The sequence below is a fragment of the Meles meles genome, chromosome 1 (genome assembly GCF_922984935.1).
Source record: "Meles meles chromosome 1, mMelMel3.1 paternal haplotype, whole genome shotgun sequence".
NCBI classification, from domain to species: Eukaryota; Metazoa; Chordata; class Mammalia; order Carnivora; family Mustelidae; genus Meles; species Meles meles.
In genome coordinates this window covers 192,091,803-192,162,382 of record NC_060066.1, presented here as the reverse complement: position 1 = coordinate 192,162,382, position 70,580 = coordinate 192,091,803, and the positions used below count along the sequence as shown (strand labels likewise).

The 70,580-nt window shown below is 50.7% G+C and overlaps 1 protein-coding gene across 3 annotated transcripts; it reads right to left on the bottom strand.

Moving 5' to 3' along the window:
- Positions 1-19,488: 19,488 nt before the first annotated feature.
- On the bottom strand, positions 19,489-48,347 carry TRIM62 (tripartite motif containing 62). 3 transcript variants are annotated; one of them, XM_046017951.1, is made up of 6 exons: positions 48,286-48,347; positions 47,314-47,747; positions 35,839-35,934; positions 31,284-31,540; positions 30,371-30,486; positions 19,489-21,686 (listed from the first exon to the last, which is right to left on the bottom strand). In XM_046017951.1, the coding sequence occupies exons 2-6, from the start codon at positions 47,719-47,721 to the stop codon at positions 21,136-21,138; spliced, it is 1,428 nt and encodes a 475-aa protein (XP_045873907.1). In that variant the 5' UTR covers positions 47,722-47,747; positions 48,286-48,347; the 3' UTR covers positions 19,489-21,135. The 3 variants fall into 3 exon arrangements, with proteins under 3 accessions (XP_045873907.1, XP_045873906.1, XP_045873908.1); XM_046017950.1 differs by having other exon boundaries at positions 47,314-48,338; XM_046017952.1 differs by lacking the exons at positions 47,314-47,747; positions 48,286-48,347 and adding an exon at positions 36,076-37,919.
- Positions 48,348-70,580: the final 22,233 nt, after the last annotated feature.

Below are 70,580 nucleotides of genomic sequence, written 5' to 3'. Positions count from 1 at the left end.
GCAGTGGGGTCATAAAGGACCCTGAATGAGAATAAGGAGTCTGACCTTAATTCTGTAGGCAGCAGGAAGCCCCACAGGCTTCTGGAATAGAAACATGACACTATCTTTGAGAAGATAATTCGAAGTATATTCCAAAAGAGGCAGAAGGAGAAGAGCTGGTGGGCTGGTGATAGCATGTACTTCCGTCCCCCAACCCCAGCATGGTTAAGGCGGGCCCCGCCAGGGAGCCTTATGGAGGTCCCAGCAATTCAAGTTGTCATCTCTGTCTAAGCTTGTTCTGGAGGGACACTGATTCTCTGGGTGTCATCCATCCCTTTGGAAGCCCACCTGCCCAGGCCAGCTCATACAGTTGTAAAGGGACCACAAGGAAGGCAACAGGATGGGAGTTCCCACTCAACACTTTGCTCCAATTTAAATCCTCTTCCTGGCACTTCTGGGATGAGCAGCTTAACCTGTGTAGATTCAACCAGCAAAATTATCCAATATAGCCTCCTAGCAATCAGAGGGCTCTTACTGAAACCTGACCCTGATCTTGTCAGTCCTCCGCTGAAAGCCCTTCAGTTGATTCCCACTGTGATGCCAATAAAAGCAAAATTGCCTGAGACCTCTGCCCATCTCTCCAATCTCATCTGATGCCATTCTGCTCTCACCACACTCCAGCCTACTGCCCTCTTTTCAGTTCCTCACATTTACAGAGTTCTTTCCTGCCTCTAGGCCTCCGCCCTTGCTTTCTCTCTGCTTCTCCTGGGCTGACTTATTCTCATTTTAAAGGGTCACCTTAAATGTCACTTTCTCGGGAAGGCCTCTTCTAAATACCCTTAACAAGGCAGCCCCCCTCTATGTTAGGTGGAGTCACATTTTATAGGAATTAGATCCTTGAAGGCATTGAGATAAGAAATGCATCAAGATTATCCCTGAAAGTCCTTAGGGTCCCAGATAGCTCCACGATCTCTCACCGTGACCCCTTCAGGTCTTTGCTCAAATGTCACCTTCTCAAATGAAGCCTTCCTGACCACCACTCTTCAAACACTCCCATCCCAGCATTTCATAACTCCTTTGTTCCTTTACTCTTCTCCCTCCACCAACCCCCGCCCCACAGCTCACCATCTGACATACTATATATTTTAGAATTAAGCTCTTAAAGGCGGAGATTTGTTCACTGCTTGTCCTCAGTGCCTAGACTCTCTGCTCTATATATAGCTGTTCCATAAGTAACTGTTGAAGGAATCCTTCAGGTTTCAGCTTAGGTCTCTCCCTTTCGGCTAGGTAATGCTTCTTTAAGCATTCACTGTCTCCTTTATCTATCTACCCCTATTAAAAATCTGGGTGGCTCAGATGGTTAAACGTCTGCCTTTCGCTCAGGTCATGATCCCAGGGTCCTGGGATGGAGTCCCCAATCCGGCTCCTTGCTCAGTGGGGAGCCTAGCCTGCCTCTCTTCCTTTCTCTGACAAATGATTTTTAAAAACCCCAACAAACAGAACTGTTGATCACAAGGTAATTTTTTCTGCATTTGTTAATCTCACAAAGACAGGGAGCTTCTCCTAACTGCCAGTGTCACCTGGAGCCTGGGTTTATGCTTGGTAGAGTAGGTGCTTAGTCTTTTTATTATTTTTTTAAAGATTTTATTTATTTGATATATATAGAGAGATCACAAGTAGAGAGGCAAGCAGAGAGAGAGGGGGAAGCAGGCTCCCTGCCGAGCAGAGAGCCCGATGTGGGGTTCCATCCCAGGCCCCTGAGATCACGACCCGATGTGGGGTTCCATCCCAGGCCCCTGAGATCACGACCCGAGCGGAAGGCAGAGGCTTAACCCACTGAGCCACCCAGGCGCCCCTGCTTAGTGTCTTTTGAATAAACTAGTCTTGGAGGGCGAGGGGAGAAGGGTAGGCATCTGGCCCCTTCAGTTCAGCTTCAGAGCTGCAGCCTAGACCCGCAGAGTGCTGACCACGGACGGGCACCGGCTGGGAGTCCTGCAGGCCACCTCAGCATCGCACGAAACGGGAGTGAGGGCGACACACGGGTGAGCCTTAGCAGGGAACGCATACAGGGTGCCTCCGTAACTATTTCTACTCTTCCACTCAGCTGGGTGACCCTGGCCGAGGCCTGTCGGATAAAAGTGGATTCAGACAAACGACGGACTTTTTTTTTTTAAGGAAACGTTATGTCCGGTCAACATGTGGGCTATTCTTACAGAGAGCCGTTACTTGTGGTTGACCTGAAATTCAGCTCTAACTGGGCTTCCTGCATTGTATTTGCTAACGCTGGTAACCTGACCCTGCCTGTCTCTGGGTTTCGTTTTCCCCATCTGTGAAACGGAGCTATTTCTGCAAGACCTGCCTCTAGGGGCTCCCCAGGCGGAGCAACGGCCCCCCGACCACCCCGCCCCCCAGCACCGTCCCTCTGAGTCGCGTGCGAGCGCGCTGGTCTCGGGAGAGTTTCTCGCCCGAATGTGCAAGTGAATACGTGCAAGGCCCTTCCTCCGGGAGCTCGGTTTTCTCACAGAACAAACGATGGGCGGAAACCATTCTCTCCGCCACAGCCTCACCAAACCTCAAACTCCCGGCTTCCAGCCGCTGGGGCCGCGGATTTCCGGTAGCGTGACGTCTCTTCCGTGCTGGAGAGCCTCCTCCGCTTCGAGCCCTGCGCTCTCGTGCTCTCTGCCGGCCCGGAGGAGGAACTGACTTTACCAAACGGAAGAGAGAGCGGAGTCCATTGGTTGAAAGATCGACGCCATTACCAGTCTCCACCAATGGAAAACTGAACCTTCGTCGTGGGCGGGGCTCCCACAGGAAAGAGGTCAGCCCGGGACGAAAGTGGCGTGGGAAGGCGGCGACCGGGTCTCCGCCGGGCGAGAAAGGGTCGAAGTGACACCGGAAGTGGGCTTGTTACCCACCCGCTACTTCCGCCTACGTACAAGTGGGAGGATCCCAGAGGAAAGGACCCAATTGCCGTAGGGCGCGGGGACGCTTGGGTCAGGTGTCCGCCCTGCCCATCCATTTCATATCTGAGAGAGACACCTGATGAGTTCACGCAGAAAATCAGGGACTTTGAACGCATTCTTGACCTGGAGGACAAGCTGTTTTTACGTCTTAAAATAATAAAGATTTCTGAGTTCTGACTGTGTGCCTTGCCCTGCTCTTCCCCCCGCCCACCACTCGCTTTATTTCATTTAATACGCACAAGCCTGTGAAGTTATTCTGACGGATTCCCACCCCTCACTGCCTGTATAGGAATCCTGGTTCTGTTGTTCTTAACCGTTTCCTGGGGCAAGTTCAGATTTTTTGCCACGGTTTCTGCGTCTGTGAAATGGAATAGTTGCACTTATACGGTTGTTAACGAGTATTTAAAACACTTAAAACTCCATCTGACTTGCTAATACAGCAACTCCTTAGGTTACTTCAATTTACGAGTTAGGAGACTAAGGCTTCCATAGGACGGAGCTTGCCTAGAACAGATAGTATTCCCTCAAGGCAGGCTGGGAAGCATCTCGGCCTGCCCTGGGGGAAACTCTCAATCCTATTCACCCAGCCCTGTGGAAGCTTGCGGGAACCACAATTGCTTTTACAGTAGCCTATGTATCTAGTAGGACCCTATTACCAAATGGCTGCTCTCTGGGCGTTTTAATAACGTCAATTAAGATGGTGAAGTTCAATAACTTGTTTTGTACATTCCCAATTAAGAGGGTGAGGCTCCAAGATCCGTCTGCTAAATCCCATTAATATGAAAATCGGCAGAAATGAACTTCTGGCAGCGCCTGGGTGGCTAAATCGGTTAAGCCGCTGCCTTTGGCTCTGGTCATGACCTTGGGTTCCGGTGATTGAACCCCGCAGTGGGCTCCCTGCCAGATGGAGCTGTTTTTCCCTCTCCTTCTGCCCCTCCCTTTGCTCGCTCTCTCTCTTAAATAAAATAAATAAATAAATAAATAAATAAATAACATCTTTTTAAAAAATGACCTTCTGAACGTGTTAAGTTTAAGATCATGTGAGATGTGTGAATGGGGAGAATAATGATTAGGTGTGGTAGGTGCTGTTAGTGGAAAGCGCAGGATGCCCAGGGAGGTCTGATTAGGGATAGGTGTAACTGCCTGCTAATGTTAGGACAGAAGCAGTGGGCTTTGATGGATGGGTAGGAGCTGGCCATGTAGAAAAGTCAGGGGAGGTTGAGGGGAGCATTCTAGACCAGGGAAATGGTGTGTACAAAGGAATAACGGTGTGATAATTTAGACTCCTTTCTTGGGAACTGGAGTACTGGATGGAGGATGAGAATGCAATGGAGGTCGGGGCATATTATGAAGCTTATGTCCTTCAGGTACCAGCAAGTCCACAGAAGTTTCTGAGCAGGAGACAGAAACGGTCAGCTATGTACTTCACATGGCTCCCTAGGAGGCAGTGAAGAGGATGTAGTAGGCAGTCTCTAAGAGGTCAGGGGCGTGGGGACGCTTGGCTTCCCCACCCTGATGAGATTCCCTTCTGTTAAGTCATTCCCTTCCCTTAAGTCATTGATTCCATGACTGTGTTTATTGATTCTAATCTATTCTAATGAATAGAATGTGTTAGAAGCTATGGAATCATTTCTGAGATTAGATTACAAAAACTATGGCTTTTGTCTTGGGTACCCTCTCTTTTTCTCTCTTTCACTTGTTCTTAGGGAAGACATAGATCATGGTATGAGCTGTCCTGTGGAGAGGTCTATGTATCAAAGAACTGATGTCTTTGTCCAATAGCTAGCAAGGAATTGAGGACTTCTAATAGTCATGTGTGTGAACTTGGGAGTGGATCTGCCCTCAGGCAGGTCTTGGAATGATTTTGGCCATGGCCAACACCTGATGGCATTCATGTGACAGACCCTGAGCCAGAGGTACCCAGCTAAGCCACTACCAGGTTTCCAACCCAAAGAAACTGTGGGATAATATGCTTGTGGTTTTAAGTATTAATGAAATTTTAAAGTAATTTGTTATGCAGCAAGAGCTAACTAGATAATATGGAGAGATGAGAAGCAAAGAGAGAAAGCAGGGAGATTAGAGGGAGCCTGTTGCTGTAGGCCAGGAAAGAGACGATGAGAATTGGAATCGGGACAGTGGCTATGGAGTGGAGGAGCAGAGAACGATTTGAGATATGTCTGGAAATAAATGAAGACATTTGGCAATGGAGTTGGATGGGGAATGAGGGAGAAGGCAGAGGAGAGAACAGTGTCAGTGTTTGGTAATAATGTGAGGAATGGTATTAGCTAGAGTTGCTTGCATGCTGGCCATGGGGATGAGTTTAAAAAGTAGTTCATTAAGATTTCTGGCAACATCAAGGTAGATCAACAAGCAGACTCTGGGATGGACAAAGAGAAAACAACTACTGTGGTCTGGGGAAGAAATGTTGCAGTAAAATAGAGTCAAGGAAGCAATAACTGGAGGGAACTCTCTTCCCTGAGTTAGATTTCATTGTCAAATTGTATGGGGTGCTACTCTCATCTTCATCCATTCATTCAGCAAATATTTAGGAAGTGCCTTCTCTGTGCTAGGCACTGTTCCAGGCACTAAGGACACAAAAATGAGCACAAAAGTCCCTGCTTTCATGTCTTGCTTGTGGGAAGAGAAACCATATTTAGTTTCTGGCTGTCATTTTCTCCAACACTGCTTCTGTTTTATTCTTTGATGATTTCAGTAGACACAGAGATGGTCCTTCCAACATTCTGTCCTCTCAGTTTCTTGCTTCAAAGATCTTGTCTTCTTTTCACTTCAGCCACTCACGCATAGTCATCCATTGACCTTGCCATGAATCTGATTTCCTAAGCAACATATCATATCTTTCCGGTTATTCTCTCTCCTATTCTGAACCCATCAATCCTTCAATGCCAGGAACAGAAATCTAGTAATCCCATACTTTGCGTTTCCTCTCTCTGTTGACGTTCTCTCTTCCAGCTGTATCAGTCAGGATAGTCCAAGTGGTAATGGAGTACCAACCTCCAAATTTTAGGCTTACATTTAAGGTTTACATTTTAAGCTTTAACTCAATAAGAGTTTATTTCTTGAAACTTGAACCTTGTGGGTTTACAGGGGGCTCTGCTTATTGTAGTCAGAAACCCAGGCTGACAGACAAGCCAACATCTCAAGTCATGTTGGTCACTATGCCAGAGGGAAAAGAGAACTCTGAGGGTTTTATTGTCAATTATATGCTTCAGCTAGGGTCTCTTACTAATTGGCCAGAACTAGTCACATGGCCATGCCTAATGTCAAGTGAACAGGAAAGTGCATTTTTACCCATTTAAAAATGAGGTGGAGGGGTGCCTGGGTGGCTCAGTGGGTTGAGCCTCTGCCTTGGGCCCAGGTCATGATCTCAGGGTCCTGGGATCGAGCCCCACATCGGCCTCTCTGCTCGGTAGCGAGACTGCTTCCCCCTATCTCTCAGCCTGCCTCTCTGCCTACTTGTGATCTCTCTCTCTCTCTCAAATAAATTTTAAAAAAAATTTTTAAAAAATGAAGTGGAGGCGTGAGTTTCGAGAATTGGAATATTTATGAACAGCACTTAAAGATTCCCGTGACAGCTTAAATCCCAGGGTCAAACTTTAGCATCATTCCCTTACAATCACCCTCAACAATCTTGTCTCTTTTCTTTCTTTCTTTCTTTTTTTTTAAAGATTTTATTTATTTATTTGACACACAGAGAGAGAGACAGTGAGAGAGTTAATACAAACAGGGGTCCTGGGAGAGGGAGAAACAGGGTTCCCTCTGAGCGCAGAGCCTGATGTGGGGCCTGACCCTGGGATACTGGGATCATGACCCGAGCTGAAGACAGACACCCAATGACTGAGCCATCCACGTGCCCTTCTTGTCTCTTTTCTGTTTTTTGTATTCTCTTGGCAAAACCATAACCCTGGTTCAATACAACTCTCTACCTTCACTCACGCAGCTGAAATCACTGCACCTCTCGGAGTTGTCAACAACTCCCTAGAGCAGGACCTTTAGCCTACCTAGTTAGGGGAGGAGGACTGATATTTCTGGCTTTCAACTATTTCATGATTGGGGGTTAGGTGTGGGCAGGAGCATTCAGAGAAGGCTTTCTTTCTTTTTTTCTTTTTTTCAGTTTTTTTTTTAAGTGAGCTTTACACCAAATGTGGGGCTTGAACTCGTGAATCTGAGATCAAGAGTCTCATGCTCTACCAACTGAGTCATTCACGCACCCCTGGAAAAGACTTTCTTGAGGGAGGAAGGAGACATTTGTTAATTGATTCCCTGCTGTGAACCATTCTGCATGTGTAAGTACCATGGACTACAGCCTTAAAAATTGGGAGGATTTACTTCTTTGGTTGTCAGAGAGACAAGGAGAAATATTTGGGATGGGGTGGTGGGGAGGATATATGCAAAAGCGTGCAGGTAAGAAATTGCGCTGTGTGTCAGGGTAACGGTGATGATGAGGCATGTTGTGTCTGTCTCCCAAGCATCTCTTTTTTTTTTTTTTTTAAAAACAATTTTATTTATTTATTTTTTTTTCCATTTTATTTATTTTTTCAGTGTAACAGTATTCATTCTTTTTGCACAACACCCAGTGCTCCATGCAAAACGTGCCCTCCCCATTACCCACCACCTGTTCCCCCAACCTCCCACCCCTGACCCTTCAAAACCCTCAGGTTGCCCCAACCTCCCACCCCTGACCCTTCAAAACCCTCAGGTTGTTTTTCAGAGTACATAGTCTCTTATGGTTCGCCTCCCCTCCCCAATGTCCATAGCCTGCTCCCCCTCTCCCAGTCTCCCAAGCATCTCTTGAATTCAGTTGTATCTCAGTATTCCTGCTGCTGTGACAAAGCCTGTCATCATCATCTCTCATCTCTCATCTGGATGACTTTAACTCCTCCCAGCTGATCTCGCCAACGCTAGCCTTAACTCCTGTCCAGTCTTTTCTTTAAGAAGAAGTCAGACTGGTCTTCCTAAAATCAATCTTCTGGCTTGAATCTCTTTGGGGGATGCCCACTGCTTTCAGAATGAAGCCAGGACTTTTCAGCTGCCCCTCCATGGCCCTGAGGATCTAAATGTGTGCCTTCCATTATGTTAGCCTCCAACGTTGTATGGCTATGGAGTGCTCAAAATGTGGCTAGTCTGATTTGAGATGTGCTAAAATATAAGATACGCCCTAGATTTCAAAGATGTAACTCAAAGAGAATGTAAAGTATCTCATTGGCAGTTTTTAAATATTGGCTACACACTGAAATATTTGTATATATTGGGTGAAGTAAAATATATTATTAAAATTAATTTCAGTCACTCGTTTTTTTTTTACCTTCTTCAGTGTGCCTACTAGGGAATATGAAATTGCATATGTGGTTCATATTATACTTCCATTGGACTGTGCTGATTAAACCTACATACCCCTTCAGTTTCATCTTTCTCCACTCCCTGAATTTTAGTTAAAGTTATTAAAAATAACAGAAACTGACTTTGAAAAGAAACAAAAATTCAAAGCTTAGGGGAACAGATTGCAAGGGGCTTTTGACTCAAAGGAATTGTTGATTAACCAGTCTGGGGGCCGTATCAGCAGAGGTTCACAGACGATACTGTAACTCAGCTCCATTTCTGGATCTTACATTCCGCATTTCAAATTCCTAGGAAGAGAGAATCTGATTAGATCAGTTTATTTATATATATTTTTTTAAAAGATCTGTGTATTCATTTGAAAGAGAGAGAGAGCAAGCATGAGTCGGGGAAGGGCAGAGGGAGAGGAAGGGAGACTCTCAAGAAGCTTCCCCACTGAGCATGAGCCTGATGTGGGGCTGATCTCAGGATCCCAGCTGAAATCAAGAATTGGAGGCTTAATAGACTGAGCCACCCAGGTGCCCCTGATTAGAACAGTTTAAATCAGATGTGTCTATTCCTGGATCAAACCATTAAGGACTCATTGTGAGCTGCCTATTGCACATTTCCTCCCTCTACCCTCCAGCCATTATGTTCCTAAAAGGCAGCGTGAGTTCTGTAACCTCTAGGAGTCACCAAACTTTTTCTGTTAAGAGCCAGATAGTAAATATTTTATGTGTTGCAAGCCATAATATCTCTGTCACAACTATTTCATTCCGCTGTGTACAACAAAAGTAGTCATAAAAACATAAGTGAATGGATATGACTGTGTTCCAATAAAACTTTATTTATAAAACCAGGAAGTGAGCCATATTTTGCCAACCCCTACATTGCATTTTCTTTTCCATGCTACCTTTTCCACAATTTGCTAGTCATTCTTCAGTTCTTGGTTAAGATGCCACTTCTTGGAAATCTCAACTCTCCTTCCCTACCTGGTTAATTGCCTCTCTTCTCTATGCTTCCACAAACTCCTGTACCCCATCCAAGCACTTCTCATTATCATTATTTTTCTCCAAGAACAGATTACTTGTCTGGGTCTCATTTGTCAATATGAACACAGCACCCAACATATTTGGTTATCATTGAATGGGTGGAAAGAAGCCATGAACCTGTGCTGGGCAGACAAAACAGATGTCTGAGATCTTAGGGCACTAGTGAGAATTCTGGGCTTTTGTGTTAGCTGTGTGATACCTGCTTCCACCCTTTGTTGCCCCTCAGAATCTAGAGATCAGGCAGTGGATAAGGTAGAGGGGAGGTTCCAGGCTGGGCAGGGATTTAGGGTCCTGGCAATTTCCATGCCATCCAAGCCTTGCCTGTCAGGGGCTTAAGGCCATGTTCTCCAGAAGAACCATGTCACAAGCAGAAATTCCATGACCTCAGGAAAGCAGAGGTGACAAGTGGTGACAAGTGGTGGGGTCCTGTGTAGCTCCATTGGCTAAGCATCTGCCTTCAGGCCATGATCCCAAGGTCCTGGGATCAAGACCTCCATCAGGCTTCCTGCTCAGTGAGGAGCCTACTTCACTCTCTCCCGCTCCCCCTGAGTGTGCTTTCTCTCTCTGTGTCAAATAAATAAATAAAATCTTTAAAAAAATAATATGACAGGTGGAAAATTCTAAGGACAGCAAGCCTTGGGTAAAGTGATAAGCCACAGCCCAGCTGGGGTGAAACTACATGCTCTCATCTGGTGCCAGGAAGCCGGACTTCCTGTTCCTTGGTGAGGTTCCCTGTGGAGGTCCCACCAGGTCAGGGAAGGGGGATTTTCAGGGAGATAGGGGGCAGTGTGTGGCCAAGGGCAGCCTTGGTCTCACAGTCACCCAGAGGGACAGTTATAGGGGCTGCAGAATGGGCTTCCTTGAGCCAAGCGTTTGTGAATAATGTCCAAAAAAACCTGGAAAAGGGTACAGAGACTGTGAGGCCACACAACATGGTTGTGGCCTCTGCGTGGCTTTATCTAGCTCATACATTATTGCTTATTACCTCAAGAGAGTAAAGGGGTTTCTTCTCTTGACTTAAGGGTCACATGTCACACATTTGGACAATACAGACATGATAAGCCTTTTTTCTACTTGTTGTGCACAAGGAGGCTGAGAATAAAACAGAATGGAAGCTTCCCAGTCTTTCAGTCTTGAGTGGCTTACCTGGGCTCCTGATGGGGATTGTGGGCTGGGGTGGGGGACCCGAGACCACTGGCAACAGGTCTTCCATAATATGCAGCTGATGATCAGCAGAGTGGACAAGAACAACAGGGTGGGAATGATGATCACTACAGCCTACAAGCCACCCACATCTGGCCAAAGAGACTGAAGCATCAAGGCTGTGCCCCTGCCCTCAGTAACTGTGCCCACACAAGGTTGGGATCCCAGGTCTGGAGGAGGCATGGTATAGGCAAGAACAGTCTTGGAGACAGAGATTGAGTGATCTTGGGCAAGTAGCCAATAGTACCCCCCCCACCCCACCAGTGGTTGGCACTTAGAAGTACATGGTACTTGGTCCATGTTTGTGGACTCTAAGTGAAAGAAGTGATGTTAATAACACCAGATGCTTTTTATGCCTTGTCTAATCCAACCTGGCAAACTGCCTGTGATATTCCCCTCTACCAGATGGAGAGGCTGAGATGCAGAGGCTGGCTTGTGGGAGACAGCAGAAATCACATTCTACGGGTTGTACTGGTGTAAGGAACAATGTGGGAACTGCCAGCTTGCTCTACCTGTCCTCTCTGGGGCTCTTGAAATAAGGGAGCGAGGCTGAGCGATAGGACTCCAAAACAGCCCCCAGTGCTCCCAGGAAACTTCTCCCTTCTCCTGTCTTTCTCTCCACTCTGGGCTACAGCCTTACCAGCCTTCTCTGCCTCCAGTTTTGCTCTTTCTTGTTCAAATATGACCTCACCCCTGATCTTCTTAAAACCTTGTCACGGCTCTGCGGTATGCTCAGATGTCTCACAGCCTGGTGTGACCCAGCCCTGCTTTCCTTTCCAGTTGCATCACTCTGCCCTCTGTGTCACATTCAACTCTCAGCCGCATAACCCCTTTTCTGGCCCCCTAACCCTTGCACGTGCTGTTTCCTCTTCCTGGAACACTCTGCCTAGTTCTGATTCATCCTGCAGGCCTCAGCTTCAGCAGAACCTTCTCCTGTTGCCTCTTCTCTAGCCTTGTCTCTGTACATGCACTGTGACTGCCTCGTCACCGTCAACTCTTGGATAGAGACCTGGGATGCACCTGTCATTGCTTATCTTGGTGGTAGCACATAGTAGGCACTTTATATGGTTTTTTTTGGGTGAGTGATTGAATGAGAGAGAGTGGAGAGCACAGTGGGGCTATTTTGGAGGAGAATGGAGGAGGTTGCAGGGTGACCCTCTGGCCCAGCCCTCCCCCACTCCACAGGTAATGTCACCTTTCTCCCTCTAAGACTTGCCCAAAGTCAACACTTCTCTGGACTGAGCTGAGGGAGGATGGACCCAGGCTGGGCTGAACAAACATGACCTTCCCCACCTGACCACCCCACCCCCATTCAGTTCTGGGCATTTGACTCCAGCTCAAAGGCTGTGTCTGTTCATCAATTTTCCTCTTTGAAAATTAGCCAGTACTGGGCAGGAGGTGAAGGTAAGCTGGGAGGCACAAAGCCTGGATTAACCCAGTTCTGCCATGAACTTTCTGTATGACCTTGAGGAATTCATCTCTCTTCTCTGGCCTCAGTTTCCCCAGCTAGAGCAAGGGAAGTTGATCCCTTCATACATCACAGGGTGGTATGGGAATGGCAAGATAATAAGGAGTATGGGATTGGGAGTCACACAGCCTTGAGTTCAAATCTGAACTCTACTGTTTAATTGGAACATCATCTTAACTCTCTAGACTTAGTGTTCTTATCCGTAAAATGGGGAGAAAAGTAGTACCTCCTCTCAGGCTTGTACTAAGGATTAACTGAGATGAAATCTTTCAATAATGATTATGTTAATGCTGCCTCAAACAAGGCCTGGTTAGGTTCAGTACATCAAAAGGTGTGCAGGGACTTGGAGAGAAAAGAGAACATTTGGAAACATGGCTTCATATTTAGTTATAGAATTCCAGAGTCCGGTAGGTGAGTGAGGAACCACATGGTATGTGGGCGAGGACACAGACCTCTTTGGAGTGGAGAAGGGTCTTGCCCAAGATCACACTCAAGTCCTTAGTATTTGGCTGGAAAATTCCTGGGGCAGAGCGTGGGGCCTGGGCAAGAAGCTGGGTATTTGTTTTGGGAACCGGAAAATGTTCAAGTGGCTCAGCTCCCTCCCCACCACCCGTGGCATGGGCTTGTGGCCATTCCTTCCCCAGTCTCATAAGTCTGAGGGAAAGCTGGCTGAAGTGAAGCCCAAGGGCAAGGAGCAATTTTCTTCAACTCCCTCCCACCACTGGAGCCCAGAAGCCCTCTTCTGTCTCAAAATCAGGACCACCCTGACCCTCCACGCCCCATGATCAGAGGTGCCTGGTGTTCAAGAACGTGGCAAAGGAAAGGGGTGGTGTTCTGTTTACTACACCAGTGGGCACCATTTCTACTTACTGCACCACCTGGAGAAGTTGCAGGTGGGCTCTGTGCCCATCAGTGAGGTGTCGGGGCCTCAGCTTGACCTCAGTTGAACAGTCCCCCCTTGGCAGGGCCAGGGGACAGACGAAGGTTGGATCCTGGAGCAGCTGCAGCAGCAGGCTCCCTACTCAGAAGGGGGTCAGGAAAAGCAATCTTCCAGGGGCTCTGAGATCAAACAACCCTTATGGTGTTAAACTGATGCTGTAGAAGACTATTGGACGACATGGAAAAATGAACACAATCTATTATTAAGTGGGAAAAAATAGGCTATGGAGCAAAAAGAGATTGTGTTCGACTTTTGTAAATTCACACACTCACATGGGAAAAAAAAGACTGTAAATGTTATCACCAAGGAACTATCAGTGGTTATCTCTGAACAGCGGTGGACAGATGATTTTCACTTTGTCTCAACTGTATTTTCTCAATTTTCTTTTTTTTTAAGAAAGATTTTATTTATTTATTTGAGAGAGTGAAAGAGAGAGAGAGCATGAGAGGGGAAAAGGTCAGAGGGAGAAACAGACTTCCTGCAAAGCTGGGAGTCCAGGGGGGCACCTGAGTGGCTCAGTGGGTTAAGCCTCTGCCTTTGGCTCAGTTAATGATCTGTGGGTCCTGGGATTGAACCCCCACATTGGGCTCTCTGCTCAGCAGGGAGTCTGCTTCCCAACCCCCTTGCCTGCCTCTCTGCCTACTTGTGATCTCTGTCTGCCAAATAAATAAATAAACTCTTTTTTTTTAAAGATTTTTTATTTATTTATTTGACAGAGAGAGGGATCACAAGTAGGCAGAGAGAGAGGGAGAGAGGAAAGCAGGCTCCCTGCTGAGCAGAGAGCCCGATGCGGGGCTCGATCCCAGGACCCTGGGATCATGACCTGAGCCGAAGGCAGAGGCTTTAACCCACTGAGCCACCCAGGCGCCCTAATAAATAAACTCTTAAAAAAAAAAAAGCTGGAAGCCCGATGTGGGACTCGATCCCAGGACTCCGGAATCATGACCTGAGCCTAAGGTAGTGGCCTAACCCACTGAGCCACTCAGGTGCCCTCTCAATTTTCTATAATAAGTACGTTATAAGAAAAAAAAATTACTCACGAAAGCAACACACTTTAAATGAGCAAGCCTTTTACCAACAATTGCATTTGTAGGAATTTACTCCACAGAACACATAGAAATATGAAGACTGATCATGTTTTTGTAAAAAAAAACAAAAAACTCTATCTTTGTTTATGCATAAACAAAAATGTCTGGAAGGGCCTGAACGAAACTGTTAACAGCTGTTGACTTCTGGGAGCCAGATGAAGGAGTTTTCTGCTTTATATTCTTACATTTATTTGAATTTTTAAAAAGATTTTATTTATTTATTTGACAGAGAGAGATCACAAGTAGGCAGAGAGGCAGGCAGAGAGAGAGAGAGAAGCAGGCTCCCTGCTGAGCACAGAGCCGATGCGGGACTCGATCCCAGGACCCTGAGCCCCATTTTTAAACAATTTTTAAACAATGAGCAGAAATTATTTTATAATTTTTTAAAAAAGGCAAATATCAAGCAATATTCCTAGTCTTCTCTTGCTCTTTCCAGTTCTCCCTGCGCAGAATCTGGCTAAGGGGATGGGGTGGTCAGTGGGCTCACTCTGGGGGCTCAGTTTCCGGTGGGCAGAACTGGGAAATGTGATCCCTGCCTCAAGATGTTCGTGGCAGTGGGAGACCCACCGTGCTGCAGGGGCCCAGAGCACTGAGTTCTGCTGGGTCTGAAAGACTGGGACAGCTGCACCCTGAGTGGGACTTGAAGGATGGACAAACAGGATATCAACAGGAAGAAAAAGGAGGGCAAGGCCTTTCTAGGCAGGCGGACAAGTATTACCAAAGCAGAGGAGTTAAGGACCCGAATATGCTTACCATGCTCCATTTGGAATCCTTCTGTCATTATACACAGTCTTTTCCTCCTCTACAGGTAGCCCCTCGAAACAGAAAAGCCACATCGTGTCGGGGTGTTGTTGAGGGGGAATGAGGGCTGAAGGCTGGGCCAGTGTGATAATTGCATTGGCCAGGTGCACGGGAGCCACCACCATGTCTAGCTGGGTCTGTGCCCACATAGTAACAATTGCTCTTGTGCTGCCCGAATGGTCATAAGAAGACACTTCCTTCTTCCTATACCTCTATAAACTTTCAACTACCTACCTGGTGTGATGCCTGAAGTCCCACCACTGGTCACTCTTTCTGGAATGGCTCCTATTATGAATGTGCATAGGTTGGGAAGGGGACAGCATCTGGGGCCATAAGCCACTTATGCTGAGGAACACAGGAGAGTGTGTTTTGGTGGAGGAAGGAAAGGGACAGAGGAAGAGGGAGGATGGAGGGGCTGGGCAATGTCGGGCAAACTCCACAAGGCTACCTCCTGCTAGAACCTTAGAACCAGGAGTCGCCCCATTGCTCAGGGCCACCCATCACTCTTGCGGAACCAGTGAGGAAGGGACAACCTGAAGGTGGAGATGAAGGGAGCTGGAGGGTCACTGGGGTGTCAGGGATGGAGCCAGGACCCACTCCACATTTAGCAAGGTTCTCCCGGGTCTCGAACCTCAATCCCACACCTTTGATATGGACACATACCATGTGTCCAGCCTGTCCTACTTTTTCTGGGACCTCCTGGGGTCCTTATCTGCATTTCCCTTCTCCGGTGCCAAGAGCAGACTGCTGGGCCTCAGGACTTCGTTCCTGGTTCGTAGATCTGGCAGTTTGGGTGGGAGGGGCTTCTGTCTGGGGTTTGTAGTAGGCAGAGCAAGCAGGTCCAAGGGCTCAGCCTACAGGGAGTGAGGGACAAAAACCCCTTCTCTTGGAAAAAAGATTCCCAAACCTCCAAACCACTGAAGTCCCCGTGCTGACTCTAGTGCCATGGAATCAGGGGACCCCCTTGGGCCATTGCCCCGATGCCCTCATTTACCTGGAACACTCCCTGTGACCCCAGCAGCTGCCTGGCTGGCGCTGGCTCTGGACTCTATTGCCAGTAAGGGAGGTGCCAGGTGTGGGCAGGCACCAACTGACTTTGCCCTGGAAGAGGGATGTTAGGGTGGAGGCCAAATGTCCCTTTTTGGGGAAAAGGATAGAAAAAGGCACTCGGCTCCTTGTGTCTGGGGCTGTGGGGGCCCTGGACACTCGCCTTTTTTTCCTGCTCAGGCTCCAGGTTCCCAAGGGGTGGGAGGAGGCACCAGAATCCACTGGGTGGGGGGAGGGAGATTAAAGGTTGCATGAAAAGAGCCAGTGACTGGGAGGCGGGAGACCTAGGTTGGGCCTGGCTATGGCCCACGGGCTGGTGTCTTCTCATGGGTCACAGTGTTCTTCTCTAGAAAATGACATGGTTGAAGCCAGTGGTCTCTCAGCAGCTGTCCTGTGATGCTGACTTGGCACACTCAGTTGGGCTGTCTCTATCCCAGAGAGAATTTTCCAACCTTTGTTCTCTCCTCTTTTTTGAGGAGCACGGCAACTGACTCTGAGGGTCCCCCTACACTCCCACTGACCGATTTAGACATGGGATCCTTCTTGAGTGCCTCCCTCCTCAGCCCTGCTCCTGGCCCCTTCCAGCTGGTCTTCTCTGCTCCTTTTCCTTGCCTGGGCAAGGCCCTCTTAGCTGACCATTCTCCCTTCTCTGTGTACTGACTGGGAACCAGAACACCTGGGCTTGGCTCTTAGCTCTGTCATGTGCTGTGTGCCATTGAACTAGGACTCAAACCTCTCTGAGCCTTAGGATCTCCCAGGCCCCACCAGCATTCAGACTTGATCATACCCAGGTCCGGTGTTTCTGGGAATTCACCGGGACCTGGGCATTGTGCCCTGGCTTCAGCCTCTTGAAAGGTCTGCCTTGTTGTGACATCAGAGTAGGAAGCCCCTGGGCCTCTGGTCCCCAGTGTCAATCCTTCCCATATTTCATCTAATTCCTAGGGCGAGTGGGGGGGGGCATTTTGAAATAGTCAGAAATCTAACAGAACTATCAATTTTTTGAAAGAAAATAGAAGACTGTTCTATTCTGTACACAGGGTAAACACACACACACACACACACACACACACACACACACAGAGTCATTTCATCCAGATACAAGGAAAAAACAAAGGAAAATGAACACATATCAAAATAAAATTCTCCCTTCCTCCAAAATTTTTGGAGGCTTTGCCACCTGCCTGCATCTCTCTTTCTTTCTGTCTCTGTTTCTGTTCTGCTTCCCATCATCCCATCTTCGGGGGTGGTTCAGGATTCCTGGAGAGATGGAGTAGAATCATGGGCACCCCCGAGTGAGGAGAAATAACCACGCCCGGGTGGGTAATTATGATTCAGCACCTTGGCCAGCACCCACCAGTCCCCCAAACCCACTCCTCTTCAAACCCTGTTCATTTAAGCCTGTGACATGACTCTTTGCAACTGACCTCCTGGTGGGGTGTTTGGGGATGGTGAACAGACTCAGGACCCAGGCAGGATGAGAGGGAAGCCAGGAATACTGCCCAGGTGTGAGCAGTCAGCCTCCTGGGATGACCTCTCCAGCTGAGCTCTGTGCTGCCAGGAGACCTTATCTCTGTTGTTTTCTATTCCTGCTGCCACCCCCAGAGAGAAATACCCAGAGCTAATGGCCTTGTTATGTTCTGAGCAGGACAAACTCCACATTAGACTTACAGAATCCTGGATAATCAGAGCCAGAACCTGGGCAATCAATTAACTGGATCTCTAGCCCCTCCCCCAAGAGATGGGGAGGGACACTGAGGCCCAGGGAGAGACAGGTACCTACTTAGGGTCACATAGTACCTTCTTGAGTCTACCCTGACTCTGAGAGACACATGAGTCTTGGCTCGAAGCTGAGATTTGACCCACAATTGCACAAATGCACAATGATGTGGAGCAAGGGTTAAAGTCCCATTCTGAGTCCCAGGGGGGATCTAGTTCAAGTGTCTGCTGCCTGTCACTGAAGAGGTCCTCAAAGTTGAGAAACATTCTGAGGGAAGTCCAGTGATGAGTTTGACTTTAGCTTTGGATGGGCCTGGTCTGATTTCCTGCCCTGTTGAGTACTGGCTGTGGGTCCCCTGGGAGGTGATGTTTCTCCACTCAAACACTGAGAAAATGATACCAACCTCACCGGCTTGTCTTCATGTTAGATAAGTACCAGACCTTTGTCTGCTGACCACAAACTGGGATCCAAATAGGGATATGTTTCTCTCGTGCTCTGGGTAAGACCTTCACTGATCCCTCCTTCTTCCCCAAGACTGGGAAGCCTTTGCCTCCCCTCTCTGCTTGTCTGTGTTAAGTGGGGGATTCCTGGGATCAGGCTGACAACCCCAGATTCTTTCATTCAGGAATTCTGAAGGGAAGACTGGGATGTGGCCAGCACTCCTTGGACCATGTGACGAGGCTGAGTGGGAGAGGGGTAGGAAGGGCTGTGGAGGGGGCGTTTCTCCCCCCAGAAGACGGACACACTGAGCAAAGATGGAGGGGCATGGCTTTGGGGGAGCCACAGAGATCTGAAGGATTGGTTGGGGATACTCTAGTCTCAAAATCACCTCCCCCCAAAACTAGGTGCTCTCCATCAAACCATCAGAGACCTTTCCCTCTGCTAATTCCTCCAATCTTTGTTCATGCCCCTCTATCTAGAACCCCAAACAATTCAATGATTGTTGTGGCTCCCTTTCTGGTCTCCCTAGATCCAGGTATAAGTGAAGATTCCTCTGAGGCCTCAGGGGGCATCCAGTGTGACCTCTCTCATTTGCAGATAAGGAGACTGAGTAGAGGGGCTTCAGGGTACAGAAAGGGTCAGCACAGAACTAAGATGAGGCTCAGGACTCCTGTTTCCCAGGCTGCTGCACTGTGCAGCAGTGGGGCCCCAGGGCCTTGTCACCTACAGTGTCCGCAGCTCATCTGTCCATATTCAGGCCCCTTCCTGACTCCTGGACAGTCAGAGGTAGGATATACCTCCTCTACAGCAGACCTGCAGACATCACCGACCGAGATGCTCCCATACTCCACATGAGACCTAAGGAGGAAGATAGACTCCTGAGGGTCAGATTCCTTAGGGAACTGACTCTGGGAGGCAGCTGGAGTGAGAGGCAGGACTTCTCTAAATGCACTGCGCTTTACAGCTTACCAATAAATCACAAGATGGGTGTTATTATCCCCATTTTCCATGCAGAAAAGCCAAGGCCCAGAGAGGTTAAGTCATTTCTCTAAAGTCATACAGTAATGGAGCTTGGGTTCAAGCCCAGGTTTGTGGAATTCAGGAGACCTGACACTGTCTCATGAGCTCCCCTTTGCTCCCAAGACTATCACTAACCCCTCCTCCAGGCAGACTGCCTGTCTTCCCTGACTAGTAAGTTGTGATGTAAGTGCTGGCTTTAGAACTTAGTTCTAATCTGAGCTTTGCCCCTTACCGGCGTGGGACAGGGGGCTGTGGGCATGTCACATCTTCTCTCTGAACCTCATTTTCTACTTCTGTAAAATGGGCATAATATCACATACTCAATAGGATTGCTTTGTGGATTAGCCATGTTAATATATGTATACTGCCTGGGACAGAAAAGGTGGGCCTTTTTCAAAGTGAATGGAACTGACCACTGACATTCTGTAACTTTAATTTAATACAAATTCATCATAACTCACAAAATGGGCAACATTTAAAATAAAAATACTGCTGGGGGTGGCCCAGATTCTGTAGATGTAGGGGTGGGGGAGATTGAGGATTCCTCCTGCCCGAGAGGGACGCCAATGGGCAGCAGTTGTGAGGGGAGCGCCCCCAAGTTCAGCCAGTCTGGCTCCTTTGGGATGAGCATGGTCCGGGATGCCACAAGCTCCAAATCTAGGCTCAGGATGAGAAAGCAAAGCTGAGGCTTGAGATATTCTGGCCACCCCTGGGCAGGGCCAGAGCCAGGGAGCAGGACAGCTGGAGGCTCTGCTGCTTTAAAGCCAAGACCTGGAGATGAACCCCTCTCTTTCTTTTGTGTCCTTTTAATGTGGTTGGGCCAGGAAAGAAGCATCTATTTCCCAGACACCCGTGCAGCCAAAGTCCTGGTTTTGTGTTTGTGTTTCCCCAGCAGTGCCTCTCATCCAGATTGGGATTTGGGAATTAAATTGAGTGGGAGAGAGGCGGGTCCCAGGACATCCATTTGCTGGCATGGTCAGCCGCGGGGGGAGCACCGCTCTGCGGTCCACGGCCTCCTCATTCGGTGGCTTACTGCAGATGGGAGCAGCATTTTTGATCAGGACAGGCATGATGAATTTGGCGGCTGGGAATTACTCCTGGAAAACCAGCAGAGTCTGCTCCTCCAGTGTTTCCAATGATTCTGGAAAGCCATCAGGGATGTGATCATAAATCCTGTCTCATTAAACTAGCCAAAGCAGCTCTTGTTATCCGCACAGGATCTGAATGGAGAGAGATGCCAAGCCTGATGGGAGGTCTCGGCCAACAGCCTGTCCCAGTGCTCAGGTCCTGATGGAGACACTGCTCCCCACACCCGAGCCTGGTCCCAGAGGCCCGCTTGGACCCTTAGCCGAGCTTCTGGGGACCTCCATCACCCAGTGATGCTTGTCCTGCAGCTGCCTTTAGGCTCTCCGTCTTGGCCCCTGGCCGTGCCGTCATCCTGCTTTTCTACCCAGGCCGGAAGGTGGTGGCACATGTAACACGTGGGCCCAGTGACAGGAACCTCTCACAGGCCACAGCTTCATCTCTACCTGCAGGGCAGTGGGAAAAACAGAAACCACAAAGCTCTTGGTCTGGAGGTAGAAGAGGTGGTTCTCGGACACCTTAGGACCAGCTACTGCCTGTGTCCACTGGGGCTGGAGTCAAGGTTAACATGGCCCATGGCTCAGTGAGGGGCAAGTCTCTGACGTGGGGAGCATAAGAGGGTTCCTGTGTATCTTTCCAGCTGCCAACCGCTGGCAACACTGACACATCCTGAGATCAGGGCATGTGGGCAGGAGGGAGACAGAGGGAGGTGGGCCCCTGCCCTCGGAGGATGGGGATGAGGACTGGGCAGGGGCTGCCCCGAGGAGAAGCCACGTCACATCCTTGGACCAAAGCTGCCTCTCCATCAAGGCCAGAACTACAGGACATCAATGCCGACAGAGTTTAGGAATCATGGAGCCGGAGGCTGAAGGGTAAACAATCGGCCTGAGACCTCGCCGTGGCCACGCAGGACCGGAATCCAGGCCTCTCCCGGCCCCTGAGCAGCGCGCTTGCGGGTGGCTGCGGCGCGGGTGGCGTCTGGGCGCTCCCTCCGCCGCCCTAGATGCGCACGGTATTGATCCTCAAGGGCTGCACGTTCTTGCCATTGGCGTGGCTCTGCCCGGGGCTGAAGTAGGAGCAGAGCTTGCCTGGGAACTTCTCGCGGAAGGTGTAGAGCCAGGACATGTCGTCGGCGTTGTAGAAGATGAGCAGGCCTTGATCGTAGTCCAGGAACACGCCCACCTTGTCCAGCTTGTCGCGGACGTTGAGCCGGGTCCAGGGCTCGGTGCAGGCGCTGTACTGGTTGCCGTCGTGCATGACGATGCAGTAGAAGCCGCGGCTGGGCTGGATCTGGATGCTGCCCTTGCGGCTGGCCGCCTCATGGGCCAGCCCGATCACCCACTGCGTCTTCTCTGCCACCACCACCTCCCAGTAGTGCACGCCGCTGCTGAAGGCCTCGGAGCCCAGCACCGACACCTCCACATCAAAGCGCTTTGGCGAGTCCTGCAGCGGCTGCGGGTGCAGGTTGCCGTAGGCCACTATGGTGCAGTCGTCGGACAGGATCAGGCGCTGGTGGGCAGTGCCCGGGTCCAGAGTCAGGGCGGCAGGCACTGCAGGGGGCGAGGAGGGGAGAGGAGGTGAGTGGAGAGAAGGCTGTGGACCCACTCTGCTGTCCTGCCTGGGGGCTGGCTTCTGGTTGGTCCCCAGGAAGCTGTGTGTTGCTGAAGGCTAGCTTGCGCTCTCTGGTCCTCAGCTCCCTCCTCTGTAAAATGGAAGGGTGATGGCTAAGGTCCTTCCAGATTTAACCCTGGCTGCAGAGGAACAGGAGCTGTGACTGCCTGGGGCAAGGAACACAGGGGATACCCTGCAAAAGTCTGTTGGGTAAACTATAATGAAATCCAGAATTACAGAACTTCAGAGCTGAGAGAGCATCAGGATTATCCAGGTGTTGTCAATCACCCTGGTGGATACAAGGACATGCGTGGGAGTGTGTGGTTTCTCAGTAGGTGCATCCATGTGTCGAAATGCACTGAATGAAAGGCACAGGGCATTCCCACGGCCCTCTTGCCACCCATATGTTTTCAAATGCCCAACCAGACATTCATGTGGATGAAAAACTTTTTTATAAAGACCTAAAATTACAACTTAACTCCATTTTATGTATGAACAGGATGTAATTTCTGTACAGTTTTAATATACGGAGTATTTTAGAACACTACTACCATGGAAACGGAGGGGAGACTGCATTTATGCTGTTTAGAACTTCATTGAGAATTGTTCCCTTTTTGGGACAATACACCTCTAAGAAAAATGCCACTGACTCATAGGCTCTACCTGTTTCAGACCACATTTGAGGCAGAATGGTGTTGTGCCTGTGGTGGGAGCACCTGGCTACTTCATTATGTTTTCCAGTGTGGCTAAAGTGAGCCCCTAGAGAGGACACGTGCAATATTTTCTTACAAGGAATTTCCTTGTATTTTTTTCTTTATATCATCATCAGATTATGGATATATAATTTCAAGTATAGATAAATTTAATATACATTTATATATTATATATAAAATTTATATGGATTATAATTTACATATTATAATAGATAAATTGTGAAAAGGTTATATTATCTTTGAGATATTACAAATTATTTGTTAGGAAATGTAGGTGACAGGTCTGAAAAAGCTGTAAACCATTAATTCTGGGCCAACTATTCCATTTGACAGATGGGGAAAATGAGACCCAGAGAGAAGAGGGGACTAATCTCAGGTCACCCAGCACCTAGTGGCAGAATAAAGACTAATCAAGGCAATGTGCAACCCAGCCCCAGCCCTCTCCTGCAGCCTCCCTGGCACACGCCACCCCACCCCGCTCAGCCCCAAAGCCTCCACTCAGACTGTTCCTCCACTGACTCCTCCCTGCTTGTTGTCGAGGCTCCACTCCAGGGCCCATCCTCTGGGAAGCCTTGTTAGTGGCCAGCAGGTGGGCTTGCTCTTTCTTCGGAGATTCCTTAACTTCATGTCCTCTCCTGATTCTATAACGGGTACGGTCTCCTGTGCCCACATCTTACACCCCCATTGCACCAAGAGGGCAAGGGCTGTGTACCACCCAACTAGGTTCTCCTTAGTGTGCCTGGTGCCCAGCACAGAGCCAGGCATAGTGAAGGTTTCCAGAAAGGCTCACCCAATTAAACTGACTCTGTTTGTGTTGCTCTCAGGCAGGCAGCACAGGCTGGGTCACCCTGCTCTGGGCTGGTCACACTGGCTTAGCAGGTCTGGTGCTCAGAGTCTCTGTTTATTCTCTCCTCCAGGAGGGAGCAGATGCTCAGCCAGAAGACGTGAGATTCTGGAAGTGGCCTAACTGAGCTTGGATGACCATTTCTAGGCCAGAGCAAGACAGAGGCCAAGAAGAGTGAAGAGAAGGAATCGTGCTCCAGGTCCTGGGAGCAAAGGCTTTCTTCACGCTGCTCTCTGGGGCTTCCCTTATCTGGGGGGGGGAGGGTGGTAGGGGTGGGGGTCATGACCAGGATTCCACTTGGCTGCAGCATTACCCCCTACTTCTGTCACCTCTGTTGGCTTCATGCATGCACAGAAATGAAGCACTTCAGTGGTGGCAACTGAAGGGGAACAGGGACCAAGAGCCTGTTTCTGGACCGTGCTCCCGTGCACACTGCCACCAGCAAAGCTCACCCTTGACTTCTATCAGGCTCCGACCACGGGCTCTGGTAGGAGTCAATTTCGTTTTCCATTTTACATTCTCCTTTCCTGTTCTTAGATCTCCAAGGGCTGAACGGAAACCATCAGCCCTGGGAACAGGGTGGTCAATGGAAACAGAACTCTCCATCCAGGGACATTGAAGAGGGGGAGCTCCGAGAAGGAAGACACTGAATCAGCGGCTGAATGTTCTACCCTGTCGTCCCAGGGGTCACAGTGCAGCCTGCGGGAACCAGAAGCTCTTGCCCACGTGGAATGTGGGAATCCCCAAAGGCGTCGGGAGGTGTAGGAAGTGTGTGTGAGGGGGGAGGCTAAGGAAGCAAGAAGAATCTAATTAGACACAGATGGGCCACTCCTACAGGCTGTGGAATGTGGGTCACACTCAGGCGTCTGTAGCAGAGAGGCAGAGCAGGCACAAAGCCAAGGTGTGGGCAGCCGCCATCCTGAGTGCCACGCGGGGACCTGTGGAGCTCAGGATGACTGAGGAGGTCCGCAACAGGCAGAAAGTGCCGCGCGGGGCCGAGGGACCGGGGCTGGAGCAGGGGGACGGGGGTTGGAGCCCATACCAGCACAGGGGCCGGATGGCTCAGCCCCAGATTCTTAAGCCTCATGGAGGCCACATGGCCACTTCCAGGGCCACGGATGAGTGCAGAGGGCGCTGGAGGAGGCAGCCAAGTGGGCTCTCAGGGGCTCTGAGATTGGGCCACAGAGATGAGGCAAGAATCCAGAGGATATCCTGACGGTATTGAGCGCCAACTCCTGGGCGTGGACCCTCACAGCTTTGAAGCCCCAGGGCACAGGGTCTAAGAGGCAGGCCCGCCACTCATTGGGTGGGCTTGGGGGCGGGGTCTGCTGTTCATTGGGCAGTGCTGGCAGCAGAGGGGGAACTGGGGGCGGGGCCCGGTAACTGGGTGCTGGGCCCAACCTCCCAGGGGCAGGGCTAGAGGTTGAGCCCAGAATTCTTATTAGGCACAGGGCGTGGCCTGCTTCTTAAGAGGCTTTGACACCCCCAAAGTGTAGGCTGGGGTCCACCTCCAGGGTCTCCCATTTCATCATAAACAGAGGTTCTGTCTCCCCAGGCCTCCATCCCATCCTCCCTGAGGCTGGGTCTGGCAGGAGTAACAGCCTTCAGAACAGAGAGAGACCCAGAAGAGGGCATGGCAACACCTTTTCCGTCTGAGATGTCAGTCCCTGGGTGGGGAATGGCAATCCCTCCACCCATCCTTAATCCTTGGGAAAGCTGCCAGACCCCAGTCCCCTGGGGCTCACTGTGTTACAGGTCAGAGCTCTTTTCTACGAGACACTGTTTTAGAAAAACCAGAAGGCAGGCGTTGAAGCAGCCCGTCTGGTCTCCAGGTGTTTTTTCTGTCCGTTTAAGACTGAGACCTCAACGTCAAAGGCATTGAGGGAGGGACATGGACTGTGGAGGCTCCAGGAAATGTCTGCTGGCCATCGTCAACCACCCCCCACATGGCCCAGGTTGCAGAGAAACCCCCTAGTCCAGCACCATGGCTTGGCCGTGGGTGGCTGGTGCCCCTCTGTTCCCAAGGACAGTGGCTTCAGAAGCCTGACAGGATGGCTCTTTCCTCAGGTCTTTATAAAATCTGCTGCCTCCGGCTTCCCACCTACTTAGACCCTCCAGGGCATTGTGCCAGCATTCGAGAAACACACTCACACCCACTAGCTTGCTGGAATGCTGCGGCAGCCCCAGAAGAGCAAATCAGGGTACCATTTGTCAGAAGAGGAAACTGAAACTCCAAGGACACTTCTCAGAGTTAACTGGCCTTCGTGAGCTATCCCTCGGGGTGGAAGTACAGTTGGAACTTGAGCTAAGGTCTTTTCACACCATGTTCTTTCCTTTATGTGGCCCCAGAAAGCCTGCTCGGCAAGACTGAGGAACCATCCCACGAGTCCCGATCACCATCGTAATAAACAGGTATCACGTACTTACTGAGTTCCAGGATATTTATCACAACTAGATAATTTTATTTCACTCTTATACCTACCCTGGGAGATCAATCACATCTGCCCCATCCCTGTTTTACAGAGGAGAAAACTGGCTCAGAGAGGGCAGTGATCTGCCCTGGGGCACACAGCGAGGTGGTGACGAAATGACTGGATGGAGGTGAGCAGGGGGAAAGAGCGAGCAGCCCAGAGGAGGGAGGCGGCAGAAGCACAGGAGGCAGTGTCTGGTGTCCTCTGGTCTGGCCGGGGAGGAAGTTTGCGTTGGGGAGCTGGAACAATCAGGCCTGGCAGTTGGGGGAGGGTTTCTAATGTCAGCTGAAGGGTGGGACAGGAGGTGGGTGGTGGTAGAAATTGGAGGTTCCAAAGCAAGGGGAGTGACCAGTGCTAAATGGAGTTCTCAGGTGACCCAGTAGGAAGCCTGAGCTGGAAGCAGGACAGGCAGGAAGCTGCTAGAATCCAGGGGCTAGGTCCCTGGGGGTGCCTGTCCCTCCCATCTGGACATAAAGGGCCTTGGTGCTGCCAGAGGAGCCAGAGTGACTTCACAGGGCCTACGGACAAAGGAAGGGGACTGGCTAAGCAGGTCACTGTTCTCTGAATTCCCCAGGGACCTCTGTCCTTGGCTGGATGCTCAGGGCACACACTACCGCTCCCTCAGCCTTTCTTCCACAGTTTTCTCTGGGCCAGTGGTTCTCAACTGGGGCGATTTGCCTCGCAGGGTTCATCTGGTAATGTCTGGAGACATTTTGGGTTGTCAAAACTGGGGAGGGGGGCCTTTCATTGAGCAGAGACGAGGAATGCTGCTAGCCAACTCACCATGCGCAGGACAGCCCCCTACAACAAGGAATTATCCAGCCTCAAAGGTCAAGTGTGCTGATGTTGAGAAACCCTGCCCTGGGGCAACCAGCAAGTTCCCCCATCCATGTGCTCACTTGTGAGGGGTTGAGAAGGGACTAGCATCCTGATTTCTTAGAGGAGGAAACAGACTCGGAGGAGAAAGTGACTTGTTCAAGGATGTGTGGCAAGTTCCATTCAAAAATATTTACCGAGTACCTACTTTATGGCACTATTCTAGTATCAGAACTGAGCCTAGGGCTCATTCATTTCTTTATCTACTTATCAACAAACATTTCCTGTGTGGGCTTCTAGGGATATAGAGTGATGAATTAGATCCAGCCCTGACCTCTCAGAGCTCATGATCTAGTGAGACAGACAGCTACGCAGACATTGACAAAACAGTGAGACCAGGAAAGCCCAGGGCGACCTGAAGAAATCCAGGAAGGCTTCTCAGAGGAAGTGTTTATAAACTGGATGTGAAGGGGAGAAGTTCGTCATCAAAGACTGAGGTTCCTAGAGAGGGTTCTAGGCAGAGATGGATCAGTGTTGCTGAGTATTATGGGGGCGGGAGGGGGGTGGGGGGAGGATGAGAGAATGGCAGGGACCAGGTCTTGTAGGGCCTTGACGGTCAGGCTGAGGTGCCTGGAGTGCCTCTCTGAGCTGTGACAAGGATGCAGCAGGTGGCAGCTGAGACAGAGAGAGCTCCTGAGACCATCTGCCCAAAGGCTTCCCAGGGTCAGCCGCTGGGGATGTGCTTGTTGCCTCCTTGAGTTATTCTGCTTCGCCCACATGTGGCCCTCCCCCTGCTGGGTCCCCAGGTGGAGGTCCCTCCAAGCCTAGGAGCACACAACGAGGCTAGGAGTACCCCAAGAAGAGAGCCCAGAGTCCCACCCAGTCTGCTGGGAAACAGGCCCTTCCCCAAACTATTGGCCCTTTTGGCAACGAGGGAAGATTTATGAGTACTAGGCACTGTCCCTTCGCTTCTGGGAAATTGGAAATGATATATCAGATGTGGCCTTCAGTCACTTATGGGGGATCCCCACCTCTGTCCAGCATTCATGCTCTCAGTGAGCTCTTCAGCCTTCTCCATCCTTCCCCGGAAGGCCCCATCACGAACATCCTGGGATCATTCACACTCCTGCCCTCCCCACTGCCTTTGCCAGTGCAGTTCCCCACCAGGGACAGTCTGGAGGCCCCACCAGGCCCCACCTTTCCCTGTGTGGCCAAAGCCACGGCGTTCAGCGCTCAGTTCAAACATCATCAGCTCAGTCCTTCTCCTGGCCCCACCAGAACCTTCTATTTCCCCTTGGGGTTTCCACAGCACTGCATGAGTTGCTTGTCATAGCTTATCCCACTGGGCTGTGGGGTCTGGGAGTTCTGTTTGCCCATCTGTTTCTCCTGATCCCTGAAAATGCCAGGAGGGACTTTCAGCTCTGACTGCTGTGTGACTATGGGAAATCAGCGAGCCTCTCTGAGCCTCAATCTCCCATTCAGGCTTCCTGGGTTGGTGTGAGGCCAGAGGATGCCTGGTTGGCTTAGAAGGTAAGGGCACAGGCTCTGGGCTCTGGCAGGTCTGAGTGCGAATCCTGACTGTAACACTTCTGGGTTGTGCTCATGGACAAGGTCTTAATAGTTCTCTTTCCTCAACGGAAAAAGATAAGGACAGTAATACTGCCTACCTCTTTGGGAGAATTCCCCTTCATATCCTTGTCTCACCTTTAAAGGACATGGTGCCTTTGTAGGTTATATGATTTTGGGTCCCAGGGTCTACTCCCTCCACTAGACCTGTTAAAACCTTCTCCTCTCTCTGCAAACCTCCCATCACCTCCTCCCACCTCTCTTCATGGCAGGCAGCAACATTGTTTCCTACCTCAGTGGGAAAGGGGAGGCCATCAGAAGAGAAACCTCTCAAGCTTCCACCACTGCCCATTCATTCCCCCTCCTCTGGGCTCTGGAAGATGAGCTGTCTGGGCTCCCAGCAGAGGCAGCAGCAGACACCTCCTCCTCGACCCGCCCCTGGACATCTCCCCGGCCACTCTCTTGGCCCTTCCCCCTCAGCTCTGCCCTCCTTCCACTGGGTCTTTCCCGTCACCCACAAAGAGGCCATTACTTCTTTCCCCTTCAACAGCCTCTGCCACCTTCTCTGTCCGTCCCTTAAATCAAATGCCTGACTTAGAAATAGAAAGCATTGTCTCCACTCAATCTCCACTCGCTATCTCCTCCCACTTGCCCTTGGATGGCCTCCTATCCAGCTTATGCCCCTGTGGCTCCACAAAGACCCCCATTCTGCTGGACAATAGTCAGTTTGGGGTTCTCCCACCTGACCTAGTGGCCTTTGCTGCCATCAGCCGCTCTCCCTACTTGGCTTCCAGGACAAACCTGGGTTTCCAGCCCAGCCCCACCCCCTTCTCTGGCTGCTCCTTCCCGGTCCCGTTGGCTGGGTCTCCCTCCTGTCCCTACGATCTGGGAGTGCCCTGGAGCTTCAAAGTTGAGAGTAGCTCTGTCTCTCTTCTTTCACTTCCTAGGTGATGTCATCCAGGCTCATTAAGTACTGTCTACATGGCGATATCGCCGGTGCTGACCCTTGTCCTATATAGTACTTGTCATTCCACTTGGCTTCTTGGCACCAGTGCTTAGACATCTCATCCATACGGCAAACGTCATGCGCTTACAGCTCTGTCCTTCCAGGAAGCCTGGCCTGCATCGTTGTAGTTCCCTTGTCTTTTTTCTCTCATACCCGAGATCCAATTCATTAGCAAATCCTATTGGCTCTCCCTTCAAAGTAGACCCCAAACCTGATCACTTCTCTCCACCTCCACTGCAATTACCCTGCTCCAAGCCACCACCGCTGGCCTGGTGCCTGCACAGCTGCCTGGAGTATTGTGGAAATCTCCTAACCAGTCTCCCAGCCTTCACCCTTCACCTCCTTCAGTCTGTTCTCAACCTGGGAGTAAGAGGGAGCCTGGAGGAACTTAAGTGCATCCCACTGCATGTCCCCAAGCCCTCCAGGGGCTCCCACCTCACTCAGCATGAAGTCTGACATTCTCACACTGGCCCTCAGGCCCTCAGGGTCTGGCCACTGCCATCTCCCTGACCTCCTCACCTCTACTCCCTTCCACTCTAGCCACACCAGCCTCCTCGTTCCTTGAATATGCCAGGCTACTCCTGCCTCAGGGCCTTTGCACGTGCTATCCCCACTGTCAGGAACACTCTTCCCTCAGAAAATTGCATGGATCACTCTCCTTCTTCCTTCAGGGCTTTATCTTTATGCTTCCTCCCCAGTGAGGTCTTCTAATTGGGCATTCTACTTATTATGACCTAACATCCCCTGGCTCCCTTCCTTATCTTTTATCCTTCTCTAATGAACTATGGATTTTACTTATTTACTTTCACTTTCTCTCTCCCTATGACATAAGATCCACGAGGGCAGGGACTTTTGCCTGTTTTTCTCACTGCTATGTCTCCAATACCTAGAAGAGTGCGTTGCGTGATATATGCTGTAGGATGGATGAATGAACTTCCCAAGGCCTCAGTCTCTTCATCTGGAGAATGGATATATTAATGGCCTCATAATGGCCATATGAGGATTCACTGAGCTGAGTGATAGTGCGGGTACCCAGCACAGGCCCTGGAACAGAGCAGGTGCTCAGCAAGAAATTCTTCTCTTCCTTCTGCCCTGCCCCCATGCTCTGTTCATGGGTGGCCAGACTGGGATGTACCCCCTCACTCCTTCCCGTGCTAACCCTTACGTCTTCCTGGGTGCTCTCTGGGGCTGGCAGAAAGGGCCTTACCTGGGTGGATATCCTGGAACAGGGACTTCCAGATGGTGTACTGCAGGGGGCCCGTGTACTTGGAGGTTGGGAAGTCTTCATAAGTCAGATTGGTCTCATGGATTTTCCCTTTAAGCCTGGAAGGAAAATAGGAGAACAGGCTGCATTGGGGGCTGGATTTTGGTCCCAACACTGAGGGCCCTACGGCCTCCCTCAGGGCAGCTGACAACGGGCAAGGTCATGTATGTCAAGTCTGCCAGCATCAGAGTCAAGTGCCTGTTTATGCCACTTCCTACTTCTCTAGCCTCAGTTACTTCATCTTTAAAATGGGTACCAAGATAGCACCTGCCTTCCAGACTTGTTGCGAGTAGAATACAGCGTAATGTACGTAAAATGCTTACGTACTTGGTTCATGGTCAACACCGAATACATGATGTTAGCTATCAGGATTGATCATCAACAGACTCATAACGAAGTGTTATCATTATGAAAGGGGGCTATTGGACCAGAGAGACGTGCATTTGAATCCTGGCTCTGCCATAACTAGACCAAGTGATCTAGCTTCTCTGTGCCCGTTCCCCCATGTGTGAAATGGGGGTGGCAGCCGTCGCTATCTCCAAGGGAGCTAATAGGATTATAATAATATAAATACTATGTATTACCTATAATATCAATATTATAAACAATAGAACATGTATTTGTAACATAAATAATGTTGCTCTATAAGTAATACTCTATATGATTCTGCTTATTACATAGGTAACAATATAAACACAGAAAACCTTTTTGGCCCAGGCTCTGGCACAGAGCAGACGCCCCGTATTCCTCTGATGAAGATGGGAATGAATGAGTTCTCTGCTAACCAGCGCCTGTGCCTCGGGGCCCACCTCCCCACTACTGGTCCCGGGTAAGGTGGCGGGCGGCGGGCACTTACCGCTCAGACAGTGAGGCCACCCCGGCCAGGAAGGTGTGGCGGTCGGTCTCGGCCAGCCGCTCCTGCAGGATCTGGGCCCCCTCCTGCACCTTGCGCAGCTGTTGGCTGTAACGCTGGACTTTCTGCTCGATGTCCGTCAGCGTGCGCGCCGTGTCGGCCTCCAGCTCCTCCAGCATCGCCTTCTGCCGCTCCCGCAGCAGCCGGTGCAGCCGCTCGAATGCCTCCCCGATGGTGGTCCGCAAGCTTTTGGTGGAAGACTGTGGGGACAGGCATCAGGGGTGAGGCCAGGGGCAGCAGAAGGGGATGACTCCTGGGAGAGAGGTGGAAGCTGACAGCCTTGCCGTGGGGAGTGGAAAGGGTGGTGGAAGGGCACGGTGGCAGGATGGGGCCGGCAGAGCCAGGGACAGCACATAATTCCACGTGCCCCTGAGGAAACTCACTGAGGCTTGAACTAGAGGAGCAGCAGAGGGGCCGTGGCCTGAAAGACATTTGGGGGCAGCCTCCCCGTGCCAGGTGGGCTGGCTGCAGAGATTTGGGAGAGAAAGGTGTGAGGACGATGCCCAGCTTTCTGGCTTGGGGGTGGGAGGGACAGGGAAGCTGCGGGAGAGGTGGTGGGCGGGGAGAAGAGGCTGAAGTCAGTCTAGGATACAGTGAGGTCTTTATTTGTTTAAAAAAAAAAATCACTCATGGGGCTCAAGTCAAGAAGACAAGGAGATCACAGATATCCCAAGGGCAAACTTTGGTGGTCACTCGCCCTGTCCCACCACCCTTGTCAGTCCCTAGTCAAGAAACTGGAGCTGGAGGTTAAAGTCATGATCACAGGAGCAAGCCTGGACTTGCCCACTTCTCTGCTCCCGTGGGCCCTGCCAGGCCCAGGAGGGGCCTGGATGGGGATGGGCACAGGCTTCGGTGCTGGCTCACCCGGCAACAGCCCGGGTGAGAATCTTAGCTCTGGGTCTCTAGCTGGGCCAACCTCAGTTGCCTAATGTCTCTGAGCCTATCTTCTTATCTGTGAGAGAATGACACAACCACAGTGCCGGGGTCTGGGAAGAGCGAGTGGGGGCATGTTCGCCATGTGCACGGCCTTGTTTGAGGTTCAGAGAAAGAGCCTGATGATTGAGAGATGGCTTCTGAGCTGGGGCCTGCAGGACAGGCTACAAGTCAACGGCGGGGGTGGGGGGAAGCAGCACACGGCAGGACAACGCGGGGTACAGAAGTGTGGTCAGGCTGTAGTGCCAGTGCGGGACCTGCCTCTGCAATTTCACTTTGTGGGATTCTGGCTGGGAGTTCACAGAGTCAGAGACCCCGCTGTGTTCAGTGCCCCGGGCTCTGTGGGAGGCTTGACAAAGGCTCAATTAGGGCCAGTTCCCTCCCGGTCGCAGCAGCAGGAAGAACTGCTGGCAGTGGGCCAGCCTCCCTGCGCATGCCCACCCAGAGCGCCAGGCAGACAAAGGGGGCGGAGGGGAGGCTGGGGATGAACAGCCAGGCTGCCTGTGGCCTCCCTGAGCCCCTCCCAGAATGCTGAGGCTCCTATGCAGCTCATGTGGAGATGATGGGGCCTGCCCTCCCTGCAACCATCTGCCTCCGCCCCCTCCCAAGGACCCCCAGATCCCACAGCCACCCCTTCTGGCTCCTTCTCAGCCCCTCCATAGCAGTGTCTGGCGTACTGGCCACCCTCTGCTGGCTGCAAGTTCTGGTTTGCCTCCCACCTTGGTGGCTGCTACCTCTGGGCCAGCTACTTCTGTTCTCACCTACGTGCCCTCCTAGATGGTCCACCTCCACTGCTTTGAGGATGGTTCCCATGACCTTATCCGTGGCCTTGCACGTCTCCTGAGCTCCACATTCATCTTTCTACCTGCCTCAAGCAGACTCCTGGGATCCCACAGGCCATCCAACTCTCTCGGTCAACTCTGTCTTTGGCAACAAACTCATGGCCACAGTGACCCTTCTAATGTGCAAAGTGGGTCAAAGCCAATGCTCTTTAGGAATCGTCTCCTTGATAACTAGTAAAACACTAAATTCCTTAGCCCGGCATTCAAAGTCCTCAATCTGATCCCAGCTTACCTCTCTAGTGCCATTGTGCTGCAATTCCACTGCCTAGAATGGACCCCCTCTCCCCCACCCACACACAAACTCTTTTTTGGACAAGCAAACTCCTACTCAATCTGCAAGGCCCAGCTTGAAAGCTACCTCACTTTTTCAGGCAGTGAAATAGTTAAATGTCTCCAGAGCATTTCGGAAATACACAGTCTCACATTTTATGTGACTCCAGTTAGTGGACAATCCCCAGGGGTAAGAATGACGTCTTTCCCAGCCTTGCATTTCCCATGCCCATCCCAGGGCCGGGCACAAAGCTTGTAGTCAGAATCTGCTTGGGAGGTGAAGGAGGGAAGAGTCTTGCCAAAAATTACTCTGCAGAGGTGAGGGCAGACTCCATCTTCTTTTTAGGATGGGGGCCTAGTGTCTCCAGGACAAAAGAGAATGGGTATGAAAGGGATAGAGGCAGGGAGAGGGTAGCTCAAAAGTGACAGCCAATCCCGGGTGCTTCAAGTATGTTCCTAAAAGGTCTTCCCAACCTACTTATCTTGCTGGCCGCAAAGTCACAGATCTGGCTGCGGATATCCCAGCACAGGGCTAGGATACGCATTAGGTTCTGACAAAATTGGACAGTAAGCTCCCAATTAACCACTCACTCGCTGTGGGGCCTTAGGCTAGTTCCTCAACCTCTCTGTGCCTCAGTTTCCTTGCCAATAAAATGCAGATAACATTCCTACCTCTGAAGGAGTCCCCCTCACACCATACACACGCTCATCTGTTCTATAGTATTTATTGCATGGGAGGCACTGTGCTAGGTTCTGGGGAGTCTTGCTGTCACAGAGGTGACGTTCTGTGGGGTTCAGTTTCAGTGGCACAATGAACAGGAAACACAATTACCAGCCCAGAGAAAGAGGTTCAGCTCAACTGGCCCCATTTATTCTAGTTTTTTCTAGGGCAGAGCCATCTCTTCCTCCACCCAGCCCCCAATCCCTTTGGTGCTGTGGCTGGGAAAGCAGCCCCTACCCCAGCCCACCACATCCCTGGGAATACACTGGGGCTCGGAGAAACTGGGGCTGCTTCAGAAAAACACCCTGCCAAGAATGCATCACTTGGTCAGGACCGACCAAGGAAAACATTGGGCCCAGGGAGGGAGATCAGACAGGCCCTCGGGCCGGGCCATTGGAGGGGCAGGCGCTGCAGGAAAGCCGAGTCAGGCACCAGGTGAAATATGACCTCCAAAGCATCCATAGGCATTTCTTGTATAAACACCCCAGTCCAGACAGGAAGCGGGGATGGAGAAACTAGAGGGGGAGGTGGCCCCACAGGACCCCCCAGAGGTAGACAGATGGACAGGAAAGCAGGGGAGGAAAAGGTCAGTGGAGAAAAACAATGGGGAGTGGAAAGAAGAGAACACTGGGGAAAAAAACTAGACCATAATATTCTGCTTTCATTCACATAGAAGATTTCATTTGCTTCCCTTCACCCGAGGGTGCAGAATCACCAGGCAGATGGGGAAACTGAGGCTGTGCAAGGCAAATAGGCTAGCGTCTTCTGTTTCTCATCTATTGCCTGCTGAGAGTCCTGCCCGCAGGCATTCCAGAATGTTCTCCAAAGAAATGTTTGTCATGACCTCCTTGAGACCCCACACGGGTTGGAGGCCAAGCTGGGGCACAGATCTGGATCTGCAATGGCCTCTCCAGGCCCCCGGGTGACCCCAGAGGTCTGGAGCATTCCTAAAGCTCTAGTTCAGCTACTGCTGGCAGCTGTACCTCTGCTAGTGAGTAGGGCCAGGCTGAAATCAGCGCAGAGCTTAGCAGCTGGGCTGGGGTCCCCAGTTCTTGGTCCCAGAAAGGGCAGAAATCAAAGCAAGCCTTGTCCAGTTGGTGAGACATCGGTGGGGGAACTCAGAGGGAGGCCCTGGAATCCAGAACTTTAGGGCTGGAAGTAATCTGGCAGGGTCTCCGGTGTATAGATGGGGAGACTGGGTGGCCGGAAAAGTATGGTTTACCCAAAGTCACACAATGAGTTAGTGACAGGATCAGAATCCAGGGCCTCCCTCTCAGGTCCAGGTTTCTTTTCAAACCATTGCAGCCAGAGACTACAGCGATTGACCCTGCTTTGCAGGAGAGTCCATATTCCCACGGCCCACGTGTAAGAGAGTGATACCAAGCCTGGGCCACAAATCATTGGGAGGGTTTCCAGGGGAACAGGCTCAGGGTTGGCTCCTCCGGACTGCTCCCCGGTCCCACCTCAACTTCCACCGGGAGCCGGAAGGGAGAAAGGGCCCCACCCTTAAACCCAAGAACCAGCCCAAATCCTTGCCCTCAGTCCTAGGAGTGGGTCCTGTCGCATTTACTTTCAGGGAAGCCCCAGCCTCCGTTCCACCAGCACCCCCATCCCAGCTCCGTCCCTCTCATAATAGGTTTGGCACCTTAAGACCCCGCCCCTCGTCCCAGAGGGCCCTGCCCCCCGACGCCCCGCCCCCAGCAGGCCCCGTCCCCGCCCAGGCCGGGCTCACCTTGGTCTCCGCCAACTGTCGCTTGAGCAGCTGCAGCGCCTCGGTGTGCTCCCGCTCGCTGTCCTGAAGAGCCTGAAGCTGCTCCTTCAGCTCCCTCTGGAACACAAGGCCTGGATGCGGGGCTCCCGCCAGACCATCCCCGCTCTCCCGCGACCTCCCCAAGACCACCCTCCCCGCACAGTTCAACAACCCCCAAGTCTCCCAGATACCCCGGCTGCTTTCATCTTTCCATCTTACCGGGAGTTTTGCAACACCCTCCTCTCTAGCCATCCTAGGAGCTTGTGGTCTCCCTGCCCAACCCGCCTGCACACGACGTTCTGCCCCGCTTGATTTGCTGGCGGAGACTCCTGGCTTAGAATCCTTGGAAGGGTACCAAGGCCATAGCACTGTGCTCCGCTAGGACTCACACGACGGGTGGGCCTGGCGCTGTTCTCAGGCTTGTATGGGGTCATTTAATGTTCTCAGTAACACAGAGGAAGGCACTATTATTACCTCCGTTTTCCCTCGGAAAAATTGGTACAGAGAGTTTGTGAAACTGGCCCAAAAGCATGCAGCCAAGCAAGTAAGAGTAAAACCATAATTGCACCATGATTTTGACGTCAGGTGACATATCTTCTACAGGGTGACACCCATGACAAACAGCGACAAAAACCCACAATATACAACAGAAGGAATAGAGCCACGATTAGTATTACTGGTTTTTCCTTTCCCTCGGGTTCCATTAGGGCTCAATATGACTCTGCTAGTAATTTTGTTTGATTTAAAAATGTTGATATTTTGTTCATCATGGGTTTTTTTTTTTTTGCTTTAATATTGATTTTTTAAAATTGCGTTAAGTATTATCCACCTCAATCCCTGAGTTTTGGGGTGCCTACTTCAATGTTGCACCTCACCCTCCCACACCTGTCTCCACCATCCTTCTCCCCTTACTCCCCTGCAGCCAAAGTGGCCTTCTTCCCATTGCTCCGTCATGGGCTCTTCTCACCCTCATGATTCTGCCCTTGCTGCCTCCTCTGGCCAGCGCACTCCACTCAGGTTTTCTCCCAGGGATTCCTTGGTGTCATTAACCTATCAGCTCCAATGCCACCTGCTCAGGGAGGTCTCGCACACGTACAGCATCACCGACACCCTCAGTCCCACATCCTGTTTCGAGGTCTTCCTAGCACCTTCTGCTGTCCGAGATGCTCTTGCCCGCTTGTTAGTGTGTTTCCTGCTCATGGCCTCCACTAGACAGTGACTATCACGAGGGCGGGGGTCTTGTCTGGCTTGTTCACTGTTGGATCCCCAGTGTTTAGAATAGTGCTCAGCACACAGTAGGGCCTCAATGACTATTTGTCAAATGAATGAAATGTGGTGTTGAGGTGGGTACCCCAGTGACAGGGCCCGCTGTCTGCATGGATTGGGTGTTTGGCTTATTGTAACTAGTTCTGTCTGTCCCTAGTGTCCCGCCTCCCCGCCCCCCATAAGCCCATGAGTCCTGTGGAGGTGGGCCCTTATTCTCTGCTCTTTATCCCTGTACCTGTCAACGGCCTGACACTAAGATGGGGCTCAAGGAAGTTTGCTTTGTGGATGCATTTCTGCGGAAACAGCGTCTGAGCAGGACCTGGGTTTTCCAGTCAGCCTGGGCTGTGAGAGATGCCAAGAAGCTGACTTACCTGTTCGCCGCTACCTCCCTCCTACTCACTCAGCTCATCAGGGCAGGGAGGACCCTTGGAAAACATCTGGTCCAACTAATTTTACAGATGAGGCAGCAACATGGGAAGATGGTCATGATGACATGCTAAGGGAAGCATGCAGAAATTATCTTTGCTTACTATCCCTTAGCCAGGCAACAAATATTTACTAAATAAGTATGTGCCAGGCACCACTGAGGCTCTGGGGATACAGCGGAGAGCGAGACAGACAGTCCATGGCCACAGGAACTGTCCAGGGTGGTGGGGAAGGGAGAGAATGAGCAAAGAAAGTAACAGCTCCGGCCTGTGCTCTAGAGAAAATAAAGTGGTGTGGGATGGGGGTGAGTTTGGGGGAGGGTGGACAGGGAAGGCTCTTCTTCCCTGAGTTGTCACCTGAGACGACATGGCGGCAGGACGAGGAGGAGCCGGCCTTGGAAACAGGAGTTAGATGGGACACTGGGGGTGGCTTGCACTGGGAGAGCAGAGAGCTCCCACAGACAGGATGGCTACCACCTCTGCCAGTGCCTCGGGGCCATGAGGCAGCTGTAAAGATGGGAGGCACAAGTTGAAGCCAGAGGGGTAGGAGGAGACAGCAGCCTGGGTCCCTGATGATGGATTGTGGCTCAGTGATGAGCTAGGAAGCTGGCCCTCAAGAAAAAAAAAAAAAAAGAGAGACAGAGACAGAGAGAGAGAGAGACAGAGAGACAGACAGAAGCCCTGATTAATGGCATTTGCCAATTTCTGTGGTGTAAATGCTCCCATCAGAGCTGATTATCAAGCGATGTCTGTGAGGTCAGAGGCTGGGGATACCTGGCACAGTCAGCTGGCAGGAACCGGAGCGAGCCGGCTCCAGCACACCACTGCCTGGGGGCCTTTCCTATAGGCCTGCTGTACGGGGGAGAGAAAGACACAGCCTCATGGCTGCCCGGCCAGGTGTCTGGTACTGACAACCAACAGTCATTCCTAAGAGGTTCATGGGCATCTGAGTTGTTGGAGCAGACAAATGTCATTCCCCTGAAGAGTGTAGATCGACTGCTCATCAGGCTCCCCCTGACGGCCCTGGGGCTACCCAGCTTGAGACCTAGCTGAGGGATGAGCTGCGTCGTCCCTCCTGGTGTCCTCACAGGTTCACATAAGACTCAGCCGCCCCGCCTGGGTGGCTCAGTGGGTTAAGCCTCTGCCTTTGGCTTGGGTCATGGTCTCAGGGTCCTGGGATCGAGCCCCACATCGGGCTCTCTGCTCAGCAGGAAGCCTGCTTCTCCCTCTCTCTCTGCCTGCCTCTCTGCCTACTTGTGATCTCTCTCTCTGTCAAATAAATAAATAAAATTAAAAAAAAAAAAAAGACTCAGCCCCCCAGGTGGCTCCTCAGAGTCTCTGAGAAAATGACCCCAGAGGCAGAGTTCCTCAAAGCACTGAGGGCACCCAAGAGGCCTGGACAAATCCCTGCTTCCAGGGCCAAGGAATGAGAAACAAGGGGAGAAGGCCTGCCTCTTCCTCTTGGACCCTGGGAGACACAGAACCTTCCTTTGCCCATTCCACAGACACGTGCAGAGGTCTCCTTGGGTCCACACGGTGCTGGGTCAGCAACAGGCAGAGGGATGGCTCAGGAGGGGTGTACATGAGTTGAGTTGGGGAGAACACAGGGACACACGTGTTAACGTGACAGGGAATGCTGGAATCGGGTTAGGGGACACAACACTTGCTGCTCTTCCCAGGTCTCCATCTCAGCGAGGGCCACCCCTACCCCTACTGCCATCCAAGCAAGAACTCTGGGAGTCACTCCTGATGCTGCCCGCCCACGAGGGCAATCAGTCATCAGGTTTGTCTCACTGGTTGTCTCCTGTCTACACCCACTGCCCCCGGTTCGGTTTTCAGCCCTGGTTTTCTGGACTGTGACCCTAGGCTCCCCTCTGCCCCTGCACTCTCCAAGTGGAGTGTCTTGTCTCTAGGACAGATCTGTCCATGCTTCTTCCCTGTGCCCCATGGCAGGATCTCCACGGTGTCTGAGAAGACGGCCATGAAGCTTGAGTGTGGCACTCAAGGCCTTTACCTGCAGCCCCAAACTTCTTCTCCAGCCCTGTCTCTTGGTCCAGACCTGCACTGTTCAAGACAGCAGCCACCAGCCACATGCGGCTACTAGGGTTAACATGATCTGAAATGAAATAAAACTGAAACTCCGTTCCTCAGTGGCCCCGAGGTGCTGGGTTATGCATCTGAAGTGGTCAAGAGCCACACAGGACGGGTGGCCAGTGTCTCAGATGGCACAGATGCGGAGTCCCAGGAACCGTGTGGTCAAACCCTCCGGATCTAACAGGAAACTGAGGTCCACCGAAAGGGACTGACCGGCCGGTGGTCACATAGCTTGACAAAGGAGAACCAACTGGAAAATGTAGTGCCGGCAGAAGTGAGACACTCAACAGGAAGCTCTGAGCGGCAGAGCTGGTGCAGAGGAAGGGCAGTGGCGAGGTCTGGGTTCACAGGCGCGTGTCACACAATTCTCACAGCCGTCTCACGGAGGGGGAAATAGAGGCTCAGAGAAATCACACAGCTGGCCCAAGGTCACACAGCTCCGATTCCAAATCTGCAAAGAGCAGCTAATACCAGTGTTGGGTCTGCGGTTGTGAGGATCCAATGACTTAATTCGCGACCTGACATGATGCCCAGAGTGACACTCAGTCACTCTTGGCTGCTGTCACGGTCATCATCATCATCTCAATGGCATGCGAAACAGGGAGTCAGAACCGGTTGAGGCTTCCGGGAGAGACATTATTTCTGATGGAAAGCCCGGCGAAGATGGCTGGATGGATGCACTGGAAGGAGTCTTTCAGGGATCCTGGGTGGGGCCAGAGCATCCCAGGTGGAGAGACTAGTTGGGCAGGGGCACACCTGGTGTGTGCAGGAAGTGGGGGGTGGCTGGGGGTGATGGGAGCCAGGTCTGGGCCGGTGGGTGGAGTCAAGCTGGAAGGGCCAAGGGCCCGGGTGGGGCTAGCTGGGATGAGAGCAGGGGGTGGAGGAGGGCTTGAAGGTCGGCATGGAGGGCTGGACTCTGGTGGCCCCATCAGAGCAGGAGCCTGTCAGGAGGAGGGGAGTCCCTCAGAAGGCGGGGCCATAGCTCTGTAGGCCTCCCTTTGGAGAGGGAGCAGACCTGAGCAGACAATTCTGCAAATGTCAGCTGACAGGCTCTGGGCCTCCCCCGCAGGTTTGGAGAGGCCCAGACCAGGGCAGCAGCCTTGGGGGAGGACAGAGAGCCAGGTCTCCCACACTCCCAAGGTCAGACCGCCCTTCCTGTGGGGCCACCCCTCTCCCAGCGTAGAGTGCAAAGCTGCTGCAGGAAACCATCTCCTGAAGGCTTCAGGGACCCTTCTCAACCCCGTCACCAAGCAGTGCTGCCCATTGGAGATAGTGTGAACTCTGGCCTCAGAAAAGCCTGGGTTCGAATCCCAGCTGTATGACCATGGGCAGATCACCTCTTCCCCTCTCAGGGCTCACCTCTCGGAGCCTTATCTGTAAAATGGGCATCAGAGCCACCCATGGGGTTGGGGTGGGACTAAATAAGGCCACCTCCTCTTCTCTGTGCACCGGTACTGCTCTCTCTCCTGCTCTGACCCAAGGATGCCAGAAGTGTCGACATGGCAAGCTGAACTTGCCCCACCTTCTTCCTCTCCATCCCTCTCCCACGCCCAGAACCCCTGATGCTCCTGCTCCCCCAACAGGCCTGAACTCTTGCATGTCCTCTCTCTCTTTGAGCCCCACCCCTCCAGGACCACCAGCAAACTCTCGAAAGGCCTCCTGGCCACTCCCCTTGCCCCCAGGCTCTCCCAGACTTCCAGCTGCCCATTGTCCATCATGCAGACCTGGCCAGGCCCTGCTTGCCAGCTCAAACCTGTCCCTGGCTCCCCAGCATGTCCAGGAACAAATCCAAGCTCCTTGGGATGGGGGGCTGTTCAAGGCTCTTTCCCAGCCGGTGCAACCTCACTCTCCCATTCCTGCCTGAACCCCGATGCCCTCCCCTCCAGCCACAACTACCCACCCGCTCATCTCCATGCCTGTCCCTCGGCTGACAACCTGAGTTCCAGTTCTAGCAACACTTCCTGGTGCCATGGCAGTGGGTACAGGTTCTGAGCCTCAGTTTCCTCATTTGTAACACAGGGCAATGTGTCCCCCCTTTCAGGTGTGCCGCGAGGATTCAGTGAGCGCCCCCACCAAAGCGCTGTCCTTGCCACTGCCCCTGCCCCTGTACCCAGGTGATGGGGGCTGTGGCTGTGTTAGCTCCTTGTGTCCACAATGTCTTCCCACTCTGGCATCGTCCCACACCCACTCCATCCTGGGCAACAGAACCTCTCAGCCTCGATGTCTTCCTCTGTGAAATGGGTGCTGGTGCGAGTCCCACACAAGGAACTGGGAAAGGAGAGGGCATTTAATGCCCGTAACAGCACCTAGCTCACTGCCTAGTGTCTCCTTAGACTTGTTCTTCTCTTGTTGTCACTGCCTACCTGATCCTATGCTTTCTATGAAATAAACGTCCTGAGGTCGCCCAAATTCAAGTTCCTACGCCGTGGCTGGTGCTTAGCCACGGTGTCCTGGATGAACATTCCCGGCAGCCACGGACACCTGTGAGGCGGGAAGTGGAGATGCCAAGAGCCAGCCCCGAGCTTGACTCCCCGCCAGCCTCGCCTCTGTGGAGGCTGCTGTTGGCACATACATCCTGTCCTCTGCTGGGAGAAGTAAAAGCAGAGGCTGCTTCCTTGGAAAACAAAAAACCCTGGCTGCTTCCCTGTCCATGGCACCAAATAAGGCGGCTTCGCGCCTGCTCTCCACTTGGAGAGGCAGCAAGTCTCTCTCCCTCTCTACACGTCAAGTGGACAGTCTTGTTGTTACTTGTCTCTTCCACACAGGGAAAGGGTGAGAGGAGGCAGTGCCTTCCGCGCAGGTGGAAGAAGCTGGAGGTGGGATTTGAACCCAGTCCCCTCACCCTGCTCTTTCCCCACATAGCAGTCTCGGTGTCTCTGGGTCACCATGCCCAGCTTGGCAGGGCTCCCACCCAAGGCCAGTGTAGTACGGTCTCCCCCCGGCAGGACAGAGGCCTTGGGAAAGGCTCCAGGGGTCACATGAGGCCCGGAGTGGGTGGATGGGAATGAACGTGATCCCTTCTCTGGAGACCTGGAAGCTGAGGTCTCAGGCCAGAGAGTCGGCTGCATGTCTGATCAAGACGACATCCAGCCGCCTGCCCTCAGAGCATCAGGTAGCACAGAAGGTGTCCTTGGTCTGACCCTGTGTTGAGTACTTGAAATTTATAAAGACAGGCAGCGTGGGGGGGGGGGGTAGGGGAAGGTGGGGTCAACCACCTGGGCCTCAGAGGCAGCAAGGAGGCGGGGAGTGGCTCAGTCTGACTGGCCTCTGATCTTGCCCTTGGCATTTCCCAGCCAGAGCACTGAACCAGGCACTCAGTTCCTCCGAACCTGTTTCTTTGCCTGGAAAAGGAGCAAATGACAGGACCACTCGACAGGGTTTTATGAAGATTAAATGAGGTAATACAAGGAAAGTGCTTAGTCTAGTCCCAGGCAAGGCGCCAGGGCCCAGTAGGTATTGACTGAGAAGCCCCAAACTTCTGAGAGGGGGCTCCCTCCCTCCCTTTGGCTCTGTGGTCCAGTGCTCAGCAGTGAAAAAGAAAGGTGTGTGTGTGGCGGGGGGAGGCATGAAAACACGCACACATGTGCACCCATGCTCACATGCTCTCTACACAAAAATTCTGGAAGAATCACAAAGCGATTCTAACCATGTTTTTCTATGGGGTGAGATAATGGTGGGGGGACTTTTAACTTATGTAGCTCTGTTGATTATGTTAATTTTATAGTCAGAAACAATTAAGATACTTAAAAATTGTGTGCGACTCAGTGCCAGGCAAGTATCAGGCAATTTGATACTGTAACCCTGACCCTTAGAACATCCTTCCCAGGGAGGTCATATTATCCCCATGTTATAGATAAGCAGGTGGAGGCTTGGTGTAGTGAAGCGACCTGACCAAGGACACACAGCTCATCAGTGATGATGCCAGGATCTGACCCCAGTATGGGAATCAAGTTCAAAGCAATTCTGCCTGCCAGGGGTCAGGGAAAGCATCCCGGAGAAGGTGGTAATTGAGCTGAGCCTGGAAAGCTTCTCTAGGACAAGGGTCTCAATCAGGGGTGACTTTGACCCCAGTGGACATGGGGTGAAGACTGGAGATGTTTTGGGTTGTCACAGCTTGGTGGGATGGGAGGGGCGAGAGGGTGGGGGATTGAGAGGGTGTGGTGGGAAATGCTGCCGGTTAGTTTTTAGGGGCCAGGGACACTCCTAAACTTTCTAGAATGCACAAGACTGCCTTGCACACCAGTGTCAATAGGGCACAGTATGATATCATTCTAGAACTGTCATTTACTGAGTGCTTACTAGGTGCTGAGTGCAGTACTGAGTTCTTGCAAATGTCATCTTATTTCATTCACCCCCACTGCCGTCAGTGAGGGACTCGAAGCTCAGAGACAGAAGTGATTCTTCTAAGGCCACACCGCCAAGAAGTGGCGGCGCTGGGATTGAAGCTGCCCAGCATGAAGTGGGAGTCCTTCACCTTTCTGCTCTGCTGCCTTCAGGATTTATAATAAATCTAAAAGCTCAGGCCAAGCGCTAGGTGGGAAGGGAGGAGACTCCAGCTGAGCCCAGGCACAGCCCTCCCCTGGCCTCGGGCCTGGGGCAAGGTCCGCTTCGTCCTCCTCAGCCATTGCCCCACCTGTCAAGTGAGGGTTGCACCAGAAGGTCTCCAAGGCTCTGCCAGCTCTGAGTCTGTTATTCTCCCAGAGAGGGGCCCAAGCCCAGGCTCTCGCAGCCCTGGGGACGGAACCACCAGCAGCCAGGAGAGGAGGGGGTGTGCCAGGCAGGCTCAGCCTCATTCCCAGTGCACATAGCGAGCGAGCCCTGCTCCGTTGATTATGTTACCCCACAAGGAGAGAGAGGCAGGTGGGGTGGGGAGTGGCTTGAACCTCTCCCAGGAGCTCCCCTCTCGAGTGAGGAAGGCATGTTTCTCTGCCACCTTCTTGCCAAGCCCAGAGGAGGCGTCAGAGCAAGGCCTCCTCTCAGGCAAGAGAGGCAGGTCTGGGCATTCGCCCAGCTGGGCGCATGAGGTCTCACGGGTAGAAGGACAAGGGATGGGAGTGCGTGCTGACCCAGCCCCTTCCCTGTGCCAAGCATCTCAAACAGCAGGTTCATCTCAGATCAGTCTCCCGAAATCTTGGTAGGAAAGAACCATTTTGACCCCAGCCTACAGACCAGAGAGCATCAAGGCTTCCATGAAGGGATGTGGTGAGTCACACACACAGGAAGGTCTGGAACCCAAGAGTACCTGACTGCAGGATACTGCCCTAGAGGGTAGTAGGTGGCCATCTTGTTCTTTTCACCGAGGAGTAGAAGTGTGTCAACAACATTTAGAGAAAATACACATTTAATTCCTCCAGCATTCCCCCAGGGCGTGGAATGGATTGCAAAGAACTGAAACACAAGTGTTCTGATTTCCTGGTTTGCAGACAGGGGAACCCAGGCTCAGAAGGCAGAGGCCTCTCTAGCTAGAAGGTCAGACAGGGAGAGGAGGGGAGGGGCTAAGTGGTAGAGGAGGGATATGGCCCGGGGTAGGTGGAGCTTCCTGGTGCTGTCATTGTCGCTTAGTGTGGCTTTGGGGGAGTCATTTCACCTCTCTGGCTCTCAGTCTCCACATCTATATTAAAAAGAGGTTGGACAGATGGTTGCAGACAGAGTCCCTTCAAAGCCTCACAGCCTACACCCAGCCATGTCAAAGGTTCTCCCCTCCCTGTTTATGTGACTTCAGAAATGGAGAGATGGGGATACCAGAGCTTGCCACAAAATGCTCTGGGGATGGAGGGCCCATGCCAGCCTGTGCAAGCTCCCAGAGCCCCCAATTCTTGCTCCCTATCCTCAAAAAGCCAGACTGGGAGGGAGTCAGTTCTGGTTTGTGGATGAAAGGGACAGGGAAGGAGAGATGGTGAACATGAGGTCATTTCTCCTGGGCTATGGGTCATCCACAGGCATCTGCTAAGTGTAGGCTGACTCGCAGAGACTCAGGGTGGGGGGGAGGATACCTCTTACAACATAAGGGAAAGTAGTTATTTAGCTCCTGCTTAAGCATCCCAAGGGTCAGAGAGCTCACTTCCTCCAAATTAGTCCACTGCATATTCAAAAAATGAGTGAAAAATCTGCTTCCAAAGGCTCCACAGTCTGGGCCAGCTCAGGCCAGAATCGGTCCTTCACTCATTCATTATTCAAATTTTACTGATGAGTACGGATATGCCAGGCTTTAGGGCCATAGATACGATGAATCAGAGACTGTTTCTGCTCTTTGGGAACTGTGTGCTAGACTGATATCCCCAGGCCAAAGACACTGGACTGGTGGATTGAAATGGTTTAGGTGGAGGAAAAGATTCTAGACTTCCACGTTGAAATAAGCTTGGGTGCCATTTTAGTAAACACATTAAATGGATCTCTTTGCCACAAGATTTCTCCAAACTTTTAATATGTAAAATGTACATGCAGAATCCTCCAAGGGGCTATGGAGAATATACTCTTATTTCCCCAATATAGCTGATCTTGGAATACTACTTTTTAGAACAGTATACTTATTAACAGAGGATATTTGAGGAAATGCAGCTCTAATGCTTTTTCTTTTTTCTTTTTTTTTTTTGGCCAGGGGAGACTGGGGAATTCTTACACCCAGAAGACATTGAGCAGGGCTTTGAGAACTGAGTAGGAGTTGGTCAGTGAAGATGGGGAGGTTTAAGGGAGATCATTTATAGTCCTAGGTTCACTATGCTCAGGTTACCTTGCATATACTGTTTCATTTAGTCTTCAAAGGTCTTGAGAAGGGTAACAGAGCCAAGGAGGTCATCGAAAGCCCCTGGAGACTCCCAGAGATCCACCCCCTCCCTTTTCTTGAATCACCTCACCTCAGGGCCTTTATTCTCCAAATCTTGAATCTTAAGTCCTGTTCCCACAGTCAACCTGACCTCTCCTTTGGTTTAAACCCAAAATAGTTCTTAGGGTACCTGGACTTGATCCTCCCTTTAACCCATCACACACCCTGGCCTACCTAGGCCTTGGCACCCAAACTCACGGTCTCTGCAGTTTGGATGGCCATAACTTAGACTCTCTCAGATTTCACCCTTGCCTGCCCCCACGAAACCTAGTCCTGCTACTTTTCCTAGGTCCTGATGCAAACCTGATTGAGTCCCGCCCCATCCGGCCCCAAGCCTGCCCGTCAGCGACTCCAGTCCTGACCTATTCCCCGACGGCGGCCCCGCCCCCTGTGTCGCCCTGATTGTGTTCCCCTTCCCCATCTCTGTTTTGCCGCAACTCTGTCCTGAACCATTCATTTGTGGACCCTGCCTTCAGGTCCAGTCCCCTGACCCCAGACAGTGGCCCTCCAGCTCTGATTCGTGCCTGTCCCCAACCCTGCCCCAAGCCCGTACCTGGGCCATCTCTGATCTCACTGGTGCCGGCCGTGTCACTCCATGGGTGACCCCTCCCCAAGAACCCACCCCTACTTCGGGTCGGTCTCCGACTCTGCCAGGTGCTAAGGGCCGTAGGCCCCGCCCCAGAACCCCGCCCTCTCGCCGCGGCCCCGCCCCGTCCCTGTCCCGTAGTAATTCTGATAGGGCCCTGACCCTGCCGGCGGCCCCGCCCCGTGGCAATTCTGACTTGGCCCAGCCCACGGTTCAGCTTTGACCCGCCCCCGGCCCCGCCCCCGGCCGGCCCGGCAGCTCACCTGCAACTCCTCGAAGGCATCGTCGATGCCAGTGACCTGGTGCTGCTCATGCAGCGCGGGCTCGTCGCAGAAGAAGCAGAGCAGCGCGCGGTCCGTGAGGCAGAAGAGCTTGACCTTGTCGTGCGCCTGGCAGGGTCGCGCGGCGCGGCGCGCGTTGAGGATGGCGTCCAGCGGGAAGGCGCTGTAGCGCTCCACGATGTTGGCTAGCTTGAGGCTGGGCGCGAGCGCGGGCTCCGCGAACGTGCGCCGGCACTCGGGGCAGTCGCGGGCGCCCTGCGCCTCTTGCCTCACCCAGTGCTCTGTGATGCAGCGGCGGCAGAAGTAGTGCTCGCAGCCCAGGCTCACCGGGTCCTGGTAGATGCTCAGACAGATGGAGCAGAGCAGCTCGTCCTTGAGGCTGCACGCCATGGCGCTGGGGGCGGCGAGAGGGGGCCCTGAGATGCAGGGGGGAGGCTGAGCGAGCGCGGCGCTGTTGGGGGCCGCAACCGAGAGATGTGTTCGGGGAGCAGACGGGGAGAGGCAGGAGTAGGAGCTACAGAAGGGGGGGGGGGCTATCCGGGAGGGAAAGCGGGAACCCGAGGAAGAGGTGCAGGGCAGAGACTAGCCGGGATGCGAGTCCAGGAAGGTGGTCTCTAGGTAGTGGGTGACTCGAAACGATGGGTGCTGTAGGGAGGGGGCCCTGGTGTCTGAGGGAAGGGGCTCCGGGCAAGGAGCTTCTAGAGGAAGGGACAGTCTGAAGGGATGGGTACTGGGAGAAGAGGATCCAGGAGGGGGGCGGAGGCCTTAGGGGCGCTGAAATCCCGGGATGGGTGCAGTGGGGGGAGGGGGAGAAGCTGGGGATGGGGAATTCTGGGGAAGGGGAAAGCCAAGCGGAGCTGCGCCGCGGTTGTGCGTGGCAGAGGAGAGGAGGGGTGCGAGTAAGCTCAGCTGCCTAATCTCGGCCCCAAGACCCCGCCCGGCGTGGCCCCTTACCCCAGCCGGCTCAGCGGCCACTGCTCCTGTCCGAGCGCAGCGTCTCAACCCGGAACCAGCCGAGCGCAAGCTCTCGGCTGCAGTGACTCCCTCCCCGCCCCCGCGGGCCCGGCCCAGGCGACTCCGCCCCTGCGGCGGGCGGGGGAGAGGAGAGGCGGGGCCAGGCCTCCAGCCTGCGGACCCCCTCTTCGCCCCCACCGTTCCCCTACTCCCCGGGGACCGAAACCCCAGCTGTTCCTTCAGGATCTGCACACAGAACAACATGAGCGTCTAGCTTAGGGTCCCTGCGGCGGGTGAGGACAGCTAATTTAAGAGGATAACGAGTAAACAAGGAGCATCTTTCTGGATCATCGACGTGAAGATCTGGGGAAAATAGAATTTTTTGTTAAAACAAGCAAGGATGCGTGCTGTAATCTGTATAGAATACAACCTTTGCATAAAAATGCAAAGATAGACTCGAGAAAATGCCCTGCTTGCTTACAGCAAGTTCAGGGTTTCCTCTTCACTTTCTTAAGGAGTGCTTGGGGGAGAAGTTTAGAAAGCCCTGTCTGACCCAAGGAGTAGCCTCTATTCAGCAAACATTCCGGAGTGCTATTTTGTGTGTGGGGCGGGGAGCGGCGCGCGGGTTGGAAGGTTGGAGCAGGAGAAGGGAGAGTAATAGGAGACCTTATCTCGTATGCCAGATGGAGAGGGGATAAGGGATTTCTAGATGGAGGGGACAGCCGGTGCAAAAGCACAGAGGCGTGAAAGGGGAGGGCACTTTGAGGGAAGTGCAAGTAGTTCTGTACTGTTGGGGGTGCGGTGGGGAAGGCTTGGAGAGGAGGGTATTGTGGGTCACGGTAAAGATTTCCTGGAGGCACTAGGCTTTCAAGCGGAAGAATGACTTGGTCTGGTGTGTTTTAGGGAGTCAGGGAAATGCTCATTATACCATCAGCAAGGTAAAGGCAGGGATCCTTTCTGATACGTCTGCATATGCACAGTGCTTGGTACACATTAAACTGTGTACTGAGTAACAGCAGCAAAGCTGTAGACCTGGGAAGAGAGACTTAGATCACTGTTGTCAGAGACATTGAACGTTTCTGCCTTCTCCAGACATGTCTCCACTGGAGTTAGACTTTTTTGAGGTACAATTTAAGAAACAGTTCACAGTTCACTTCTCTGCTGTTTACGTCCCCTTCACATCATCACCTGGTCCCCTGCCACCATGATCGCCAGAAATAAGTTGGTAACTCATGCCACAACCATTCTTCCACGTTTCCTTGCAGTCAGAGCCCGATTTTGTTCAGGCGGGTTCCTTCCCCATGTGACCAACAGAAGGTTGACCCCAGCCCAGTCTAGGAGTTCAAGTCCATGGTGGAATTCTAGGAGTTCTAGTCCCTTTTGGTTCAAGTCTGTGGTAGTGGATGCATTCTTCTTGCCAGTGAGAGTTTGGGCTTGGACATGTGATACAGGTCTGGCCTGAAAAAACAGAGGTCAAGCCTGTGGTGGGGAAGCAACTTCTGCTAGAGATCTCTTCCCTTTCTCAAACTCTGGCCCCTCTCCTGATTGGGATGTGTTTGGTGGTGATGGTTGGAACTGCAACAGCTAACTTGCTCCCAGTCTGAGGAAGCTGCCAGCACATGACTGAGGCAGAGAGAGTTGTAGGGAAAAAGGGCTGGTGCTTTGACGCAGAGCCCAGAATTTGGATATATGACGTGGTCCCCCTTATTGCTTAAGCAAGTTTAATAGCACTGTGTTGTCACTTGGCAGCCAAAAGAATCCCAAATAACACACTGATTTGCATCCTATATATATATATATATATATATATATATATATATATATATATATTTTTTTTTTTGTAAGGAGGGAAGAGTCTAAATTATTTAAGGATTTGAAGCGAAATGAAAAAAGGCTTGATGATGGATGGACGGGCTTCATTTATTCAACATGTCATCTATCCTCCCATTCTATAGCAATACAGTAGCTGGCCAAATGGCTGGTCTGCTGGAGACCACACTTCCTAGGTGCTCTTGCTACTGAGTGTGGCTTTGTGACTAAGTCCCTTCTAATAGAACGTAAATAGAAACAGTCCTTAAGGCATGGGGCTTTTGCTCTGCCATGCTCCATTTCCTCTTCCCTCAAGCTGGAACACAGATGTGGCAGGGACCAAGCTTCAATAATGCTTCAAAGGGGCTGACAGAGCAAAGATAAGGAGGGGACCTGAGCTCTGAATGACGACATGGAGTGGAATCAACCACCCACGTGGACTAGAGAAAGAGAAATAAACGTCCGTTTTCAGTAAGCCATTGTATTTTGGGTCTCTTTCTTGCAGCAGCCTGGCGTGCCCCGTGCCATCCCACGGCTGTTCTTAGAAGCAGCTCTGTTACTGTTATGCTATTGTCTGAATCCTTTCAAATAGCTGGGCTCCCCTTGCTCTGTAGCCCCAGCCCCTTTCCAAGTGTATGGAATATGGTTTTCTCTGGTTGTAAGTCAGTCTCTTGACCTTTTGCAGTGTTTTCCGCTTTTAGTCTCGGTCCTTTGGCTGACCTTACTTACACCATCTCAGCTAAGATGTGGAACACGACACGCACTCAGACTGTGGGTGATAGGTAAGTTTGGCAAGCCGTTGCTCTTTCTGGATCATTGTTTCCCCAACTTGATGCGGTCAAGGGGTCTGAAATGAGACTGGGAGGTCCTGACCACAGTGCATCCCGACTACTTCCATCCATACTCTAAAATATAACTTCAGGATTTTTTTTTTTTTGAAAGCTATCCAAGAGATCTTATTGGATGGAAAACACACACACACACACAGATACTCGGACACAGACACACAGTCACACATATGCACACAGGCATTTTCTGCCTAGCAGAGTTCTACAGAACTCTATAGCAGTTCCGATAGTGTTTTTCTGAGTGTGTATCTAGGATTATGGAGGGGACTGCAACTTTTACATTATTATTTAATTTTATAATCAGAAAAAATAAAGACAGTCAAATGTCATTATTCATGGATTCCGTATTTGCAAATGCACCTACTTGAAAAAGTTTTTTTTCTCTTTAGAGAGGGAGAGAGAGAGAGAGAGAGAGAGAAAGAGAGGGCGGGGGGAGGCATAGAGGGAGAGGAAAAGAGAGAAGCTTAAGCAGGCTCCCCACCCAGTTTGGAGCCAGACGTGGGGCTCGAAATCACAATCCTGAGATCATGGACCTGAACCAAAACCAAGAGTGTGATGCTTAACCCATTGAGCCAACCAGGCGCTCTTCAGCTACTTGTAAATCGATTGTAACCCCAAATCGATCCTTGAGGAACTTCTGCAGTCGCCCAGGGACCCATGTCTACACGGAGTCATGAAGATTTAGGTTGACTGATGTGCACGTTCCCAGCTGAGGTCCAACGAGGCAACGCTCATGTAAACAAGTGTCTTTTTCACGGTCTATTCAGTGCCATGTTTTTCTTGTTTGGGGGCTTTTTGCTGGTGATGTTGCTGTTTAAACGGGTCCCCAAGGGTAGCATGGAAAAGCGGTCCAGTTTCTGAGCACCACGGGGTTGGGATGAGCCTTGAGGAGAAAACCCGTGAGGTCGATGAGCGTGACTTATGGTGTTCTTGGCATGACGGTGTTCTTGGCCGTGAGTTTAATGCTGATGAATCAACAATATATATTAGCTAAGGTGTCTTTAAACAGAAACTCACGTAAAACAAGGTTATGTATTGATTGGTTGATGAAAGTGTGGCCAGAGGCTCACAGGAACGCTGTATTTCTTCAAGGGGCAATGATTCAGGATTCCTTATTTCAGTCTTTGCGGCAACTCTGTAGAACACAGCTGCTGTGAGTAACGAGTGGACTGTATTTAAAGTTGCTCTTGTATCCAACTGCGTCCACTACTACAAGGTACCCATGGCCATGTCCCTCTCCATCCAGGGTCCACGGGCTCAGGTTTGTTTGTTCCAAAGGGGAGGGGCAGGAAGGAGTACTGACTAAGCCCGTCCTGTGTACCAGGCACTATGCTAGGTGCTTCGTGACATGGTTTTACTTAATCCACACGACCACCCTCCAGACTTGCTGTTTTTCTCCCCACATGCAGATCAGGACCTGTAGTTTGGAAGGTGAATGACTCACCTGGCATCAGACCACGGAAGAGGCAGAGGCTCCCCCACCCTGAGCCGCTGGAGAAGATTGCGCCGTGGGCAGCTTGGAGCTGGGCCAGATCCATCCAATGGTCTCTGTCCCTCCGCATTCCAAACCTTTGCCTGTCTCCTCAAGCCCCATGGACACACCCCTGTTCCTTTCTCTGTGGGGAACTTGCCTCCCACTCCAAGAAGAAAGGAGACCCCCCACTCTGGGGAGGGGGGGGGACTTCTTAACTTCCCATCCCCTTTAACCTATCAACTTCGCTATAGAAAGACCTCAAGTCCTTTGTGAAATGAGGCACAGTGTAATATAAACAAATGGAGGAAGTCAACGCATTTATAACTTTATTCATCCTCACTTCCTTTCAGGGAGCCCGGGGGTGAAGTGTGCCTTCTGCCCAGAATGAATTCCTCCACCTGGGCCCTGGTCTAATCCCCTCAGACCTCCTCTGGGACCCAAGTCCTTCCGTGGTCCCCCTCTCACTGTCTTTGTGTTTCCTCTCTCAGCATTGGCTCCTTTCCCTCAGCCTGCGAGCTCGTTCACGCTTCTGCAAACAGCCCCTCTCCTCTGGCTCCCCCCTCATTTCTTGCCTCTCCCCACCCCAGCCTTTTGCAAGCCTGCCCTGCCCACCCTCCCTGCGGCTCATCAACCCTGGCAGGCTGGCTCTGCTCCCTGCCACTCACTGGAGTCACTAATAATCTCCTAATTGCCAATTAAAGAGAGCTGCTAATACACAGTCACTGCGGCAGAAAAACAAAATACAGAAAAAAAAATTAAAAGGAAACTTGAAATATTCATGATTGCACCACCCAGAAAGAACTATTGTTAATACTTGTTTCTATCCTTATAGACCTTTTCACATTATACATGCTTGTGTGCGCACACACACACAAGGGAGGAGGAGGACGCAGAGAGAGAGAGAGAGAGGGAGAGAGATTTAAAAAAAAAATACAAATGAGTTCACTCTCTAAACCATTGCTAATCAAAATGTGGTCCTTGAGCTACATGTGTCTTAGCATAGGTTATTCTAAGAGCTGATCTTGAGATAAGGAACGGAGCGAAAATAGTTTAATTTGGGAAGTGTAAGCAACACGACTGAGTGGGAAAGTGATTCAGGAAAGAGGAAGCCGTGCCCTAAGGCTGCACTGTTAAGCCAGCCAGCACAGAGGGCAGCTGAAGATTTACTGTGCCCTCTGGTAGCAGTGTTCTCCCCCTACTCTCTGAGGACTAGGATCTTTAGTCTAGCAGAGCCTAAGTAGAAAGCACAAATCCACCAAGCAGGACACTGAGACCCACATCCTTTGTTCCCAGACCTGTATATCCCACGGAGCCGGGACATAACGTATATACAATGTCTGTTGGCTCAAGGTATAGAAATATATCTTCCGGCAAGCAGCACATGAACGCTATCTTCAAGCTGATGCCTTCGCTATGCCTTCAAGTGATTATTCCAACATCTTTTAGTATGGCTGCTTCTGGTGGGTAATGGGACACAGTGGGACCAGGGGATAATATGGTCATGTGCCCACTTCGGCCATGGTCATGAGGGGGGAACCCCGTGACGATAAATTAGGCACTCTGGGAGCCCTCAGAGTGACATGCTAGCCATGACATTGGGGATGAGGAAGGAGAGCTATACAAATCTCATGAAGTCACAGAAGAATCGTGGCCCTTCTGTGATGGCTGGGTTCTTTGTAAGGAACCTGACAGCCTGTGACTATGTGCTCTCCTTGAGGTGTGGTACCACCATCGAGAGCTCTCATCAGTCTTGCTCTAACAGGTGGCCCACTTAGTAGCGGTAACACCTAGATCCGCTTTAGTGCAGGAGAGCCGGGGCTGCTGGACCGGGCATGACTTCCGTCCTTGCCGGCGCGGCCTCTCTGTTCACAGATCCATTGCGTGTGCTCTGAGGTGGAGGACGTGAGACGACCACTCAATTCGACCATAGACGAATCATCGTACCTACCTGGTGGTTCAGTGTCTCGTCTACCATGGGCATTCTCGGGGAGACATTGAACTAAGAGACCCCTACACGTTTTGTATCTTCTCTCAGAGGTCAATACACAAGGCTCTTCCCCAGACTTCCTGAATTTCAATTTTTCAGTGTTGCCCTTTATAGTCTCCTGATGAATCAGCCAAACTGTTCACCGCTGCCTGGAGTCCTTTCCTCAGACCACTACCATTTTGGAAGCAAGTCAACGCAATGCTTGAAGTTCTACCTCCTGGGACAATCTCCCCTTTGCACTATCCTGCAGGATCCCCCTGAGTGGGGCTGCAGTGCAGGGAAAGTTCCTTTCGTTTTTGTCTCCTACCAGCCTATTGTGCTAACCTGCCCATAAAGCAGGCCCAGGCTTTCTCCTCCTCCACAGCTGGTCATGAGGAATCCCCCAGGAGGTATAGCCGTGAGCGGAGGGAGAGGCTCCCGCGAGAATATGGTGACCATGTGGGGACCGTATGCCGTATGGTCTGCTTGTGCGATCCATCTGTGACTTCCAGGCCTGCTCAGCTGGCAACTTACAGTGGGGTGCTCCGGCTACACCGTCAGTGGGTCTCCCACAGTCACTGCTCAGCCTCTGTTAGAACACAGTAGCAGGGGCGCCTGGGTGGCTCAGTCAGATGGGCATCTGCCTTCGGCTCAGGTCACAATCTCAGAGTCTTGGGATTGAGCCCCCTTTGAAGGAGAGGAACCCTGCTCAGCAGGAAGTCTGCTTCTCTCTTTCCCTCTGCCCCGTCCCCCTGCTTGGGCTCTCTCTCTCTCAAATAAATAAATAAATAAATAAATAAAAAAAAAAAAAAAGAACCCAGTAGCATGCCAGGTGTTGGTTTTCAGATACTGAAGAAAGCATATTCTCGCTCCAGATTCCTAGAGGTCTGCGCTGAAGCCTCCCACAGGGCTTGTGGAAGGCTCCGTACGTGTCCTTCCCTAGATATGAATGCTTCTATCAGCAAGACATCCGATAAATGGTTTGGAGCAGTATTCCCACAGGAGGTAAATGCTGTCCCCCAAATCCAGAGGTCCACTGAGTGCTTCTTTATTGGTGGTAGGAGATACAAGGTACAATTACTTGTCTGTTACTTTGGAGGGCATGTCTCCGCATGTCCTAGATCTCTGACCCACTAAAACTTCTGCTGTTGTATCTGATCCCTGAATCTTGGTATTTTCCACCCTCTTACACATGTATCTTAGAAGGCATCCAGGGGACTCACCACTTCCTCTCCCCCATGTCTGCTTAATATGATCTCATCAACATAGTACTTCTCAGAACCAGTATGAGGCTCTGAGGAAGGACAGGTAGTAAGTATATTGTGACTGAGGAGGAGAGTTAACATAGCCCAGGGGCACAGCCATGACCGTGTGCGGCTGTCATTCCAAGTGAATGCAAATTTTTTCTGATCTTCCTTCCTGAAAATGACTGGGGTGGGGAAGGAAAAGGCATTTGCCAGGACAGCTGCTTCATGCCAAGTGCTGGAACTTACCTGGGTCTGTTTTAGAAAAGTTCGCACATCTGGCACAAAAACTACAATTGGAGTCTACCGTGGAGTCTATGGTAGTCCACCGTCACCCACCATGATTTGCTGGTTTTGTTTTAGTTTTTATTTTTGCAGTGGTAGGTCTGAATTAAATGGGAATACCATAGGGACTGCTACTCCTTCGTTCTTTAAACCTTTGAGGGCAGTGCCATTAAACCACAGAGTGCGCATTAACTATCTTGTCTGGGGCTATATATGTAACTTCAGATGTTTCCACTTGACCTTCCTACCATTATGGACCTTTCTGTACAGATCAAGAAGCCAAAGTGAGGTTTCCGCCAGCTACTAAGTGTATTCTTCCCAATTTTTAGGGATGGGGAAATGATCACAGGAGGGTCTGCAGACCCAGTGGATCCACTGTGAGATGGGCTTCAGCCAAGACTCCATTGGTCCTCTTGCCTCCAAATCCCTATTTTAACAGGAGGGCCACAGTGGCATTTTGGGTGTCCTGGTATTAGTGTCCTCCCAGACCCTGTATCCCCAAACCATAGAAACATCTGGGCATTCTTCACTCCCTGGTATACAGTTACTTTGGATAAATGGCCATAGGGCCCTTTGGGGAAAGAGTAGGGAAATCAATTCTGCACATACTTACTTGGCATTATATGGTCCTTTCCCAAAGTAACCAAGTCTTTCCTGAAAACAATGGGCCCTTGGTCTAAGGACGAGCTTCAGCATGGGAAATGGGTGAGAGATAGCAACTTTCCATTGTGATGGCTCACATCAGACTTTGGATCTCATGCTCTCGATATGCTTTGATTATGTGGGTCAATAATGCCATAGTTCTTGTCCATTGAGCTCACCCTTTGGAACTCTAAGAGCTATCCCTCAGATCCCTGTGGGGAAGGGTCCCTGGGTAGACTTTACATCCACCTTGCCTCTGATAGCGCTGTCATGGGGCCCCTGCTATTCTGAAATCCTGTCATCACCATGAATGCACACCGAGAAGTTCATTCCCTGAGGATCCTCCCCTACTCTCCACTCAGCTTTGAAAGAACCAGCACCCCTTAGCTGCTCCATGACGCCAACACCCCTTTCACAGCTCCTTTCTTACCACTCCAGTGAAAGGAGCAGACTGGGAACAGACTCAGCTGGAGGGTCCTTTGGTTTTTTTTTTTTTTTTTTTTTTTAAAGATTTTATTTATTTATTTGACAGAGAGAAGATCACAAGTAGGTAGAGAGGCAGGCAGAGAGAGAGGAGGAAGCAGGCCCCCCGCAGAGCAGAGAGCCTGATGCGGGGCTCGATCCCAGGATCCCGAGATCATGACCTGAGCCAAAGGCAGCAGCTTAATCCACTGAGCCACCCAGGCACCCCTTTGGTTTTTGATAATATGTTTCTTTTAGCGGGCGCCACCTCCATGGGCCGTTCTGCTGCTTCTCCGGTTCTAGCAGTTCACTCATTTCTACATTGTTCGTTGTAGCTGTTCTTTCTGTCACCTGTTAAGCTAGGGCCTCTTAGCACCAAAGCCACCCTTCCATTTCCTGGAAATGTTTAGTGCTGGAGCCGGTACTCAGAAAATCACGTCTTAGGATCACCTGTCGCTCTGGTTAGGTCCTGCCCATAAGGAGTGCACGAGCTGACAAGACTGAAGCAGGCAGGAAGGACATGCTCTTCCCCTTGGCTTTCCGGGGCGTCCTGTTTCTGTGGGCACCCCCCCCCCCAGCAAAGCTGCTTTGCCCCGTGGTCCGTTGGTGGTGCCTTCCCTTAACGGCAGCTGAATCTAGTATGCGGGTTTTCCCAACACTCTGGTGCCCCTCCTCCAAGGCCTGAGCTTCGGTTTTCTGGAAGTCCTCCTCGAAACTTTTCAAGTTTGGCAACCTTACCTTCTTGTTCCACCAGCCCTGGGCATGGCATCTGCTCCCGTCATTGCTACCTTTGCGAAAACTTAGTGTTTCTCTGTTTACCTTTTCACTTACCTGGTTAATAACATTATACCTACTTCTGGATTCTATACATTCCACTCACTCTATTTAAATTAGCGCTGTGGTTTCTGTCTCCTGATTGGACTCTGATCCCCCCCCCCAACCCGAAGTTTCAGGGAGCTGTCCCAGCTCCAGAAGTCCCTCCAGGGAGGGCAGATCAACAAAGTCTTCCCCAATGCAACCCTAGATTCCCTTTCCCCTCCCAAGTTAACACCCCCAATAGCCATTCCCAGCCATGTTCTCTGGATCTCTTTTGGCACCTGTTAGCCAGATCCCGTGGTTCTTTTCATTAAAATCCCATTTCTCCAGGGAGAGTGGTGCCGTGCTGACCCCTGGTCCTAGTGATTGGGCTGGAAGTCACAAGGGAACGTGAGAGCAGGTCTTGAAAAGGGCAAGTATGCTCTTGACTGTTGTCTGCCTTTCACACCATGCCCTAGACTGGTAGTGGGCTTGTCTGAGCTCATCATTTTCTTCTTTCATCACATCCGTGGGACTTATCAACCAGCAAGCTCCACCAGTTCTTTTAATTCTCATTACCCCTACTCCTCCCAAGTGCTGGGGAGACTGTATAAACCATTATATCCCCTTACACTGGCAGCCCAGCCCCCAAGTCACCACAAGTGAGACTTCCTGTAATGGGGCTTCTACATGTCAACGTCTACCAACAATGGGGGTCTTGATGCCATGGACCGGCAAGTGATCCAGTTCTAGAATTTTGTCCTAAGGACCTGCTTTCGAACACCACTTCTAGCTCAGGAGACCTTGCGACAAGGACTCGAGCTAAATTCGCTTATTTGGGGAAGCATCCACACTGAGAGAGAAGTGGGAAGTGGGAGACACAGAGCAAAGCATCCGAGAAGATCACACTGTGAAGCCCAGTGACCTACTGCAGCTGGTTCTCGGAGCTTGCGTGTCCCAGCAGGGGAACCCCAGACAATGGTACAAAACATATAACCCACGCGGGCGGTGGGGAAGCTGGAGTGCGAGTCCCTGCTTAGGGGCGGATGCTAGCAGTTGGCAGGAAAAGTCCAGGGGGTGTGGTGGGGAGCTGGCCCCCCCTTGCAACAACCTCCTTGCTGACAACACAGACTCGGCCCAGCTGGGAGAAAGCGAGAAGAGGATGCGCGACTTCCCTGCAGCTTCCTGAGGATCTCCACGTATTTCAAAATAAAAAGTTAAAAAAATAGGTAGGATGACCAAGGAAACCAATCATATGGAAATAGCGTTAACAGAATATGTGTCCTTAATGTGGGTTCTTGGGCTTCTTCCAGCAAGCACACGTACTCCAGTGAAGACAGAAGCCCCTTTCAGCTCCCACTCTAAATGGAAATGATGGATAAATTCTAACAGCAAACCATACTTGTATATCTACCTGAGCGCAAAATCTGTAGGTGGGAAGGATCACCTGGGAGTAAGTGCAGCCCCCAGCCAGCACTGATGTGGGTGCATGGACTCAGTTTGCATTAATGATGCAATGGGGGTGGTGATAACTGGGGGAAATCCTGCCAAGAAATGGAAATAACATTTGTCAGTGGGACTCGTTAAACTAATGGAGCTTCTTGCCAAGCTCCCCATGGCACTTCTCCGCGATCTGAGGCACAGGGGACTTCCATAGAAAACAACTCCCACGAGCAAAACATTACAAAGTAGGAGAAGAGAGAGACTTCCAGGAGACAAGGTCAGAAGACGAAACAGCTTGGGGAATTCCCATGCCTTATTAGTGAGGCGGGATGTCAAAGTAGGGGTGGAGCTGGGAGTGCAAGGGGTTCATTGAGGAGTGATGCCTACAGAGGAAAAGGGGGTGGGCAGGGAGAACCTCAACTGAGATGCAGGACTGACAAAGCCTTGGCTGACTCAAAGGGCAATGACGAAGCAAACTGTGGTCTGTAGAAGAGTTCTAGGTTTAGAAGAAGTGGCAAGAGGGGCGCCCGGCTGGCTCAGTCGGTCGAACGTTGGACTCTTGATTTTGACTCAGCTCAGGTCATGATCTTGGGGTCATGAGCTCAAACCCCATGTGGGGTTCTGTGCTCAGCAGGGAGTCTGCTTCGTTCCCTCTCCCTGCCCCTCATGCTCTCTCTCTCAAATAAAGAAGTAAATCTTGAAAGAAAGGAAGAGAGAAATTCCCAGACTCCAGCGCCCCATTCATCCTCAGTCACTGCTTGGGGTCTGGCAAGGAAGACTGAGCTGAAGCCAACCTGGAAGGCACGAAGCCCAAGGTTGTCAGTGAGCTGCAGTCTCTGTGGCCAAGGAGCAAGTTTGTATCGAAGGGAGATGTGAGTGATGCACCGTCCAAAAAGCTCCTGTCCTAGAACAATCGGAAAGTATGCTTCAAAAAGATACACTGAAGACAGGAAGGCATAAGGCAGGAAGAGGAGCTGGTGGCAGAAGAGGCAAACGGAGGAGAAATGGACTGCCCGAAACACAACCCCGTGTACTGAAAAGCAGATGAGATGCAGGCTGGAGAGGGAATCGGTCAAGTCAAATGGATCTGAAGGAATCACCCAGAATGCAGCCCAGGAAGCAGAGAAAAGGATGAAAGCAGGATGGACAGACAGTGCAGAATATGAGCAGAGGGCTCAGGCTCCTGAAACCACCCATGTGGGATGAAGTTTTAGCTCGGTTGCTTACAAGGTGTGAGGTCTCAGGCGCGTTTGTAAAGCTCTCTGTGTCTCTGTTCTCTCGTCGATAAAAGGAAAGGACCTTAGTCCCTACCCCGTGCCTGCTATTAGGGTTAAATGAATATAGTTCTTATCAACAAGTTATAGTTTTTGTTTTGTTTTGTTTTGTTTTTTTAAAGATTTTATTTATTTATTTGACAGATAGAGATCACAAGTAGGGAGAGAGGCAGGCAGAGAGAGAGAGAGGAGGAAGAAGGCTCCCTGCCAAGCAGAGAGCCCGATGTGGGGCTCGATCCCAGGACTCTAGGATCATGACCAGAGCGAAAGGCAGAGGCTTTAACCCACTGAGCCACACAGGGCGCCCCAACAAGTTATAGTTCTTATGGGCCATAGTAAGGGCTCAGTAAATGTTAGCTAATAACAAGAGAGGAAGGGAAACTATGAAAGATAAATTAGAAGTCAGGATGGGGGAAATGAGAGGTTCCGACATTTATCTGAGAGTAGTTCCAGAAGGGAAAATAGGAAAGAAGCACCATCTGAAGCTCATGATGGAGAATTTTCTCTACGTGGAGAAAAATGAGCCCCTAAACTGAAAACCACTGAGCTCTGAGGAGGATGTAACAATTCTACTCCTCGACCTGTTGCAGAGAAATGAAAACACAATAAAGAAAAAAGTCTGCAAAGCTACCGAGGAGGAAACAGATTATCTACAAATGAATGATATTCTCTCTGAAGCCAGTTTGTCATCAGCCCCAGTAGGTGCCAATGGAATAACAGCTTTAGAAGGATCAGAAAAACAATTAGAATCCTACCTTCGGTTAACCTGCCTTTAAGGGTGAATGTGAAATGGAGAGATTTTCAGATACTCATGGACTGAGAGAGAAGGCAATCTGATCAGACTTTTACTCAGTTTATGAAGGATGAGCTTTGGCAGGAAGAAAATCAAACTCTTTTGATTTTGAAGGGAAAGACCTCTGTCAGTTGAGCTGGAATAACAAGAGCCAGACGTACCCTCCTATGGAGGGGGAACCTAGGCAGACCCAGAGGCCTTCCTAAAATAAGGAGGCAGCTGGAGTCGGAGCAGGCCAAAGAAGTGAAAGTTTGCAGGGCCAAGTACTAGAGGAGAGAGCCATACAGTAGTGGGTACTGATCAGCGCATGCACAAGAGGATATGATCCAAGTCTGGGAAATGGCCTCTCAGAAGGATTAGAGGGAAATATTCTCAGAGTTCACAAGTAGCCAGGAATAATGCCATTCCCACCAGCTAGCGCGGAAAACACAATTCTTGGGGCACTGAGTAGATTATTTCTTTATACTGACAAAGGATCATCAGAAACTCAAAACATCATTTGCAGTAGCATAAAATGCATGACCAGGGATAAATCAGACAGAAGATGTGTAAGACCTGTGCTATGAAAATTACAGAGCCTTGCTTAGAGAAATGAAAGAAGGACCTAATGAAATGGGAAGATATGCAGTGTTCTTAGATTAGAGGATCAATGTTGTTATGATGTCAATTCTCCCCAAATTCATCCACGGATTCAACAGAATCTTAATGAAGGTCCCAGTAGGCTTGTGCGTGCATGTGTGTGTGTGTGTGTGTGTGTGTGTGTGTGTATGTGTAGAAATTGGCAAGCTAATTCTAAAATTTATTTAAAAATGCAGAGGTTCTAAAATGGCAAAAACAACTTGGAAAAAAAAAAGAGGAAATTTGAAGGACTTCTACTCCTTGACTTCAAGACTTAGGATAGATCTCCAGTAAGCAGGAGAGTTTGGCATTGGCTGCAAGAGAGACAGATCAACGGGACAGAATAGAGATTCCAGAAATAGATCCACACTTAGTTGACTGATCTTTGAAAAAATGTGAAGGTGATTCAGTTGAGAAAGGATAATCTTTTCAAGATACAGTACTAGAGCAATTAGATATCCATAGGGACAATGCAAAACCAAAGATAGGACCTGAAGTGAATCATAGGCTTAAATGTACAATGGAGAACTATAAAACTTTCAGGAGAAAGCATAGAAGAAATTCTTTGCTGGCTTTGGGTTAAACAAAGATTTTAAACAAAAGCATAGAAGAAATTCTTTGCTGGCTTTGGGTTAAACAAAGATTTCCTGGATACACTACAGAAATGAAAAAAAAAGTTGGATAAAATGCACGAGAAAAATAGATAAATTATGTATTTCATAAAAATTAAGAGATCTATTCTTTGAAAGATGCTATTACAAAAATGGAAAGACAAGTGGCAGAAAATATTTACAAATCACATATATCCAGAAGAAATAAAGAACCCTGAAAAGAGGGCACCTGGGTGGCTCAGTGGGTTAAGCCTATGCCTTTGGCTCAGGTCATGATCTCAGGGTCCTGGGATCGAGCCCCGCATTGGGCTCTCTTCTCCATAAGCAAGGAGCCTGCTTCTCCATCTCTCTCTGCCTGTCTCTCTGCCTACTGATCTCTCTTTATCAAATAAATAAATAAAATCTTAAAAAAACTCCTGAAAACCCAGTAATAAGAAAACACGTGGCTTTCCTCCCCCACAAATGGGCAAAAGATTTGCACAGGCCCTTCCCCCAAGTAGATAGGTGGATGGCAAATAAGCATATAAAAAGATGTTTGACATTATTAGACTTCACTAAAACAAATGAAAACCACAGGAAGATACGCCTATGGACCCACGGTATGGCTAAGACCCTGCCAAGTGTTGGCAAGGATGGGGGAGCAAAGAAATCTCCCTCACGTTGCTGGTGGAAATGTCAAGCATATAACCATTTTGGAAAAACAGTTAAGCAGTTTGTAAAGTTAAACATACACCCACCGTACAACGCAGCCATTCCACCCCCAGATGCTGGAGAGAAAAGAAAGCATCTGCCGTATACAAATTTGCACATGCATGTTCATTCCTGCTTTATTTATAATACAGCCCAAACTGGAAATAACTCAAATGTCCCTAGTCGGCAGGTAAATGGGTATATAAAAGGTGAGACATCCACACAATGGAATACTTCTCAGCAATAAGAAGAATAAACTAGGCATGCAACCACGTGATAAATCTTCAAGTAATTGTGTCGAGTGAAAGAAGACAGACAAAAAATGCCACATACCATGTGAGTCCCTTCATGGAAGATTCTAGAAAATGAAACTGGGGCGCCTGGGTGACTCAGTGGGTTAAAGCCTCTGCTTTTGGCTTAGGTCATGATCCCAGGATCCTGGGATCGAGCCCCACATCGGGCTCTCTGCTCCGCAGGGAGCCTGCTTCCTCCTCTCTCTCTGCCCGCCTCTCTGCCTAGTTGTGATTTCTCTCTGTCAAATAAATAAAATATTAAAAAAAAAAAGAAGAAAATGAAACTAATCCAGAGCCACAGAAAGCAGATCGGTGGTTGCCCGAGCAGGGGTGAGGCAGGGAGCAGAGGGAGGGAGGGAGAAATTGTGAATCACCAGGAAACTTCTGAGGGTGATGCTCATTGTCTTGAAGGTGGTGATGATTTCAGGGGTGTATCCGTATGCCCAAACTTATCAAAACTGCTCACTTTAAATAGGTGCAGTTTATTATATGACAAATTACACCTCAATAGAGGTGCTAGAAAAAATCCCAGAAGCAAAGTGTGGGAAGCAAGAGGTGAGAGTGAACAAAGAAACTGGCAAATTGTTAGTGAATCTAAGTAAGTAGCGGTTCTTCTAATAATGATAATAATTATGAGATAGAATGAAAACATTTGATTTGGTGTTGGTTGGAAGAAAGAAGGTGAGGGATTTTTATTCGACTCTTGATTTTTAAGTGTGTGTTACGCATAGTTAACGTCTATGCTAGCTGAGGGAACAAAGGAAAGGGATTTGTGGAAAGGGATTTGTTAAAAAAAATCAGCTCCAAAGAAGATATGAAATAAGAAAAATGAAGCAAAGAAAAAGCATGTGGTAATTGAAGTCATGGGGAAGCTTGCAAGAATAGTCGAATGCAGCGCCTTAAAAATTCCAAGGTGAATCAAGGAAGGCTTCATGGAGGAGGGGGACACTTATTTAAGACAATTTTAAAGAATGAGCACAGGTACTCCCCCTAGAGAAGGCAGGGATGTTATAATAGACAGAGGGGGTTACATGAGCAAAGGTATGGGGAGATAAAAGGACATGTTAGGTCAGCATATGGGATGTGACCCCAGCAGGGGACTGGAGGGTAGGGATGGTAGTTTGGGGCCGCATCACTGAGGGCCTTGAACAAGGGCAGTGGAGAACCACAGAAGGCTTTTCCAAGTAGAGGTGACAGGGTGGGAGTTGCGTTTTGGGTGCATCCCTGCAGACAGTGTAGAGAATGGGTCACTGAATCAGTACTGGAGGCAGGGAGAAGAGGGCTGAGGGGAGGCATGGGGTCGTGGAGAGGAGGCCACCTCCTTTCCCCCGCACCTCAGCTTCCTGGTGAGCATCAGCGAAGGTCTGTGACAAGGCTGGGACTTCCTGGCTTGGAGATGAGGAAACGGAGTCAGAGAGACCTGTTCTCACAGCAAATTGGTGGTAATACCATGCCTGTGGAAACATACTATTTAAGTGACCTCACTTTAAAATATATATATATATATTTTATTTATTTATTTGACAGAGATCACAAGTAGGCAGTGAGGCAGGCAGAGAGAGAGGAGGAAGCAGGCTCCCCGCGGAGCAGAGAGCCCGATGTGGGGCTTGATCCCAGGACCCTGAGATCATGACCTGAGCCAAAGGCAGAGGCTTTAACCCACTGAGCCACCCAGGCGTCCCTCACTTTTTTTTTTTAAATAAAGATTTTATTTATTCATTTGAGAGCAAAAGGAGAGAGAGCTTGTGCACACGGAGAGGGAGAGGGAGAGGCAGAATCCTCACTGAGCAGGGAGCCCGATGTGGGCTCGATCCCAGGACCCTGGGATCATGACCGGAGCCGACGGCAGATGCTTAAGGACTGAGCCACCCGGGGGCCCCAAAAGTGACCTCACTTCTGATCTTCAGATCCACCTTATGAAGTGAAAGCAGCAAGGAAAGAGCCCTGGACTCGGGTTGGAAGGCCTGGGTTCTGGTGCCTGACGCAGCACTGGCTCGCTGTGCAACCTCGGCCGAGTCCCTAGCCCTCTCTGAGCCACCGTCCACTCTATCCCTCCTGCCTCAAAGTGAGATGTTAGACGAGCAGTTCCTGCCCACCCTCCTTGTCTCTGCTGGTTCAGGATTAGCACCAGCAACTCTTCTCAATGGATCAGCAGATCCAGCCAAGCTTCTAGTGTCCCCCTTAACCTCCTAACCCACTAGCACATCTTCCTCATGGGGTCATCGCTGCATCTCCACCAGCAGGCTCTATCACCTGGGAAAGCAGGAACCTCTGATTGGTTTCTTCTCTGGAAGTGAAAATAGCTTTATTGTTCTCATTATAGAAATAATATGGGCTTATTATTAAAAATTTAAACAGTTCAGAAGTGTAAAGGAGAAAGTAAAATTCCAGGTTAATCCTATTATACAAAGGTAGCCACCATTAGGATTTGGGCAGTAGTCTTTGCCACAATTCCCTACGATCTCACATGCACACACAAACACACACTTTAGACACCCTCACACTTTGTGTAAATGGGATCATAGTATTTTAACTGCGTTGTAATCTAAGTTTTTCACCCAGTGATATGTTGTGAAGATCTATGTAAAAAATATTTACCTTGTTATTTAAAAAAATCTTAATTTTGATTACGTACTCACATAAAAATGTGTAAATGTGATCACCAGCCACACGACCAAACCCTTGCTACCGTTGTATTCTCAGTGGCTCCCTATTTTCCTCTATAAATGAAAGAACTGTAAATACTGCGGCAGTGAGCGTCTTTAAACCTCTATCCTTTTGCAATTTTAGGATAAATTTCCAGATATCAAATTGTTGGGTCAAAAATGTGAATATTAAAATGTTTTATACAGATTGTCCAACTTTCTTCCAAAAAGTTAGGACCAGTTCTCACTTCTTTTTTTTTTTTTTGATTTGACAGACAGATCACAAGTAGGCAGAGCAGCAGGCAGAGCGAGAGGGGGAAGCAGGCTCCCCGCTTCACAGAGAGCCCGATGTGGGGCTCGGTCCCAGGACCCTGAGATCATGACCTGAGCCGAAGGCAGAGGCTTAACCCACTGAGCCACCCAGGAGCACACAGTTCTCACTTCTACCAACAATATGAGTGCCAACGTCTCAGCACTCTTGCTGATAGAGGGCTTTTGCAATTTCTAATCTGAAAGGCGAACATGTCATCTCGTTTTTATTTTCATTTCTTTGTTTTTTTATGAGATTATCTGCTTATTGACCATTGGGTATTTTGTGAAATGGCCTGTTTATATCCTGTGTGTACTTACCTTTTGGGTACGTTTGTCTGCTGCTTATTGCTTTTTAAGAGCTCTTTGTATATTAGGGATTTAACCTCAGACCATCTGGTTTCTCAGGGTCCTTAGAGTTGGACAACAGGGTCCCCAGTGAAATTAGATTCCCAAGAGACAGGAGCAGTTCTGCCTCTGGTCAGCGGAGGGCAGCAGTGGGCAAGATTCTCATCCAGCCCAACCCAGGCTTGTGGGGAGCTGGACACACACCCACACTACACCCTACAAAGATCCTTCAAGAGAGCTTCTCAGGTTCTCAGGAAACTACTTGGTTCACTGATTCAGGCTCCCAACACAGAATGATTTCCCCCAAGTCTCTAGAGACAGCTGACCAGTGAAGAGAACCAGGCTCTGAAGCCAGACCAGAATTTCATATCCAACTCTGTCTGCAAAGCAGGGTGCAGCCCTCATGCCCTCCTGATCTCTCAGTTTCCTCACCTGTAAAATGGGTCCACCTATACCCACCTTCACAGGACATGGTGAAGGAGAGGTGAACCGAGGATGATATAGTCTGCTGTAGTTGGGAGCTCAGGGATCGTGAACCCACTCCCTAAGTCCTGTCCTCCACTCACTCATTGGCTGACCAGAGAGAAGCACTGGTTCCTGTTGTCATGGCTGGGTTTGCTCCTTCCCGGGCTTGTCCCCACGCTTGGCCAGTGCTGTGGCTAAGGAAGATCGCCTTTGGGCTGGCTGTGTGGGAGTCCCTGATGAGGACTCACACCAGGGCATGAGGAAGGACCTGTGTGCGGGAAGGACCAGCAAGAACCATGCTGAAAGGGCTGGTACCTGGCAACTAATGAGATGTGCTGGCTAGGTTTTCTCCCCGGAGGGACTTCGTGGACAGCCAGGCCAGGTGCAGAAGAAAAGTCCTGCTATGTTGGGCTGAGTTTGAGGTGCTAGAGACTTCCAGAATCCTCCCAGCAGTGGGAAACCATGGCTCTAGCCTGAACTCTCCCTTCCTCCCTGACTCCAGCCCCTACCCACCAAAACCTAGGTCCATCCCTGCCCCAGGGATCAGAACTGCTTCAGACCTAATTCAGACCTAAAGAGGAAACTGTCTCCTTCCTTTCTTCCTCTCTGATCTTCCCTCTTGCCTCCCAGGTCCCCCTAGGTTCCAAGTCTGGAGAGGGGAAAAGAGGGGAAGACTTGATTTTCCACTCAGGGCTCCTACCCCTCCTTTAGGCTAAGGAGCAAGGCAAAGCCCAAGAGGCACCCCCGCTCAGAAGGGAAAACCAGAAAAATGCATTTCTGATGGGCATGATGATGGCCTGGGGGCAGGATGAATCATCTAAAGCAGAAGACGGACAGAGGGGGAGCAGAAGGAGAGGGCTGGACCCAGGCTCCCAGGCTGTGAGCTTTGTGGGGAGGTGTGTAGGTGAGAGGGAATGGGGTCCTGGGGCTCCACAAGTGGGGGGCAGGAGGAGGGTGTATCTCTGATTTTTCTTCCATAGCCAACCTGGTCCCGGGGCTAAGGCGGGATTACAGACTTTTTATTCCTGTCTCTATTACGGACGACAGCAGTAAGAGCTCCTTTATTGACCGCTTTCTCTCTGGCCAGCCTCCTGTTAAACTCTTTACAAGTATTCTTCTAATTCTTCTATATAATCCTCACTCCCCTATCGTCAATCTCCATCTTACAGCTGAGGTCATAAGAAGCTCAGAGAAATTACACCACTCGCTCCAGGTCCCACTGAGGAGTCAGGGAGCCCTGTGCTTGCCCCCAGAGGTGAAGAACTCCCCTCCCTCTTCTCCACCCCCCATCCCAATCATGGTTGGACAATGTCCTGCACCCAGCAAGACCAGTGGGTTTCCAGCCAGCATCCCAGACACCCAGAGGCCTGGGAGTTCTAACCAAGGTGAAGAAGGGCGACAGAGATGTTCATCCCCTGCTAGGTCACTCTAGGCATGGTTTCCCTAATGCCAGAGGATTCTGAAAGCATGGCTTAAAATTTGTGGGTCTTATGGGGAGGAAAGGAATGAAGCCGGTGGGTGCTTGGTCGGGAATGGGGTAGGGACCCCACCAAAGTGGCAGAGCCAGGGTCAGCTGAATGAGGGTGCTGGGGACTCTTTGGGGTTCCTTAAAGCTGTGTTGCTCTGGGGTTCTGTGAGAAAGGGACAGGGGCATGCATATTTGAGGGGGTGGGTTTGATGGCAGCCAGCCCCTACTGTGTGGAAGGAGAAGGCCCAGGGCCCCCCTCCTATCCAGTCTGACGCAGGCAGTGGGTGGTGGGCGCGGCATGCAGAATATTATCAATCCCTCAGGAATGTATGTGGCTTTGGTAAACCCCAGCCGCAGGCAGAGGAGTGGGGTACAGGCCAGGGCCCGTCCTGGCTGTGGGTGGGAACCCTGGGCAGGGCCCCCCACCCCAGCAGGCTTGGGCTGAGGCCAGGTTTGGGGTGGGGCTGGTCAAGGAAATCCTACAGCACGTGTCAGGCAGGGCTACCCCTGCCACCCCTCGCCAGGCTGCTCTCCAGCTTCACACCTCCCCACCCATTTCTTCGAGATCAAATGGGGGTGTGTGTGCTATAGTCTTCAGAAGAGCCTCATTTATCAAAACATGGAGTACCAAAGCTATACCGGATGTCTCTTCAAGATCTTATTTAATCCTCAGAACCCACCCAATGATATATTTCTAATCACTAGTTTCTAGATGAGGAAAAATCAGTCCCAGAGTAGTTAAGTGATTTGCCCAATGCCACACAGCTTCCAAAGGTCAGAGCCTGGTGGAATCCCAAAGTCAGTCTGGGATTGTGACTCCAAAGTAAATTCATTCTTCATTTCACTAAGCTGGGGGTCCAGAGATCTGAACCTTACCCTTCAGGGGTGTCTGGGCTGTTCTAGAGGGGTAAAAAGGTAGGTAGATAATCTCACCCAGCATGAGAGCAAGAGCAAAATGGTAGTGATAGGAGCAGCGGCTGTATGATGATGGTTGCTTTTCCTCCTGTGGTAGACAGTTTCTTGGTAAGAAGGTCATGGCTGCAGTCATACCATGCTTAAATCATCCCAGCAAAGGTGGAGAAGGAAGAAGTGAAGGAGGAGAGAGAGAGAGAAGTAGCGAAGTGTGTATGTTCTGATGACAGAGTACCTGGATCCAGCTGTCCCTGAGCCTGTATTTCCGAAGAGAGCCTACCAATAATTTCCCATTTTTGTTTAAGCCAGTTTGACATTTGCAACCAAAAGACACAAAATCAATGCCACTTGCATGGTATGTAAATGGCTTCAAAGTGGAACTCAATTTTTTATCTCCCAAACCTATGCCTTTCCATACTTTTCCATCTTGATACATGGCTCCACCATCCACCCAATTGTTCAAGCCCTCCTCACCCCATACGTAGCCAGCAAAAAGTCCTGTCAGTCCTACCTCCAAAATATATCTCATATCCATCAATTTTTCCTCATTTGCACCTGCCACCTTGGTCCAGGCCATTATCATTGCTCACCTGGATTTCTACATATAGTCTTACCAATGGTCTTTGTACTTTGATTCTTGCTCCCCCCTTAAATATTTACTCTCGTAGCAGCCAGAGTAATTTTTCAAAAATCTGAACCAGACCATGTCACTCTCTTGTGTAAAATTCTTCAATAATTTCCTGCTGCACTTGCAATGAAATTTATACCCTTTTCCAGGGCTTATAAGACCTGACTCTTATCTACCTTGTAATGTCATTCTGTCTTCTTTCTATTCCACAAAGCTGCCAAGCTCATTTCTCCTTTAGGGCACTGGCATTTACTGCTTGCTCTGTCTGGAAGA

What these genes read in the sequence shown, in the direction of transcription:
- TRIM62 (XM_046017951.1), bottom strand. Translation starts at nt 47,721, where the DNA reads ATGGCGTGCAGCCTCAAGGACGAGCTGCTCTGCTCCATCTGTCTGAGC. An exon ending in ATGCCTTCGAGGAGTTGCAG is followed by an intron (nt 35,935 to 47,313) that starts GTGAGCTGCCGG and finishes CTTGTGTTCCAG; the next exon opens with AGGGAGCTGAAGGAGCAGCT. An exon ending in GACAGTTGGCGGAGACCAAG is followed by an intron (nt 31,541 to 35,838) that starts GTGAGCCCGGCC and finishes CTGTCCCCACAG; the next exon opens with TCTTCCACCAAAAGCTTGCG.